This window comes from Ornithodoros turicata, chromosome 1 (assembly GCF_037126465.1).
Source record: "Ornithodoros turicata isolate Travis chromosome 1, ASM3712646v1, whole genome shotgun sequence".
Classification (NCBI taxonomy): domain Eukaryota; kingdom Metazoa; phylum Arthropoda; class Arachnida; order Ixodida; family Argasidae; genus Ornithodoros; species Ornithodoros turicata.
The window spans coordinates 132,861,855-132,933,943 of NC_088201.1; the positions used below are offsets into that span (position 1 = coordinate 132,861,855).

The 72,089-nt window shown below is 42.8% G+C and overlaps 2 long non-coding RNA genes across 2 annotated transcripts in view; both read right to left on the minus strand.

Moving 5' to 3' along the window:
• Positions 1 to 21,012: 21,012 nt before the first annotated feature.
• Positions 21,013 to 24,089, minus strand: LOC135378606 (uncharacterized). The gene is made up of 5 exons (XR_010418494.1): positions 23,605 to 24,089; positions 23,015 to 23,109; positions 22,702 to 22,809; positions 22,068 to 22,176; positions 21,013 to 21,226 (listed from the first exon to the last, which is right to left on the minus strand). It is a non-coding gene; the product is annotated as an uncharacterized LOC135378606 (long non-coding RNA).
• A 26,457-nt stretch (positions 24,090 to 50,546) lies between these two features.
• Positions 50,547 to 72,089, minus strand: part of LOC135369165 (uncharacterized) — a 24,121-nt gene continuing 2,578 nt past the window's right edge. The window contains exons 2-4 of the long non-coding RNA XR_010414944.1: positions 52,489 to 52,583; positions 51,544 to 52,285; positions 50,547 to 50,706 (exon numbers count right to left, since the gene is read on the minus strand). This is a non-coding gene — a long non-coding RNA (uncharacterized LOC135369165). The remainder of the gene's footprint in view (positions 50,707 to 51,543; positions 52,286 to 52,488; positions 52,584 to 72,089) is intronic.

Below are 72,089 nucleotides of genomic sequence, written 5' to 3' on the forward strand. Positions count from 1 at the left end.
GGTCCTGCTTCACAAAAAAGCACAAGCTAAGCAACCATTAAAAAAGTAATTGCTTTCAACCTCTTTGTCTCCACCAATATAGCAACTACAATATACTTGATCAGTACTTTAATGTATCGTGTTCATTGCGCTAGGTACACTTGCCATGTGGTTCTCTTTGCTGTTGTTTATATCCATGATCACATATACTTGGTAGCACAGGTTAAGGTGTTGATGTTGGCAAAGAAACAAAAAAAAACAGGGAGACAATTTGTGATGCTTTGCCCATCCGTGCAAATGTTCATGCATTCAACATAATGTAACTTAATGTTTATCTGGCTTCTGTGTGTACATTTCACGTAAATGTCGTTTCAATTTCATGTAAATGTGAACAATGCAATGAGACATGTAATCTTTTTGTGGCTTTGCTAGGTAACTAAGTAAAGTATCTATGTAAAGTAAACGACTCCTTTTCATTCCATGCGTACGAAACAACCTCACTCTATCAAACTGCTCCATACGAACACATATTGCACAATGAAATATGACGATGAAAGACATATTGCACGGACGTCCATTTCTTTCGTACTCGGAAAACTCACGAAAGCAAACACAGATTGCGAAGACAACTATCACACATAAAACACTGGAGCCATGTGGACTTCTCAACACGATTGAAAGTACCTGTTCTGAGGCTGGAACACACAAAAAGAGAAATACAAGCATCGCGAACAAACTGCGCGTCCTCCATGTTGTTTTCTCGGCGTGAAACGCTTTGGGGCTTTGGATTCGGCTGCTGCGACTCAGTTTGGACCTAGATTGATTCTGTAGCCTACTATATAATCCACTACGAGCCAACTGAGTCACCTAGGCTGCGTTCCAGAACTCACCCGGGTCGACCTGAGAGTAGGGAGTAGCTACTCTCTGCGTTCCAAAACCTACTCGATGACGTCGCAACCCCCGTTCCAAAAGCGGGTTGCCTACTCGAGAGTAGCTACCCGAGGTCGACTCGCTCTACTCCCTATCAGACGGGAGTAGGTAAGAGTAGTGACGTCAGAGCTATCGTCTGCACACAACTAACCTTCGAGTAGGAGTTGGTCACGTGACAGAGTTGTACCACGTGACCATGGGAGTAGGGTAACCCTCGGGTAGGTTGTGGAACGGGCGCGAGTACGATTCTCAACATGGCGACAGCAGACGACATTGACATTTGGGCCACGCGACATAAGAACCGCTGTCCGCTGCTTCGCTTTAGTGTGACGCTGTCGACTTCGGTATGGGGACACCTGCGTGGGTTCGTAAAGCATTCACGCCACGAATTAGGGGTATTTACCGCAAGTTCCGAGAAAGGGTAGCGCTGTTCTCGGTCCGCAGCTAGTTCTGAAGCGCACAGAAACAGGTTTCGACATTCACATACAACAATCTGATGTGTGTTTTATGTATGGTTCCGTTCATGTTGCCCTGAAGAAAACATCAGGTCGCAAAATTCGCACTGGAACTTTCCTGGGTCCGCTATGATGCCGCCGAGACGAGCAGCAGCAAAAGCAGGCGACTGTAGATTTCAATGCAGACGACAGCTCTGACGTCACTACGCTTACCTACAGGGTGTCGAACCGAAACGTGTTTCGTTCCGGTTTTCGTTCCGGTTACACCATAAACGATCCGGTACCGGTTCTGCTCCGGAGCAAAAAAATAACGGGTGCGTTCCACAACTAACCCTCGAGTAGGATGAAAGATGAAAGTCACTGAAAAGGTTCGCCAGCTGTAGGGATCGAACCCACATCTTCTGGATTACCGGTCCAGGGCTCTATCAATTGAGCTAGGCTAACACGCCTCTCCAGCGACTTTCGGGGTGCATCATCTGAAGGGACGACAAACCAGCCACTCACTCTCACTCACCCGCCTTTCACCCTTACATTTTTTGCTCACTCATACACACATTCATACGACGGAAATCGACGAAAGCGGCACCTGTTGAACTTGAACAAGAGAGAAACTGATGTTCTGAGGCTGGAAGAACATAGAAGGGACAGATACAAACAAAGCCTCAAATTGCCTAAGAAATCAACGATGAATCATCTTTCATCGTTGATTTCTTAGGCAATTTGAGGCTTTGTTTGTATCTGTCCCTTCTATGTTCTTCCAGCCTCAGAACATCAGTTTCTCTCTTGTTCAAGTTCCTCGGGTAGGAGTTGGTCACGTGACAGAGTTGTACCACGTGACCATGGGAGTAGGGTAACCCTCGGGTAGGTTGTGGAACGGGCGCGAGTACGATTCTCAACATGGCGACAGCAGACGACATTGACATTTGGGCCCCGCGACATAAGAACCGCTGTCCGCTGCTTCGCTTTAGTGTGACGTTGTTGACTTCTGTATGGGGACATCTGCGTGGGTTCGTAAGCATTCACGCCACGAATTAGGGGTATTTGCCGCACGTTCCGAGAAAGGGTAGCGCTGTTCTCGGTCCGCAGCTAGTTCTGAAGCGCACAGAAACAGGTTTCGACCTTCACATACAACGATCTGATGTGTGTTTTATTTATGGTTCCGTCCGTTCATGTTGCCCTGAAGAAAACATCAGGTTGCAAAATACGCACTGGAACTTTCCTGGGTCCGCTATGATGCTGCCGAGACGAGCAGCAGCAAAAGCAGACGACCGTAGATTTCAATGCAGACGACAGCTCTGACGTCACTACTCTTACCTACCCCTGTCTGATAGGGAGTAGAGCGAGTCGACCTCGGGTAGCTACTCTCGAGTAGGCAACCCGCTTTTGGAACGGGAGTTGCGACGTCATCGAGTAGGTTTTGGAACGCAGAGAGTAGCTACTCCCTACTCTCGGGTCGACCCGGGTGAGTTCTGGAACGCAGCCAACGGTTCATACCAGTTTTTAACCGGTTCCGCTTCTGCTGGGAATATTCATCCCCACAAAAAAAATCAATGTTACAAAATGTAAACCCGTTTATTCCGCATATATGGTATTTAACATTAGTAGACAGCTGTGAAATTGGTAGCTCCTGGTTCCTGTAGGTTACTGTCTGCTCAAATGGGCTTTCTCCTTTCTTGAAGCGCATGATACAAACGGACTTGTTTGTCGTGATGTCATACATAAAGTACTTTCTTGCTGGCTTGGAGCCATCCGAATGTCTGTTGCTACTGTCTAGCCAGCAAGCACCACCGCACGAGTACGACGCAAATCGAGGAACACCTTCTCTCACAAACGCGCTCGAGGGCTCCGTTTTGTTTTCTTCGTGTCCTGTCCACAAAAGAGTTGCCACTTCGCACGGGCTTGCCCTCGCGTATATTTAAATGTATTCAACTTAGCTGCTCTCAAACAAGGGACGCGTTGCCGACATTACCGATAAAGAAGCAGTTATGCAGCCCCCTTGGGTCGCTGTTTAGTTGAGGAGAGTTTGGGGGAATCAAATTAAAACGAACACTACGGCACATTGCTAGAGAGTCACATATACCTCTAAGTCTGTGTGCGTGCGCGAACGATAAACCATTACAAAGGGAGCCTAAGGGTCATAGTATACCGACATACATTCCACCGTAACCATAACCCTCGTATAGTATAGTAGTGCTAGATATAGCACTTGTTAACAATGGGCCGCTCAGGTTACATGCGACACGCACACGCACGATAAGATATCTCAGAAAACAATGGAAATCATGTATCGATAGTGTGAACAATGGGTTCCCAGGTTTCAATAACATGCGCCGCCAGGATAAGGTAACGGTTAACTCAGGTAAATAATGGGAACTCACGTGTCGATAGTGTTTGATAGGCACCTGGTTGCACATTTAATGACACTTAATAACACGCAATGACGTTTAATAACACGCAATGACATGTAATAACACGCAAATGACATTTAATAACACGCAATAACATCCGATGACATTTAATAGCATTTTCCGATCGGGTTGACGTCACGATCAGTCCGTCACCTACGCTGGTTGCCGCGTCAGAGCGCCAGGTAGGTTTCCGACCATGTGTAGTTTTGGTTTCGGTTTGAAATTCCCACCAAGCGCCCTCTAGTTTTCAAGCTTTGGCCGTCTGTAGTTTCGGTTTCGTTTGAAAAAACAAATGGATGTCGGGGCCCGCCACCTAGGTTGGTTGCCGCGCTAGAGCGCCAGCTAGGTTGGTTTCTGACCATGTGTAGTTTTGGTTTCGGTTTGAAATTCCCACCAAGCGCCCCATAATTTTCAAGCTTTGGCCGTCTGTAGTTTCGGTTTCGGTTTTAACAAAATGGATGTCGGGACCCGACGCCAAGGTTGGTTCCCGTATAGTTTATGACCATGTGTAGTTTTAGTTTCGGTTTGGAATTCCTAGGTTTTGAATGGTTGCAGAAGCCCCCTTGTTTCAAGCTTTAGACCGTCTGTAGTTTCGGTTTCGGTTTGAAAAATGCATGGCGCGTGACAGCATGATTTTTTTCCCCATGCCACTGTGATAAGTACACCCAAATAATGATGTATGTCGGAGACCAGACAACCGTGTATATATTCCTTTTTTATTTTAGCACATTATTTTTCTACTCTTTTATTTAACTGTTACAAATTACCAGATTCTTGTTTGGCATCATCCTTGTACAAAAGCAATCTGCAAAACAAAGGAAAACGAAACATCCTGTGAATGCTTTTCTCAATCAGAACAAAGTGTGGGACGGCTAAGATCTTGATCGGGTGCCACGCAACAACAACAAGCAGCATTATCAAAGAGTCGGCTAACGTTTACATTTTCCGATATGTCTCTCATACTGTGTCGTGCATTTGCGTTGGAGTACGGCCTTTGGACATGCCACACGCTAAAGCAAATAACCCGATGACAATACTCTCAACAATCACTATAAAGTAGAGGTGTTCTATAGACATGCATTTCCAAACTTGTGTTGCTCATTGTGACAACAGCAAGCAACGAATCGAGAAACAGCGCATGACCGCGTATTGTGGTTACCAGCTGTGATGGTTTCGAAATAAAAATAACCAAAATGGCATAAGGGCGAGGGGTACACTCACATCTTGCATGACGAACTAGCACTGGGAACGGGACAGAGAGAAGAGGGTCGTCCATGGAGGTTCGTTCACAATCACCGGACTCAGTCTTCGACAGCTAGCTTATAAGACCCTTGATTTTTGTTTTATTTCAAGGGAAAGGGGGATCACGTGAATGCATCCTGGACAGCTTCTCCTTTCGCAGGAGCAGCATGTGAAATGCGATACCTCTTGCCGACACGCTCTTCTTTCTTCTTCTTTTTGTATGATAACACAAGCCGCGAAACACTGTGACGGAGACACCCGTCTGGCTTTTTCCAAGTGCTCTTTGGGAACGCCAACCACACAAAAACATTATCGTCCTCGCAAGATGTGTTTTCGACTGCTGCACAAAGTAAATAGAGTTATATATGTGACAGTTGAATGAAATCGGTGCTTGATAGTGTACGTCAGTAAGACGCTGTCGCTTTGTAGCACGTTGCATGATCTCGAAGCGAGTGGAATACTAAAACGGTTTCACTCATTCTTACGTGACCGTTAGATTAGTAAAACGAAGGATGTACCTTGAAACGAAAGAAAAAAAAAGGAATCGACTGTATGAAGCGCGGAATACATTTCCTTTGGAGATTGCCAGATGACTTGATTTCGACGATTATTCGCTAATCGCTAGAACTTCAAACAGCACAATATTCGTCTCAACTTGAAATGGTTCCATAAAATGTGTCCTCTTGACTGCTGTTAAACTAATTTTAATAGGTCCTTTCGAGCAAGGTATGCTTTCTGATTAGGCGGAGGTATCCAGTTTGGCTCTCACGTTTAACCATAACTTCTTCATTTTAATATCGAACACTTTTTCCTTGAAGTGCATTTAGCTTCTCGTAAGGAGAGCAAAATGGTATCAGCCGAAAATTGTCTAATGGTTCACGGCGCTCGATATGGTCATCGAGTTCAATGAATGTGGATACATGAGATGCTGAAACTCTCACAAATGAATTTCTGCTCTTCAATCATCGTTGATCCAAACGATGCAAATCCTACCAGATATGAACACAAGGTGTCAAATAGAACTCTGTTAGCGTCCCGATATGTATGCGGCTGACATATGGGTGATAGTGAGTATAATAGGGAAAAATGGTTAAACATATAACCAGACCGCGATCTGTAAATATATGATAGTCTACATTTCAGCAGGTTAGGTTTAGTAGGTTCTCCCGTCATCTCTATGTTGTCGATCTATAAGAAAGCATTCAATTAGGTCCAAATTACGATCTTTATCAATTGATAGATTCGAAATGATAGCTTTCCAACTCAATGTCGAATAATTATCTTGGATGATATAACATAAGATATTGGTTGGCGTGCCTTATCCATCCTGGGGGTGTGCTAGCTGTTCACTTCATCGATTTCTAATAGCATATAATAATTGATTCCTTACACATACCTACTTGCGAATCGTTCACATGTTGCTACATGTTGGTACATATAGCTACATTTGATTATCACGAATATGGAATACTTAATTCTCTTGTGAGTGTCTGTATAGCTTGAAATGGGATAGTATCTATTCTTTACATGTGTTGTCTAGAATGTCTTATAGAAATGGTTTGCCCGCGTGTGGACATTGAGTCTATCCACCATGTCCCCCTGTTAATGTATGATTTCTATCGTTTCTTGCGTTAACTATTTACAATTATTGCTAAGATTGGTTGCAGGTGGATCTATCCCTGTCTCTCGAGAAAAAGATGGAGGTTACATATTTGAGTATCAGATGTCCTATAATAAAAAAATGAATTTGATTTGATTGTCATCGTATGGATTGAAAACATCTTATTGAAGCTAAAAGCCGTGTCCCTGATGTAAAATAATTATCGCTGGCTTTGATTTCATTCTTCAGATAGAAACATAGTGGTCGTGGTTTGTCGTTTTCATAGACTGCTTGAGTCTCACTCCTCTGCCTCTGTCGATTTCTTGGTGACTGCCTAATATGCTGTGAGAGACTTGTTCTGGGCGGTCGGTTTCTATCATAAAGAATAGTTATTTCTAGCATTGATTTTTTATTTTTTTAGATATTAAGTTGTGGTATAGAAAATTCACTGATTGGTCTGCTGAACCTCTGGGGATTGATTCCTCTGTCGTAGAATAATTACAGTTAGCTCTGATTTTATTCCCTAGATGTGACAAAAAAGTGTGGTGTAGATAACAAAATATTTTTACTCATGCTTTACTTGTGCTTACCGTCATGTCATACGATGCCAAATAAAGTTTAACTTGATACATTCGAATTGGTAACTGAGTCTTAATAGTTAGCCTGGATGACCTGATGCAACATCGAATCGATATTGTAAGGAATGGGAGTATGCAACGTACATAACTCTACAATTTCTATAATATCTAGGGAATATAATCAGAACTAACAACAATTGTTCTATATCAACCCTCCCAGCAATAGGCCATCCATCCAAACGCTCACTTTTCTATGTCACAACTATTTTTAATATCTGAGAAGGAAAATCAATGCTAGCACCAAGTATTCTTTATCATAGTAGCCGACCAGCTACAATCAATCTCTTGTACCATATTATTTCAGTCATCAAGGAATCGACACAGGTGAGACTCAAGCGGTCTATCAAACGAAGAACAACCACCACTATGTTACTATCTGAGGAATAAAATCACAGCAAGGGATAATTGAGTCTCTGTATGCAATACGGGGATAAGTCGAAAATCCCAAACCGAGAAAACTGCGAGTGAATATTTGGTAAAGTAGTTGCAGATAAGTTCCCTCGAATAACGCAAATGTAAAATGTGTAACATATATGCGTGTGTCTACCCTACATGCATGTCCCGTTAGCGTCCTTTCTGAGCGTGTGATTTAGCAGAGATTGAACAAAATCCAGGAGCATGACATATCCCCTTTTTCTATATAACAAAGCACGCACAGGGCTTTCGTGCAGGAAAAAACACTTTTCATGAGTCGGACTTTCATGGTGACGGCAGGATGGCCGAAGTTACCTTTGTGCAGTGGAGCAGCCTAGATCGTGATTATCGTGCTGCTAAACGAGCATAATCTTGAAAATAATGTTCTGTATGACCAGCAAAACATTACGTATTAGTATAGTGCGCACGTTTTCCGATTAAAACTCTCAGTAGCACTGCTGACACTGTTACGTGAGGTAGGAAGAACATGTTTTTCGATCGGAAGTCCAAGTTGATTTCTGCACCCAAGCAAAATTTAAACTACACCATTTCTACGCATGTGTAGAAAAGGGGTATGATCTGAATGTCCATCCCATTGACACACATGCATTTGCCGTTTCTTACCCACCTGTTGGGAGTCAATAAATTGCAATACTGTCCTAAATTTTCTTTGGCAGGTAGATAATGGTATGTAGATATCATTGCAACAAAAACACTAAAAGGGGATAATTTGACTTATCCCCTTATTGCACATAGAGGTTCAATCATTTTATATGAAAAGCACAACCTTTAATTCCGAGAAGCGATTCTCAATCAACATGCTGGCAATTAACTATTATAGTATGTTGCTAATATTATCCGAAACGATCGACTGCACAACACAACACAGGATGGATAAAGCAGCATAAACAACATGCTGCATAATGTAAAACCCCGAGACTAGGGAACACGAAAGGACAAACACAACACGAAGTCGTTTCGTGTTCCCTAGTCTCGGGGTTTTACATTATGCAACATCTTCACCAGCTCGCTTGCTTCCTAGCCTTTTTTTTCACTGTCATAAACAACATGTTATATATTTTCATCGCGGTTAATTACGACTCTATGAAGCGCGGAATACATTTCCTTTGGAGTTTCCCAGATGACTTGATTTCGACCATTATTCGCTAAAACTTCAAAGAGCGCAATATTCGTCTCAACTTAAAATGGTTCCACTCCTGACTGGTGTTAAGCTAATTTTGATAGGTCGTTTCCAGCAAGGTGTGCTTTCTGATTAGATGGAGGTGTCCAGTTTGACTCTCACTTTTAACCATAACTTCTTTATTTTGATATCGAACACTTTTTCCTTGAAGTGATCTTCCAACTTACGAATCCTTCGTTTGCCGTCCTTGTCCTGAGTAGTGATGAATTGAGAGTGTACCAAATAGTGTTTCTTTATGATAAGTCGATTGAATACAGCATTCATCAGTACAGTCAGATGTCTTAGCCGTGTACCATAGCGTTTTAGGAATAAGCATTTGACTGCCACAAACTTGCACAATCTCATGTAGCTTCTCGTAAGGAGAGCAAAATGGTATCAATCGAAAACTGTCTAATGGTTCACCGCACTTGATATGGTCATCGAGTTTCAATTAATGTGGATACATGAGATGCTGAAACTCTCACAAATGAATTTCTGCTCTTGAATCATCGTTGATCCAAACGGTGATGTCAACTGCGAGCCGCAAATAATTGCATGGATTTGATAGAGCGGGCACATTATGTGATATGACTTAAAAAATACTTTACCTATCAATATACAGATGGAATGGCAAGAAAATCTGTAATGATTCATTCGATATACACTGCTTGGATATGGTTATTCGATCTGACCGATTTCTTTATGAAAGGCAATCCATCAGCGAGGATTCCTATCACATCCGAGGCTGAGTATTTCAGTGTTCCCAGCCCCATGTCATGCTTTCGAAATCAATGTTCACTATCCAAATTATAGAAGCGCTATCCTGAAGACGGTTTGCAATTAAAAAATTGTACACATAATTAACGATTGAACAAAGTAACTGAACAAAGCAAACAAAAATGATGAACAAATTACTTTAATCAAAGTGATACATGTAAAACGTTTGTGCCTCTGTCACCTAGTCAACGATATGAAGTAAGAAAAAAATATTAGTCATGAAAGAAATGCTAATGAAAGAAAAGCAAATAAAGATTATGTTTTGCTTGATGGGATAAGTTTTTTGAAGTTTTGATGATCATTTCGCACTTAACAGATGTACACTGCTTACTTATGCTCAAATTTGACCGGGGTTATGTAAACATTATTTAGTGTTCTTTTCAGATGTTCTTGCTTTCACTCGATTGACACTGACACTTCCTGATCCTTCAGATTGTCTTCTTTAATTAAAACTTGCGTCACCCACTCGTGCCATGCCTTCTAAATAAATGTTATCTCTTTTTTCTCATCGTGATGTGTAGCATAGTAATGCTTACAACATATGATGCTCAGACGACAATTACAACATTTGTCTATTTTGAGGCTGTTGTCATTGAAGTTGTTTTCAAATCCTACCAGATACGAACACAAGGTGTCAAATGTTACTCTGTTAGCATCCCGATATGTATGCGGATAACATATGGTGACAGCGAGTATAATTGGGAAAACTGTTTAAACATATAACGAGACCGCGTACTGTAAATATATGATAGTGTACATTTCAGTAGGTTAGTAGGTAAGGTTAGGTAGGTTCTCCCATCATCTTTATGTTGTCGATCTCAAATCCAAATCTTATCCAAAGATCAAGAAAAGGTCTTCCCGGAACAGCACCGCAAGCGGTACTGGCCCAAACATCAAGAAAAGATCTTCCCGGCCCAAAGATCCAAATTACGGTCTTTCAATTGATAGATTCGAAATGACAGCTTTCCAATAGTATCAATATGTAATAATTTTCTTGAATCATATAATATATGGTGTTGGTTGGTATGCTTTATCCATCCTGGATGTGCTGTTCGCTTCATCGATTTCTAATAGCATAGAATAATTAATTCCTTACACATACCTGCTTGCGAATCGTTCACATGTTGCTACATGTTGGTACATATAGCTACATTTGATTATCACGAATATAGAATACTTAATTCTCTTGTGAGTGTCTGTATGGCTTGAAATGGGATAGTATCTATTCTTTACATGTGTTGTCTAGAATGTCTTATAGAAATGGTTTGCCCGCGTGTGGACATTGAGTCTATCCACCATGTTCGCCTGTTAATGTATGATTTCTATCGTTTCTAGTGTTAACTATTTACAATTATTGATAAGGTTGGTTGCAGGTGGGTCTATCCCTGTCTCTAGAGAAAAGGATGGAGGTTACATATTTGAGTATCAGATGTCCTATAATAAAAAAAAAGAATTTGATTTGATTGTCATCGTATGGCTTGAAACACTTATTGAAGCTAAAAGCCGTGTCCCTGATGTAAAATAATTATCGCTAGCTTTGATTTCATTCTTCCGATAGAAACATAGTGGTGGTGGTTTGTCGTTTTCATAGACTGCTTGAGTCTCACTCCTCTGTCTCTGTCGATTTCTTGATGACTGCCTAATATGCTGTGATTGACTTGTTGTGGGTGGCCGGTTTTTTATCATAAATAATAATTATTGCTAGCATTGATTTTTGTATTTTTGAGATTTAAAAAATAGTTGTGGTACAGAAAATTGAGTGATTGGTTCGCTGGACACATCTCTGGGAATTGATTCCTCTGTCGTAGAATAATTGTAGTTAGCTCTGATTTTATTCCCTAGATGTGATAAGCTGGAAAGGACCTATCAAAATTAGCTTAACACCAGTCAGGAGTGGAACCATTTTAAGTTGAGACGAATATTGCGCTCTTTGAAGTTTTAGCGAATAATGGTCGAAATCAAGTCATCTGGGAAACTCCAAAGGAAATGTATTCCGCGCTTCATAGAGTCGTAATTAACCGCGATGAAAATATATAACATGTTGTTTATGACAGTGAAAAAAAAGGCTAGGAAGCAAGCGAGCTGGTGAAGATGTTGCATAATGTAAAACCCCGAGACTAGGGAACACGAAACGACTTCGTGTTGTGTTTGTCCTTTCGTGTTCCCTAGTCTCGGGGTTTTACATTATGCAGCATGTTGTTTATGCTGCTTTATCCATCCTGTGTTGTGTTGTGCAGTCGATCGTTTCGGATAATATTAGCAACATACTATAATAGTTAATTGCCAGCATGTTGATTGAGAATCGCTTCTCGGAATTAAAGGTTGTGCTTTTCACATAAAATGATTGAACCTCTATGTGCAATAAGGGGATAAGTCAAATTATCCCCTTTTAGTGTTTTTGTTGCAATGATATCTACATACCATTATCTACCTGCCAAAGAAAATTTAGGACAGTATTGCAATTTATTGACTCCCAACAGGTGGGTAAGAAACGGCAAATGCATGTGTGTCAATGGGATGGACATTCAGATCATACCCCTTTTCTACACATGCGTAGAAATGGTGTAGCTTAAATTTTGCTTGGGTGCAGAAATCAACTTGGACTTCCGATAGAAAAACATGTTCTTCCTACCTCACGTAACAGTGTCAGCAGTGCTACTGAGAGTTTTAATCGGAAAACGTGCGCACTATACTAATACGTAATGTTTTGCTGGTCATACAGAACATTATTTTCAAGATTATGCTCGTTTAGCAGCACGATAATCACGATCTAGGCTGCTCCACTGCACAAAGGTAACTTGTCCTTAACTTCTGTAACTGTCCGTAACTTGTCATGAAATGAAAAAACTTATCCTGGCGGCGCATGTTATTGAAACCTGGGAACCCATTGTTCACACTATCGATACATGATTTCCATTGTTTTCTGAGATATCTTATCGTGCGTGTGCGTGTGCGTGTCGCATGTAACCTGAGCGGCCCATTGTTAACAAGTGCTATATCTATCACTACTTAGTATCTATGACATGACTTCAGAGCACACGACGTCTGTTTCATTCGCCTATCCGTAGTCCAAACCGGCGAAGTTTTTTCTTGGACCGAAAGACGTTAAATATATTTGTCGGTTTCCCTCCTGAGCAAAAAAAAACGTATACGGTTTCGATTCCGTTCCTGTTCGCACCAAAATAGCGGGGGGGGGGGGGGGGTTTCGGTTTTCGGTTCCGGTTTTCGGTTCGCTCCGACACCCTGCTTACCTAGTCCCATAGAAATCATAAGGAGAGACTAGAAGCAAAGGCCTGAGGAGGAAAATGGTAGAGAGCAAAGGAGTTGAACGGAGGGACTTTCCTCCTCAACGGCAAAGCGCGGGCTTCGCCATATTCTAGTAGCCGAAGCCGACCGGAAGTGCATGAGCGCCAGATAACCAAGCCAATCCACAAAAAACAAAAACAAAAATGGCAGTTGGTCATGGTGGAAGGAAACACAAGGAGCGGCTCTTCCCTCCAGATACAGTGCCCTAGAAGATTGTAGTGGAAAATGCGACGCTCCCTCTGTGAGGCTCTTGAGGCGGATGCCGCTAGGGGCGCTGGCGTAGTTACTCCGAGCAGAAACTGACGCCGGCGTAGCGGGTTATCGCACTAGGATTGTTATTTATGTGTGTGTGTCTCTCTCTCTCTTTGTGTATTCCTTGTTATTTATTCAAAAAGTCTTACTGCACGACACAGTCTACCGGCATATGCCACATAAAACAGGAAGCAGCAATGAGAGGACAGGTTGGCTGACAGGCTGATATTTGGGGTAGTTGGTAACATGACATAGTAGATATTATGCAACAAAGAGACAGGGACCCATATAGAGGAAGACACAACACGACGACTGCAAACTCACAACTGAAGAACACGGAACGTTCTTCATCTTCATCTTCAGTTGTGAGTTTGCAGTCATCGTGTTGTGTCTTCCTCAATATGTGTCCCTGTCTTTCTGCTGCATAGTATCTACTAAGACAGGTTTATGCTTTCAGGTATGTTATGATCGCAGGCAATGACGCTGTAAAGTTTGCTGACAAGTATAAGACACAAGATTATAACGTCCACAGAGTATAAATATATGCAAAGAGCACAATGAAACTGTAATTAAATGAAACATTGGATGCACATAATGTAAAGAACAAAATGAATTACTGGCAGGTAAAAATGACAAGTTATGTGCAGCGACTGAGCTTCAGATATTTTTCACAGTCATGATCTTTGGCTCGAATCAGCGGCTTAACAAAAAAAACTGAAGCCTAGTGGTGACATAAAATGCCATTACTTCAGCACACAGTTGCTTGCAATGCAACCAATGGCATCCTGTCGAGTTCTATGAAGAAGTGCAATGACGTCCATAATGCTTTCATGGTACTGAAGCAGCTCCTAAACACGTTTTCCAAATTTCCCACGAGCCGAAGCATAAAGCCTGATAGATACAACAGGCCCCTCTCTTTAGTTATATAAAAAAGACTCTGGTCGCTTCTTGATGATACGCATGCGACATGGTCTGTTGTCTTTTCAATGACAAGTTCGGCACTGCTGAGGTCACCATCTCCAATGAACTTGCCTATCAGAGTCTGCTTTGCGCATTTGTGTTCCTCTATGCCGTTTGTACTGAGTAGAGCATCTAACACAACAGGCTCCGCATTTCCATTTGCAACAGATTTTGCCATACTATAAAAGCTAAGGCAAGAAACAGTTATCAAAAACTGTTGTGGTGTTGGATGTAACAGCCTGAGGATTGCATCACAATGCCAAAAACGTTCTCAATCGGATCTTGACTTCGTGATGTCACGGTGAACTTATACCCGACGTGCCGTGTTAAGTAGTCCATCAATGATAGCTTGCTGGCAATAGTGACCCTTAAGCCCACAGCTGTTGAGCTCGACAGAAAGCTACCCGGGTAGCCAGTCTTGCAACAGGGCGCGAAGAAATGTGTCTCTAACTTCTTTTTATTCTTCTCCATCGAGGACTAGCACACTCAAATACCGGCAAAATTTACAGGAAGCTTCACTATTTTGATGCGTCACACATTGCCTTCTTTCGGAGTCACCAAAATATCACGCAAACCACGCAAACACAGCAAAAACGCTGCAGCGGACATAGGCGCTTCACAGTTTCTCCTCGGGAATTCGACGGCAGCGCCAGGAGATCCAGCAGCGGCCGTCCGCTCGTCCTTCCTCAGCTATCGGGCTGAAACCGGTTCCGCTCTTTCCACTGTACTCTTCTAGGGCACTGTACTCCAGACTAGCGTAGCGACCCCCTAGCGGTCGCTCGAGTCAAAATCGCCATTGCTTCCTGTCACCACGTGATCCCCTCTAAAGTTTCGGTTTTGCAAGGCTTTATTTCTCGCGCTGCTCTCCGTATGATTTTGGTTTTTGAAAGTAATTTATTGTGAAAATGTGAGCACCGTCGTAGAAACGACGTATGGTAGTGTGTTCCAGTCCCGGCTGCGGCTCTCGTTGAACTGAAATCAGCTCTGTCACGGGAACGCGTTTCGTTCGTAAGTACAGGGTAAGTTGCTTTAGTCGCCCGTGTGTCTTCGAGTCATGTTGAATTGCTCATTTGGGACCTCAAGCTCTGCCACAGATTCATTTCATATCTTCTGTTTCTGTACAAATCTGATTAATGGAACGGCATTCTTTACCACTTATACCCTAGTTACACTAGCTTTCTCAACCACGGTTGAGTGAACTGAGCGACGAAATCAGTTACACGGGCTGCTGTGAGCTCAGTTGAGAGTAGCGCTAGCAGCGTCGCCTGATGAGCAAACAGAGAAACCCCAAAACACATAACAATTTTAAATATTACGTCGTCAGAAAAAGATAACGCTTTGGACGCTTTCCAGAGTTGTATAATGCCCCAAGAACGTGTGTTACTGTGTATTGGACGGATTTTGGTACGCAACTCGACATTTTTACTACTGTTTCGCATTTCCAAATTTACACAGCCGAATCGCGAAATATGTTCACGACACTAATTCGCACGAACGCTTCTGCTGTACTTCTGCTCTTTCGTGCGTCGCCGTGCATTTTTTATTTTTATTATTTTTTTATTTATTTAGTCTTTTATTTTGTTGTACATGTCATTGTCCTCGTTGAGTTCTACATATTTCGTGTAAATATTGCTTGTGCTGCCGTGTCTGTACTGTGCGTGTACGTTCTGTTGGACAAGCGATGTGTTTGAGCAAACCGAAGAACGACGTGGTGCGAGAGAGGGTCGGGAATGTTTTTCTGTATCTCCCCTACTTCCAGTCTCGACTGAGGAAAACAGAGTGTGAGCTGGATGCTGTGCGCGCGCGATAGATAAGCGACGAAAGCGGAAACCAGCACGACAACAGGTGAAAATTCTGACAGCAACAGCCCTGCGATTGTGCACAATGGAGAAGCAACTGCGCAGCTCTCGACGGCCAGCGTCTTGGTCGGAAACCACACTGCCCAACCTCGCTGACGAGTTCTTTAAACCGAAACGGGACTATCGCGTCACCTGTGCAACGTTCAGCTACATGGTGGGCGTTTGCCAAAGCATAGCTAGGCGAGACACCGACATGAGGCAGGCTGTGCCTTTGCAAAAGAGTGGCTGGTACCCTTTATCGCCTATTAACATCTGCAGAACAGCCTTTTTGGTGTCAGCAGGCATTTTGTGAATTATGTGTACTGGGAGTTTTTACGTAGTGCTTGGGCAAACTACAATCCCAGTTTGTGAAGCTCACAACACAAGCAGAGCCACCTACGTCGGTTTGACGGAGTAAGAGGACTATCTCAAGATTCTGGACGGATGCCACATTGAGATATGCTCTCAAAGAACCAAGGCTCAGACTATTACGACTACAAGGGCTGGTACATAGAGACAATGCAAGGGTTCATCGTGGGTCTAGTCATCCCATGTGACCAAGCGTTTCCTTTGCAGCCGTATATGATGAAGCTATACTCTGATGGCAGTTTAATGCTTGACTGTCAGATGCAAGACACGTGGTTGAAAAGGCCTTTGCGAGAGTGAAAGCACAACTCTGCATCCTTCTAAAGGGGATTGAATGCGACATCAATAACTGTGACATGATAATCCTGATAATTAGAGTTTGCATTCTACATAACATGTGCAAAGGCATGAATGACAGTGCAGGACTGAATGCAGGACTGCCGCCATCATGTCAGGGAAATGCCACAACATTCGACAGCAGTTTCCACTGAAGGTGGGGCATGTGTGCAGGATGCCATCGCATTGCACATTTATGGAGCTACGCATTCCCAGCTTTCGTGGACAGCGACGCCTTGCGCCCTCTCGCGACCATTGAGTGAAACTTGCCGCCAAGACAATAGAAAAGTGCTGTAGCAGCTGTTCTATCCAAGGTAACGTAATATTCCCGAGGATACACGTTCAGACATCTGTTCTAAGCTTATACAAACGAAAAATATCGCTATACATGAAATACATTTGGTTCCCCAGACATCCTGCTTTTCGAACCGTGAATACATGGGAGGTATGGGGATTTTTACGCAGGAAACGATTTCATCGCTTAATATCTCTGGTAATGTATGATGCACTGTAATATTCCCGTGGATATGCGTCGTAGGGTACCTCTAGATTCAACATTTAGAAGAAGTTTCAGAGTCTCTCAATCGCCTGCGGTTCCCCTGCACGGCAAACTTGGCCCAAATGGCAAAATTCGGAAACAGTCAAAGTGGCTTCTTCGCGTTGCAGCGGTGTGTAGCAGGGAAGTTACCTTTACGTGTCAGTTGAACTTTTCTCGGCTTATTTAGATTTAGTAACTGCTTTTGACCTCATTTCTTGAGTTAGATATAATTTTGAGAGCATGGTTGGTACATTATGCGCCCGCGAGTGGAACACCAATTTTGAAGCGTTATCTCTTGTCATATTAACTATTAAGATGTCGCTGTTCGATGAATTCGTTTGTGTTAACGTATTTGAGAAAATTTTAGCAGTATACTTTTTGTTTATCACCAATTGCCGTTCGGTTTTAAGAACATCTGACAACACAACAGTGCATGTTCATGTAATTATATCGCACACACTGATAATAACTTCCCAAAGCATTCCCAGAAGTGCGGGACACAGCTTCTCAAAGTTGGCTTGACCGGCGTACTCGCTGCCCTCCATTGAAGCAATGCATCCCATCTGGTTTTGTTAGAATATCTGTTGACCCTGAGCTTTAGAAAGAAATGCCCACACATGGGTGTTGTTGTGAGAGGCCCTTCGATGGCGTACAAGTGGAATGGAAGCGCAAGAACGTCACAGTTTTGTTCCTGGAGGACTTATTTTCGCCGTGTTGGCTTCGTGGCAGAATGCATTGGTGTGCTATTTTTCCCGTACTTGGCCAAAACAATGGGTTCTCCAGAAAATGTCCAGGTCGCACATGAAAGGTGCAGTTGTCTGTTACGCTTTGCAACTGTGTGCGCAACTGTGGGCTGCTCCAATGTTGTTCCCACGACAAAAGAAATCTTGACAAGCTCAGTGTGGCCTGCGAAGCGTCTGTATCTTCATTCCTGAACGTGACAGCAACGGGCGGTGTTGGCCCACTGGTGACGATTTTGGTTATAGCTTTCGAGGGCCGTGGTTCGATCCGCGGCCTGCTTAGTGTTTTTTTTATTATTATTATATTCATGTATTTTCTATTTTTTTATTTTTTGTAGAGGGAGTTATCAGAGTAACGGCAGGGCGAGAGCGTCAGAGTTTTGGCTTAATAATGCCGTACTGGCTCTATGTCATACTGCATGTTATTCGTTTTGACTCACTTCACCGTTACAGGAATCTCATAGGATTCCTGTAACACCTTCCTTCCTCCGTTTTGCACAGTGCCGCGCGTTTTTGTTATAATGCAGATGATTGTCAATCCTCTGACATGAATTTCGAACTTGTGGTTTAAACGTCCTTTGTTCTCTGTGAAGGAGCAACTCATCAAAGTTTCATTCGAGATCGATGTGACGACGGAATAAATTATGCGAGTCAACTTTGACGCGCTCTAATGGTAAAGGGAATTAAGATGAACAAACTACCACGCGTGTCTCTTGCAGTGTTAATACATGTCAATCATTTAGCATAAATTTCGGACATGTGGCTTAAACTTGCTTTATTCCCCAACTCGCCAAAACTTTCGTTCTCAGCATTGCGCAAGGCCGTAATCTCCTTACGGGTTAACTCATTTTAGGTACCAAAATAATGAATATGTTAAAAATACATGCGTGCTTATTGTCATATATACAGGGTACGTGACGTAAGACCGACTAAATTTTATTAAATCCGCCATTGACTTTGTTTTTTCGCCAAAGTCGTTGAATATATCTATTCCCGACAGGATCTACTCAATGGTGGTGGTGTATCAGTAAATAGCGCAGCCGTGAAGTGGCTTTCCTAATTAATCTTTGTAACTAATGCAAATACGTTGACTGCGTGATTGCAAAGATGTAGAGTACAACTCTGGAAGGTCTACCCCACAAGAACCGACACGACAGCGCCTTTTTGCGCTCTATTAAAGATGTGCGAAAATACAAAATAATTGAGCATTGTGCGGGTTTTGCGGCCAATTTCTCCTCTCGCTGTCTCGGTGTCACCCCTTTTCAACTGTTCCTGAAATCATGGAACAGCCCGCTTTGTCGCCAGAAGTAACCCAAGCAGCAAAATGTACTGAAAGTCGGGTGCAATAGGGGTGGACGGGTAGGTGGAAGGCCTTGAACAGACTCTTGAAACTAAGGAGCATCGATAAGACACATACCGTCCACCCCTATTGTACTCGACTTTCAGTACATTGTGCTGCTTGGGAAGCGTGAGGGGAATTAGTGATGCCATTTCTCAGTCTATGTTATCATAGAACATGCCGTCTTTGATCTTCTTTCCGTCATTATCTCCTTTGGTCTGCTCAGCACCTTCCAAGGCAGTTCGCGATTTGATGTGACAACTGTCACGCAATAAAACTACCAATGTACCACGGTGATAACAAAAATAAAATCACCGATTCTGCTGCTCGATAAGTGTGTGCGTTCTGCCAGAAAAGAAAAACGACGATATCGACCAGGACGCTATGTTTTGGGATGTCAGTGTTGTTAAAGGTTGACAGTGAGAGAATGACAGGAAAAAGCGGCCGCCGAACTCGCCCAACGCTCGACGAGAGGGCATTTTCTCATATTCTTTAAGGACACAGAAAAGTACTACTGTTTCGATTCTTGCTGACTAGACTTCTCAGGGATGTGCTCTACAAATCTAGAATGGCGCGTTCAACTTGTTTTCGGGAATTGTGAAGATTCATTATAAAAGTAGGGCTTTTTTTTCTTTTTTACCCTTTCTTTTTTTGACCCTTGTGGTTGTATTGGGTACCCGAACAAAAATAAAGTTATAATAATAATAATAATAATAATAATATTTACAAGACGAAAGAAGTAACGGCTGCTGAGTGTGCGTTCCAAAGCGGTTGCGTTTTGGTCTCTGACGATGACAACATTCTGGTCTGGTGGTTCAGTGATGGAGATGTCGATTCTAGCTTTCATGTTCCCTGGTTCGGTCTGAGGGTCATGCCTTTCTTCTTTTTTATAAAGAGAGTTTTAAAGGTCAGCTATGCCGATATCCCAAATAGTCGAAACTGTTGTGATATTCTGAAAGCCCACATCCAGCTCTCCCCAAAATACACCTTCATTCTCTCAGTTCGGTACAGTACCATGTCAAAAAAATAGGTAATTCATTCCGAAACACACATGGGCGCAGCCATTTTTATTACTTAGATGCGCCCGAACGGGCATTGTGACGTGTACGCGCCTTCGTACTTGTCAGTGGATTTCAGCTACGGCTTCTCGCGGCTTCACGTATCTGTGCTTGAAGATGGCGGACAGCCGGGTTCCACCGTTCCGCGATAAGTAAACAGTGCAGCAGCTGCGAACTCATTCGCGAACCAACCTCTGTGCGATGTTGTGACTGGAATTCGTCGTTTCCCAGGGAGCACATGGTGGGCTAGTAAACGTCTAAATGACGTCTAAAAAAAGAGATAAGGAATGTCTATAGAATGTCTACGCAATTAGACCAAATGTCTAGTATCCCTCCACTAGACGTCAAATAACACGTCTAACGTTACGCCACCTAGCCATCTAGCCCTAGACATCCGATGTCTATGTACCTAGCCGTGATTTAGACACTCTTTTGACCTGGATGTCTGGAACAGGGTCAGACACTTAACCATGTATTAGACATGAAGTCTACAGCTAGACCAATTTTATCCCTCCATTCAGGCGACAGGTCTAGGGTTATACATTTCCTGTACCCTACTTTAGCCACCTTTAGACCTACTTTAGACCATGACTAGTCCTGCTACCGTCCTGGCATGCATTCATGCAGAAATATGATATAATTGATAGCAACACGGATCTCAGCATAAACATTTATTCGCAGTAAACCACACACGAAGTCTACGGTACAAAACTCTTGTCTAAAACTGGATTGACTTTGCCGCCAAGCAGGCGTCTTGTGTTTTGACTGAGGAGTGTTGAACTGGCAGCAGGGTGTTGATGGCCACCTCATTCCTTTCTTCCAACGAGTGATTGTTGGTGCTGTAGCACTGCCTCCAATGACTCACTGTGGCTAGAAAATAGAACAAAACATGTCAGAAAGCATTATGTAGCCTGCTAGTTCTAACTAGTTTGTTTAGTGGCTATGCACACTCTTTCACGGGATGCTTGTCTGGCCACATAAGAGCAAAAGCTGTATCAACACTGATCTGAGAGACACAAAGAAAAGAAGCTGCACGTACAAAAATCACAGAACTGTTACAGCTACACAACACAAATTGCAGCAACAGCTGAAAATCTGTTTGCGCGTCACTACCTGATGTGGACGCTAGAGCCCTGCACCATCCGCGGATGGAAGCGGATATCCGTAAGATACTTGCGGATTCGGATGAGAATTTATCACTTTCTGCGGTGTGCGGATCGGATGGCTCGAGGTCGGATGCAGATATACCGCATGCTATAATTTTTCTACTAGCAATTTATTTGTATTGCGCACCGACAGCGAGCGCATGTCCGGGTTCACCTTTGACCATGCACGGCCAAGACGGGAGAGAAGGCATTTTGGCGTCCACACGAGCACCGGTGTGGAAGCGTTCCAGAAGTCTCTCCATATCGCGTTTGTTGAAAGGGTTACCTTTGCTTGTCGCCATGAGTCCTTCCATGAGAGCATGGAGGCATCCGAAATTATACCAACATTCTTCCGGCTGTGTTTACGCGTCCTTCGAAACTTGCGGATCTAAACGGTTGTGTATGCGACGGTGCGGATCGGATAACGTGTACGCGGATGCTAAAAATCTTATCTGCACAGGGCTCTAGCGGACGCTGCCAGGATCTCAGGGAAATGAGGATGTAACAGCTTTCGCTGTGAAAGTACATCAATGTGACAGGCGTTTTCTCGTGACACACGACCTTACCTGGTCGAGCAGGCGACTGCTAAGCACTCCATGATTGGCGCAGCACTTCCATCACTCCATTACGCTAAAACAACATCTGTGCTGCTCTCATAACTTTGGTGCAAAGCTTCTGTACAGGATAAAAATAAACACTGTGTATATTATAAAAGACAATACAAAGCAAGAGCTGTATCACCACGTCAAATATTATAAGTACGTACAAGTAGTATACAAGTTTATTCACATGACGTCATCCGCAGGAGACCGCCACTGTCGCTAGCAGGCAGATTTGCTGCCATCGGCCCTATTGTAGATTTCAGTCAAGCTGTTACCCACATTATACTCACCGTATATCTGGTGTTTAAAACTTGTTGCTCTGTGATTTGTAAAATGTCTGAGCAATTTCCATATTTTTGGTGTTAATAGTCACCTAAAAAGCATAATGCAGCAAACAAATGCCAGGACTAAACACTGCGGGAACTATAGTATGGCGCTGAGGTGAGTTCAGTGAATAAACCTTTTAGGAACTCAAATCTTGCACTACTACCAGATAGCTGTGTGGGTGAAGTAAGACGGAATGACAAAGTCAAGCTGTTCTCCATACAATACCAAGGATGTCTCAAAACGACAAAGCACAAAAATACTAGTTTTGTACCGTTTGATGAATATTTTGTCTGCTGCCCACACAGGTTGTGCGGTTCCTTAGCAAGCTTCTGGCAGTCGTTTCTTCTACATCGCACTTCCCTGCTGACTTTCACAGCATCTGAAAAAAAAGTTCGATTTCGTTAACCACAAGACAACCATGTAAATGGAAAGCAGTTAGAGTCTTCCACCAACTATATTTGCAATACTTTGTTGACAAAAAATTTAAAGAGGCACCCTCCAGAGTAAGATTAGGGGGCACATCGAACATCAGGAACATTGGAGGACAACACAGTCACACGTCAGTGACAACTGCTTCCCCTCACCTCACAGGGAACTGTTAAGCTTATGTGCAAACAGCTGTTTCGTAGGGTAGGTTACCACTATTTTCATATCCACCGATGCAAGATAGTCCAAGCACCTATAAAAAGAAAAACCCAGTTGCTATGAAACCATGATATGCAAACAAAAGTACTTGCGCAAAATTTTCAGTGTGTAGTTTCACTACCAGCGAAAAATGCAACAACCGAAGTCGGGCTGACATGACAATGAACTAACCAGCATTTATGTTCCGGCATGTCCGCCCTGCAAACCGTAACTGTCGACTTTCGTTTACTCAAGACTTCAACAGTCATCGAAACTCGTTAATCTCGATGGTTAATTAGTGATACCGTATTTGTTTTAGCACAAAGGCGAACCAAGGCACTTAATGAAACGTTGTACTGCCGAACATACAACGTTAATCACTACTTTGAATGCAAGTGCAGTCAGGTCAACCCACACTTCGAATATGCTTCAATCGGTGATACGAAGCCGAAATAAAGGAAACGATATTCCAATATTATGCCACGCATCTCTACTACATGCGATTTCGTGCACAGAAACAGGCACATACTTTAATGAAGAGTGAACTCACCCCTTAAACTTGAAAGCCAGAGAACAAAGAAACGTTGTCCACCACAGTACTCTGGGAGCTCTGCTGTGCTCAACAGCTTTTATCACTGGACAGCACGGCGTACGTTCTCGCTATGCTCAAAAATTGCAAGACAAAACGCGCGGGAGATTAGAACTTCGAAAGATTTTCGTATAACAACCAGTGGAATGCAGCCGCGAAGACCCCAACTGCTACCCGTTGCGCGTCCGGAAAGTTTGAAGTTTCAACCGTTGAAACTGAACTGGTTCGAACTGGTTGGATGGATGGATGATGGATGGTGATTGGGTAGACGGGCAGGCGTCATTGCCATTGCTTTAGCTCGTGCTTATTGAGTACTTATTTTTTGTAATACTTTAATTTCTGTGGCCGTTCATTATAATTGGGTGGTGGAGGTTAAATGTTAAATAACACATATGCCAATCCAGCGGAAGTTACACCAACATCATCATCATTATGCAATCGCCATCGTTGTTGCGGCGACGAGTGTCGTATTTTGTGATGTATGTGTTGAAAATCGCTGTTCTTTTTGCAAACATTTTATCAGTGCCTTTGCTACTGAGCTACAGGTGTGCCTAATATGTAGCGCATTGCCTGTTCAGTGGTTTCAAAGAGATACCATGGGCAGTTTCAAGATTTTTTGAAGGGTTCTGAAATCCCTGAGTCACGTCAGATTCCATTTTACTGCTGCAGCTGTGTAGCTTGTGGGAAAATGTTATGTGCAGTAAACAAACATCTGCTATCTGCTGCCCACAGTACGTGCAAAGTGCTTCTGTGTTTGTGGAGCTATGGTTTATAGTGCTGCGCTGCACGATTCGTCGGCGTCGTCGACTTTTTTATTGACGTTTCAGTGATTCAATAATTTAGTTGCTGATTTCTTTAAGTTGGTGTAGCAGTTGGTGCTAAGGTGTTGGTGCAGGGGAGTTACGTCGTACAAAATTTACATTTACCAGCAACGGTAACGCCATCAGGAACGCTAGTTCAAAAAACATTGCCCCGAACAAATGCGGGCTTCCGTTAAGAAAAAAAGATATATATTCAGTAAAATAAAATATTACTTCACAGCACTTAGGTTCTGGTAATGTCTTCTAGTTGCGGATGCTGTCAGTGTATATGCATGTCAGTGAGCCAAAAACACTCGGATCATCATATGTATGGACATTATTTAAATTATCTACATACCTCAGTCAGACTGCCTTCATTTGACTGATCTTTTGTTACAATATATGGGCATACAACTCACATAACATGAAAGACTACATACTATCCATTTGGTCATAATATAATTGGACAAAGTTAATGTGGTCCATTCCTTGCATAGTTTCTGAAGGTTGTTGCAGAGTCCAGTTTTATTACCTCAGTATGATCATTTGCAAACAGATTGTACTTGCTGCTCCACACACGTGTGATGGAAAGTAAGAGAATAAGGAATTTCCTTCATGTATGAGGATCATCCAACAAAAGTTCCTCTGCTGTGATCAAAATAATAAACCTATAGCACAACATTGAAAAAAAGTATGTACAGATTAGAGCTCAACGTTACTCCCTAACACAGTCACCTTATTTAGCTGAACATTTTTGATACTGTGATACCAAGTATTCAATACGTTGTCTGTGCCATGCTATGCCCTGTTTACAAAGTAAGGCATTCACTTTGCATTTCACCTGATCAATTTGTGTTTCATGATCACTTGCGAATTGGTGACTGCCGAGGGGTGCTTTGAGAGGAAGATGGAACAGCAGATTGGGCAAATTTTCATTGAAGTAAGAATCATCACCTTGAGCACGAGGAGAACGAAGTATACAGGAAGCCCACGAAAAGGAAACTCACGTTTGTGTGTCTCCTGTATACTTCATTCTCCTCATGCTCAAGGTGATGCTTCCTATTTCAACGTTGTACCAGCTCGCTTGTGTACTTTTTCTCTCTTTGGCAAATTTCCAGATGAATTTCTGGAACAAATCCCGAGTCTTTCAAGACAAGTGCAGACAGCGTTGACGTGGTTGTACTACACCCTTCCAAGTCCTGTGCGTTTTGGTTTCATCGTAGTTTGACACTTTCCCAGGATCTCGCAGTACATCTGCATTTACTGTCATTGTGCTTGTGAGATAATCTACAAGTTGCACACAATGATAGTCCTAAAACATTGTCGGCATAGCCTTTCCAGACGAAAACGCGAGTTTGACCTCCTTCAGACTGCTTTCACCGGGCACCCACCATGACTTCCTATGGTATTTTGTCTCAGCACTTGCATAATGCATCCAGATTTCATTAATAAAAATTGTCATTGCATCCAGGTTTCATTAAGTAAAATTGTCTTGATACCATTGAAGGAAAATGCAAGCTGCATTCATTCGTTGCTCTTTACAAACGTTACTGAGCAAATGTGGCCCCCATCTCGCATAACTTTCGTTGACCATGCTGAAGGAAATTTGTTCTCATTAGTATCAGAGTGCAGTACCAGTGACCCGCCAGTCTCCGTTAACAATTCTCGGAATTTCAGAAAAGAAACGTCGTTTCGTGGTGTTATAGCTGATCTCCCACTGTACTGTTCATTGTGCAGATTTTCACGACCCTGTATAGAGGACACACCATTTCAATGCCTGTAAAGTGTTTTGTATAAACAGGTGTTAACTGTCAGTGGATATTCTCTAACGTACTCTTTCACTCTTTTATTCTTTAACGAAAAATAGGATAACTCTTCCGTACTAGGATAGTCAGACGTACTCGGAAATATTACATCCATGCTTGAATGCCTGACACATTAGGTGAATGGCACTTCATTAACCAACATCTGCAGTGCCGGGATGTCACACCCAACTACTACACCATTCAGTTTGTCCTAGTGGTGTTTCCTTTGAATAACAAATATCGGGAAACTTATTTTTGGATGGCCCTCCTAATTCCAGTTCTCTTTCTGCATTTGGCTACATTTTTTAGATTTCTTGTGACGACTCTTGTGGACAAATACCAGCATGGAAGACTTAATAACAATTGGGGTTTACATTGCGAGACAACTGAGATCATGAGCGACACCACAGCAGTCGGTCTGTGGATTGCCCACCTGAGTGTCCTTAAATGTGCAATGAAAGCTCACCACACAACACACCGTATTTAATGTCCCTTGTGGAAGATGGCATGTCTAAGCAACCTGTATCCTGGCACTAAGTTGCTGCTGTTTTTGGCTGGGTTCGAACCAGCGATCTCGGGATCAGAAGGCGAACAGACTCACTCACCAGGGCCGGTTCACGGACAACTTGAACACCACAATTATGTTAACTCTGCCATCAAGTAATTCAGTTTCCTGCATATGTTTTGTAACAATTGAACTTCAGTTTTGTAAGCCTGAAAGCTAAGCTTAGAACCACCTCTTATAATATAGTGACTGTATTTGATGTGTGAATATGTTTACACCTCTTAAAAAGCTAATAAAACAAAAATCTTGATGATTTCTAATATGTGGTACATACAAGGCCAGCTACAAGACGTCTACAATTAGACGTCAATTACTAAATGTCTACAAGATGTCTAGTAAATCACTAATTTTAGACGTCTAAATAATGGTAAGACTTTTAGACGTCTAGTCAACGTCTAGTTTGGGCACTATCCCTAAAGTCTAGGGCTAGAACAGGTCTGGACGTCTAGTTGACTACCATGTGTTCCCTGGGTTGTGCTTTGTGAGCACGTACAATTTGTATCAAGTCGCGTCTGCGTTAGCCCCTTTACAGCACTTGCCCATTGTAGAGGCTGACGTTTCGACAGCCGTGTCAGCAAGAAAATGCCGACAGCGTTTTATTACTGCAGGAAAATTGTGCTATGTATTTGAGAAACCGCATACTGCTATGGGACAAGTTTTGCGTACGATTTATCAATGTGCAACAGCGTCGACGATGGTATGTAACGACGAAAGACGTAAAACGAAATACAAATCACATTTTAAACTTTTTGTGGAATTCTGTGCATTTTCCAGAAGCTTTCTTTGAATCACGCACTCCCATGTCACGCTGCGTTGTGTGGTACGCTACAAACTACTGCATTTTATGTCTAACATCTGGATATTGTTTGTAATGAACACCGTCGCACAAAAACATGCACACGAACGCTCCAGTAGCCATGTGGTTGCACACTATGCAGACGCAAAAGAAGTACCAGAGCACATATTGCCACTTAGAAATGTGGTGTCTGAAGAGTTAGGGCATAGCATAGATCCTAGAAGTCAGGTGCACCTTATCCTTCTGTAGAGTGCTCTTTCAATTCACAACTCAGCCCATGGGGTGTAAAAGTATTAAAGGCAATTATGTGACTTGTCGTCGTGGGTGACATCACTGGCCAGCCTCGGGATTAATTCCGTGCTCAGGAATTATTGTACAAAGCACTTTGTATGTAGGACGTGATAAGCAATATGTAAGTTGCAACCTTGTCTGCAGCATTCTCGATTGCCTCTTACCTTTACAGTTCGAGACACGTTACCAAACGATTTGCAAAGGGCACTCTTACAGGTACCGTGTAACTTGAGTTTTTAGTATAAAATTTATAAAAATATAAGTATACAATATGTAATATGAAATTTATATAAAATCAAAAATAACATTTATAAAAAGAATTTATAAAAAATAAATAAAAAGGCTTCATGGAAGCAATCCGTTAGCATACCCATTGCACATGAAGCACAATTATATATGCTTGGACATCATCTAATTAATCTTCTGAACCATATGTGTGGCTGCATACGAAATTTTTTATGCGCATCCTCTACCTTCCTATTCCTACATGTGCACACGAATAACAGTGCATATATGTGAAGTGGCAAAAAGCAACGCTAGACTCTACCACCATTGTGCCTCTAACGTTTCCACATTTATGTCTGGTGAACAGGGAATATCTCACTAGAAAAGAAGGCATTTGTGCATTGTTTGGCAAGCAAATAAATATATTTATTTACATTTTCCATAAATCAACAATGTTGTGACCTGGTGCAAATATTAATGTCAACAAGTAAAGTACTTACAAATTATTCCTATGTGCTCAAATGCAGATATGACAATTTTGTTTTTGTACCTCAGCACAGTACAGTTTCAAAATTAACAAACTGCACAGCATCAGCAATCTTAAAGTATCTGAAGAGGGGAATCACATAAGCTCCAATAACAGACTGTGCAAACAAAGCTTAAAAAAAACAAAGTACTTCAAGAAAAATCTGAATAATCGGTTGCCGTTGTGATATGTACTACTATGCACAGTTCATGAATGGAACATGTTATCTCATTGCATTGCCTCCATGTGAGCACTAGAACAGGCAGCTTTTTAGGTCGCTCTTTCCGTGTTTTTCTATTGTCTTTTTTTTCTGTTTTTGCATTAGCAAGCATGGCCATAGTGAATCACAAGCAACCAAGGACAGGATGAGACATCTACAATGCGACTGCTAGCTCTAAACTGATATATTTATTAGCAGACTCTGGAATATACACACATATGCTGCTAAGAAAATGACAATTTAACCAATAGAATAACAGACAAGAAAAAGGGTTATATATCTTCCCCTCTCCTCATTCTATTTCACAGGCAGCCCTAGTATCATTCTGAGTGTGTCCGTGCGTTCCCTTTGAGATAACGTATCTCTGACAGAAGCAAATCCAACAGCGGACTGCTTACGGATGCAACTTTCTTGGATTTCTCTAACCACTTGTTATTTAACCGCTGCCTTGAGCTGTGTGTTCTGGAAATTTAGGGAGCATCCAGAGTCCCTGCAATGTGTTGCCATGTTTCTCGAGGGCCTGTGTTTCACTATGGCTCTCAGATACAAACTACCCCATTTCAACACAGTAGAAAACACAGATTTGTAAATAGCATCTGTTGATTGCACTTACATACCCCCCACATAAAGGATCATAGTGGATACTACATCTTGTGCGATAATGTCAGGAACACAAAAAATACAGATTTTAAACCACTCTTACGTCGTAGTAGTAGTATTTGTGTGAAGCTGCGCAATTCCTGTCCTGCAAATAATTTAAACCATATGTTTCATCTGCCAGCGTGATGATCCCCTGAAAAGCAATTCACACTTGGCGGGAACTACCGGTTTTGAAACCTATCCCTGACATGTGTAGCCATCAGGGAGGAAACCCAAGGGCTGCGGTGGAAAAGACAAACACACACGGGCTATGTTCTCTCTGTGTATCAGCTGCTCTGGCTAGGTTTCTATTCACGCTTAATGGCCGCAGCAGTAATGCATGAAGACCACTGCTAAGTTGTGTTGAGAAACACCACTTTATGTTTGCCATGTCTAAATGAAACGTACCTGACCTGATCCAAATTAACCGTTCTGAGTCTGGAACACACAAAGAGAAAAACGCAACACACGCCACAACATTAACAGATAGCAAATGAGCTGTAGCGAGCTCCACCTTGGGATAAAGTCAACAAGTAATTCACCAAAAGTCAATGAGCGCCTGAAATGTAACATCTCCAGTGGCGTAGCCCGACCTCAAAGGTAGGGGGGGCTCGATATAAAAACTCCCCCCCCCCCCCCCACTGATCCTGTGTCGACAACACACACATACTTGTGCACACTTCAAACTGAGGATTAAAAAAGGGAACGAAAATAGTTGATTTAGACGTTCACAGTACGATTACATGTATAGGCTGTCATGACCAATGAAGTGGTGTCACGAGATTGGAAGTATTTTGAAAAGCTCATACTTTGAAAACCATTCAAGAATGCTTCTTAGATAGACGTCATGAACTGCAAGAACTTTCGCGATAGTCACACTGGTCCCCCCCCCCCATATATTATGTTCTCGGATTTGCACGATTTGTGTGGGTCGGTCCGTGGCAGGTAGGGGGGGGGGCTCAAGCCCACCCTAGCCCCCTCATGGCTACACCACTGAACATCTCTGACTGGTAGCAGGATGGCCCACGTTCAATTCCTGGTGCTAGCACTGACTGGCTTTTACATGAATTATTTCTTGGAAGTTTCGATGTGCTTGAGAACCATTCGTCAACCATTGTATCCTCATGAGGTGATGAGGGTTTGTCATCCCAAAGGGACTCCCTTTCTGGCATGTGTCCTTATGGATGCTCATCACTGCAGAAGAAAAGAAAGAAAGAAAGGAAAAGCATTTAATGACAAGAAATGGATTGTCGCATTTACTGCATAATGATTGTGCACAACAGAAAGAATACTTTTGCACAGAAGGCTGTACTTCTTGATGTCTAACATCAAGTTACAAAATTCCAGAATATATGACATGTTGTAAGGTAGAGAATAAGTAGAGTTATTTAGTTGTCGAGTTGAGTTGAGGGGGCAGTTGTACCCCCTTTTTATTTTATTATATATGATTATATAATTATCTTTATGTCTGTACCACCCCTCGCTCTCTACATTACAACATGTTTTATATATTCTGGGATTTTGTAACTTCATGTTAGACATTAACAAGAGCAGCCTTGTGCACGAAAGTCTCGTCTCATTAAAATTTAGGTGCTCTCAACAGTCCTCTTTCTGTTGTGAATCTCTATCGCAGCATACCTGCACATTGCTGTTCTACGTACTGTGACTTTGCAGTAAGAGTATGGACTTTGGGTAAAAAGACTACACAGCACTGCTCAGGTATTTTTGCCTATCGAACAGTATGTATGTATGCAGTATGCACACAGTATTTGTGCACCGGACCCACTAAAAATGCAGTGAATGTGGCATTGCCCACGGTAATGCACCAAGTTGAACACAATTATTGTAGAATCCAGGTATTTTAGCTTATCCAGGTATCAAGCCAGTACCACACCAGTATCCAGTGTGAAGTTGTGACAAATAAATAGTTTCCATTTTTCTTAGCTCTCAGAAAACAGACAGTGAATTAATAAGAGTAGACAATGTTAACATGAATTCTGGGCTATTCTTCAGTTGAAGATTCACAGATAGTAAAGGCACCTTCCTCAATGGACGTTGATGACACTGAAAATTATAAAATGTTATCAGAGGCGACATCAGCTTCGGTGTGTCAAAGGATTGTATGTCCAACAGTAATCCAGCTAACAGTAACAAAAATGTGCAAAAGACAAATTAACTGAACTAATGTAATGTACCTTCTACATCAGACAGTAAAGCTTGTAACACCCCATCCACAGGAACCAGTGTCCAGACACAAAAGTGCTTGAACTGGGAGATAGCAGCTAGTCGGAATGCTGATCTTTGTTTTCCACCCTGGAAGCACAGGTTGTAACTTTGAGGGTAGATTTAAAAGTGGTGTCAAAATGTCTGCATGCGAGTGCACATGAAAAGTTGAACATAGATGAATACTCAAATTATAACATCACATTGTCATACCTGTTGGTGGAGGTGGACTGCAACTAACGTGTCAGCAATTTCTTCATGACCAGATGCAAGCCAGATCATGCTTCATTTCCGCCTTCAGCGTGCACCTGTGATAATTCAGAAGTTAGATTATCAATAGTACTATTGTGTTGTTAATCGTGGTTATATCAGAGTAAGCGCAGTAGGACAGCTGCACAAACGAAAGAAGCCAAGCAGCCAAGCCAAGAGTCCATGCCAAGCCAAAGACAGATAAACCGAGAGCAGTGACGTCGGTGCGCCCGTGCGCAGGGTTTGCCGACGGTCTGACGGCTGGGCGTGGGAACTAAAAAAACTGTTTTCTAAAAAACTACGAACAGTTGGAGCAAGATATTTCGCACACATATTCAGTGTTCGGTAATGAACACACAGCGCGAGTATCGCTCAGTTCTGCGGCACTTCAAAATCGGCATATCTGACCTTTAAGATTACGGCAAGGCAAGTTCATCACAATTTTTATACTGGATGGCCTATTATTAGGCACTATGACATAACATGACTAGTATGTGAAAGGTAGACCACTTTTCATTGCATCCGAACCTACTAGTACATCGTTATAGGAAGTCCCCTGACGAAGAAATTATGAGTTGACCTTTCATGTCATCTACACTTCACCCACCTTCGTTATCTTATATTCGATTTTGCTCCATATTTGTGCTATATTTTTGTTTTAGGAATAGCAAGCCGACCTTCCGTCAGGCTGACCTTTCCGAAAAAAACGTATATCCACCCCCCCCCCCCACCCCCACCCCTCTGCAGAATGCCAAGGTGTTAACATTTCAGAATAGCAGACAGAGCACCTTTAACCGCCACCGTTACAACAGCAAGGCGCGTGGGGTCGAAATTCTTGTTTCTCTTTTGAAATTGTATTTGTTCACCCTTAACAATGTGCTCTCGTGCGCACTCACAAGGCTTCCCATGCATTTTAATCAAACTGTCATGTCAAGTCATGCACGTCCCACGGAGAATGCGGATGAAGCATTTCAGTGCTTCCGACGGGTGAGAAAACTTGTACTTGAATCCGCGTTTTTTTTTTCCTTCCCGCTTCCCGCATATTATGTGCAGTGATGTCCCCAGAAATTCACTACTGGGGGGGGGAGGGGGGGGTCATGCTTGGTGATGGTTCCACTTACGGAATTTTTCTTAGACACGGAAAGAATCGTGGCACAATGGTGACATATCTGCACAGCTTTCCCGGTTTATTTGTACATGTTATTACTTTAGAACACAGTACATTAGAATAGAGATTTATTGTGAACGGCATTTCAACATTAAGATGCATAATCACACGACCGACAAAGATAAGAGACTACCACCTTGTCAACGAACACCTAGCAATCAACGGTGAAAACCTTAGAATACTTCGCTTGGTTGAGTTGGGCGCAAATGGCTCTTGATGATCCACATTGAGTTTGCGTGCCCGCACGCATTTTTGCTCGTACATACGCGCAATATATGCATTGCACAGTCACTTTCAAATGATTTTGGACAAATGCATGGTACGATCATCTGCATGACTGTGGTCCTACAGCCCAAGTTTAACAGCACAGGATGTAATTCGCTGCGCCGGACTCACTACCAAAACGTGTTGGTGGCCGAGCTGGGTGGAGTCACCTGAGAAATTTCAGGGGGGGGTGTTGCAAAAATGCAGGGAAGGTGTACACCCCCCTGAGGGGGGTGTAGGGAAATTCCTGATTATGTGTCTATATAAAGTGTCTTCATATGGGACTGCGATAACTGTCGTTGCTTGCTAATTGAAGTCTCTTATTTCAGGTTATCAATAGCAAGCGCATAAAAGCAGTTTTAGCAGACCGTTTGTAAGGTTATCATGCTGGTCGGTGCCAATTTGCAGTTATGTAAGACTCAGAATCTTATCCACTGGCAAGCCACGTTCAGGCAAGCCGGCATTATGAACAGTTTGCTAAAATTTTCTACCATGTTCACCCCATCCCACAATAAAGCGAGTAGGACGCCCACAAAAATTCCAGAAGAATTGCGATTATCTGCGGGAAACATCACGGACGTTTGCGCGACTCTACTCTTGGTGCGGCGAAAGGAAACTTTGATATGACGTCCGTTGCTCCCTACCATCTTATCACCACAGTTTGGTATTGCACCTTTCTTCCTTTTTCTCGATTTCTCGTACTTATTTGAGCAGAGTTTACCCAACACCTCCAAGATAAGGAGAAGGCCCGCGCCCTACGTCACACAGGAAGGCCCGCTGTTACTATTGTGGATGCTGCTATGAAGTAAATGAAAGAGCGAACGAGAAGAAAGTTCGAACCAGATCGCAAAGTATAAAGGCCTCCATAGGTGACGTAAGCGCGTAGCCCGACGCTATCTAGGAGCTGTTGGTTTACCAATCACTTCTTGTGTCGAACGTGACTCTGCTGCCACCTATATAGATGTTCTGAAAATAAGCACTCTTTCGCTTGTTTGTTTGTTTATTTTCATTTTTTGGGGGGGAGGGCATGGGTAGCCGACAAGCCTTCTTGGCGGTGTCGGGAAGAGACTGTAACACGGAAAATTTGGAACTAAGCATTTAAAGGTCCTCATGATAAGGCCGAGCAAACTGAAGTGTATGATACAGTGATAACGGAGTAACAAGGTACAAGTAACAAAGTGAAGTGCATTTACTAAATTCGTCTTAGTAGCCTATAGAGTTTTTTTTTTTTTCATCATAATGTAGGGTAATTTCTGAGGTTTTCTTCCGACTCTGCCACACATACACAGGCACAGTCCACTTAGAAGTCGCTCCAGGACGCACATTTCTCATCGTCGACGGCATCCCCATTTCCCACAGAGAGAACAAAAATGTATATTGACCAGCCGTTCCACACGCTACAAGTAGCAGCCCAGAATTATGAGCAGCAGTACAGCAAAGAAAGGATTGGCAAAAGTTATCAGAACTGATTATCACGTTTTCATTCTGCGTTAGGTAATTGCTGCTGATAGCCATGCTCCGCGCGCGATATCTGATGTTCCCTTTCTCGTCTGCCCACGCCTCTTTCTATCTTCCTTTTTCCTCGCCTCATACTTTTCTTTCAAGTTGGCTTTCCTACATGTTCCAAGGTATATCTTGCATGTTTTTCTGCTATCAGGCAGAACCTGCATCAAAGGAGGTGTCCCTGAATTCTGGTCATGCCTTCATGAAGTCGACATCTAGCACGTCACCCCCACACAAAAAAGGGCCTCGAAAAGGCCAACACACTTGTCACCACCAAAGGACATCTCAGCATTAAACAAACCCTGCTTAAACGCTAAGTATTTGCTTGTGAAGTAAATTATTAAAATGCCCATAAACCAATTAGATTGATTAGCATAGCAAAACAGTGCAGGACTGAAAATTTTTGCCGTAGCAAATAATAATTATTTTAAATGAGAGGTGCTGAAAGCGCACATCATGCTTCAATAACATCGACGATTCCCCTCCCTCGTCAGGAAAAGCCACCCTAACTCTACGAGTTGGGAGATTGTGTACATGTACTTGTTAAAGTTGCAGCCAAGGGCAACTGTGTGTCCTGTTGTATGAGGTTCGGTCATGTCCGTTGCACTTAGCTGCAACTTTAGCAAGCAAAAACTGTCCATCATAAGAAACAAATGCAAACATTTCAAATACAAAAAAAATGAAGAAAGCAACACCAATGACATTTTACAGTCTATGTTCATTTGAACTCTTATTTCATTTACTGGACACATCCATCAGGTGGACCCTGTTTGTTTTTTGTTTGTTTGTTTTGCATGTTTTTTTTCTTTGCCTCTTCGTCATCTTGAGGTTGGTTTTTCTACAGTTTTCTATTCACGAGTTCTGCAGTAGCTAACCCGAACACCTCCATATTTTTTAAAATCTCAATCAATCAAACAACGTTTTACAACACTATGACAGCATATTTATTGCGGGCAAGTACATTTCTCTAAAGTGGATAATTTTACTGTCATGTTTCCTTATATGTAGATTTTATAACTACCGTAATATTCCTATGTTTTCTTGTGTTTATTTTTTTTTCACGCAATGACCCTTTGTCAGCTTAAGTAACAAAAGCCGAGAATAACTGACATAATACATTACACATATACATTTAATGAGGCTTTGCAAGGACAATGCACAGTTATAAAGCTAAAAAACAAACTACGTATGCAAGATTTCTCTGTTATGGAAAAAAGAAAATTATTGTGGTGGCGATGATTGAAAATAAGTCTGCATCGAATGAAGCATTTCTTTGAAGGAGGAAACATTTCCTTGAGTTTGAGGAACACACAATATGAACTGAAGGAAATGTTAGCTCTTTCCACAGTACACCATCTCGCTTGCACCATTTTAATTTGCTTATCGAAGCATTTCTTGTTGCATTCTATTAACTCCTTCCTGCAGCCTCAGTACTTTTCTTTGAAACCTTCGTTCCTTTTTTCAGCTTTTGTAGCTCTCATTTCCACAGCTTTTTAGAGCTCTAGGACCTGCATCATCACAGTCTGGTTCTTGGGCTACTTTCTCTGTGAGGTCTGTGCAGGTTCCGAACTTGTCTCTTGTTGCTCAGTTGTTTGTTCTTCAAGCCGGGATGCTGCAACAATGGTTTCCATCTGACTGTTCGTGTACAATTGGAACCTTGAAGATACACAAGAATGTGTGAAGCATGCAGTGAGACGACATATTACTGAGGAAGATGCCTCTATGTTTCCTCTGCAGTTTTTTTATTTGTTTTGTCACTCCTTCGAAGTTTATCAGGACTACTTCCAACACAGCATGCTTATAGTGCATCACATACACATACACAGGGGATAAATAGCATGCATAACAAATGACATACAATGCACACAAGCTACTGTTATTGTCTTTTCTTGTTGCACATAAATCTCCTGACTATGGATCCCCACCCACTAGTTGCCTTGCTATGCTTAGTAGTAATATGCATATGATTACATGCAGCATTGCCAGCACTGGCACTGATTTCCAGCCTAGTAAATGCTCATCCATATTTATCATTTTAGTGACTTCAGAATTGTTGCTCTTTTATTTTTTACGACTTAATAATGCCTTTACAAACTAGTACATGTTTTAAGCACATGCTTGGTTCACAAGAGTTCAGAACAAGCAATGATATACTAACTGCAACACACATTTCAGTGAAGAGGAGGTACACACCCCATTTCCATATCCCCTCATCATCCTGAAGCAGATCAGTCAGATGCAGAGTTCCACACATCATATCAGCACACAGATTCAGATTGCAGCTGTGGTTATGCTCACCAATCATGACATCACTCTTTTTGAAGTAGTCGTTTTGTAGCAGTGCGAAACCGTGCAGTGTGGCTGTAGTCTTCATAGGTGAAGCTGGAAATTCAAGTATGACATGTCATCAGTTGTACCAAATAGTATGAAACATCGAAAAGGATACCAAACAGCATGTACATCATACGGGCACGCAGGAATGCGACGAAAACGCCACTGATCGCACGGAATCATCTACCAGCATATGCTGTGGTAGCTGGATAAAATAGGCGTAAGTAGCTATGACATACACAACAAAGCAAGCAGAAACAAGAAATGAACTAACTGAGTTCCCTACCTGTATTCCATCGTCAGGTTTTCTATTTTAACCCGCACTTGCTTCCCGACGAAAACCGCAGTAGCTGTCTCGACGCGGTCGTAACCGGCGGCGTTTCTTTTCTGGCCTCTTTGGTCCCCGACAAGGCTACAATGTCTTCCCAGGGGGTTATCAAGTGCATCGTCATGGCATCTGACCAAACGAAGTGTTTTTTACTGCACGGCAGCTCACTTATTGCTTCCGACGACACTACAGTAGCTGAAGTGGAGTCCGCCATCTTGCTTTTCAGTTGACCCGACCGTGGTTGAGGAGCTCGGTCGAAACTCAACCGTGGTTGTGCAGTCAACCACAGTTGGCGCTGCAGTGTAACACTCTCAACCACGGTTGAGTTCAACCGTGGTCGACTCAACCGTGGTTGAGAGCGCTAGTGTCTCTAGGGTAGTAGTCAAGAAAAGTACATACGTTGGAAGTAACCGTTGCCACACGTGATGTTTCCGGTCCTGCGTACTCCTTTTGCATCCTGCACACTGTGACTGGTCTTCTAATAGAACAGTAAACATTCGAACGCACAGAAATGAAGTGCAAGCACGCGTTCAACGTAGTATTGCCCCCAAGCGAAAATTTTTTGAACTGGTACCAGTTGAACTGTGTTATCGAACAGGGACCAGTTCAACCGGTCCCAGATCAACTGGTACCAGTTGGGACAACTGGTCCCTGTTCGATAACACAGTTACCCAGTCCCAGTTGCAACTGGTCCCAGTTGAGACTGGGACCGGTTAGAAACCAGTTGGGCCAACTGGTACCAGTTCATCGAACTGGTCCCTGTTCGATAACACAGCTCACCCAGTCCCAGTTGAACTGGTCCAGTTGCAACTGGGACTAGGCGAACTGTGTTATCGAACAGGGACCAGTTGGCTCAACTGGTTTCTAACCGGTCGCAGTCTCGACTGGAACTGGTTGCAAACATCATTGTTGGGCCTGGGACCGGTTGAAGTGGCTTCACTTAGAGCGGCCTGTTCGGACAGAGGTTAGCTTGTATGTAACCGGTGCCCCTTTGCAGGATCGCTGTTCCCAGCAACGGCAGATCCAAAGAACTGCAATGCAAAATTGCGTTTTATTTGTAGTCAAAAATTACACATATTCTAATGTACATGTAGCGTAACTATAACGTAATTAAATTATAGCAGTAGATGAACTACAGAGTTACATGGAACAGATAATACTTCATGGTTGATTGGTCCCTTGCTTGACTGCCTTGTGGACATCTTGAATCATTCAACAAAGTATTTGAGATGTTCTTAATAGCACACGATGGATCGATATTTTCCTTTGAGCCCCAGCAGCTTAAGGTTTCTGTAAAGTTGAAAAGGCACAAGTGAATATGCATTCAATTGCAACATGTAATTGTAATGTGTGCCTGGACAGTCACTCAATTTGAGCAGTCGTGGCCCCGGCAAGTACGCGAATCTCTCAACATTTCCGTTGTGCAGTAACTGGACCTTTCAACTAAGAGATTGGCCGGCTTTGGGGGGCAATGAGTACTACTCTGGCGCGCTACGCTAGTTCGACAACATCCGTGGTGTGAAGGGTCTAAAACACGAGAATGAACGAAAAAAAAAAGCAAAAACATGAATGAAAAAAGTTGCTGGTAACATTAACATAAACCGGATGTTACTCGTAGAACGGCATGCACTTGCAGATGCCACGAATGTGACGTGGAACAGAGAGAAGAGGTTCTAGTGGAAGTAATATTTCTAAATGGTGCACAAGGGAAAAGCATTTAAGCACAGTACTCACGATAAAGCGGTCTCCACAGTTGTAGTCAAGCTGTAATCCTATAACACCCACCCGCCCGGCCGCTGGCGCTCATTGTACTCTCGCACTGTCGTAACTTGCAGACAACTCCTTTAGATTACAAAATCAACGCCTATGTCACACATCACGCTAAGAACATATAACGGGCAAAAATCGCTGTACAAGCACGCTGCTAAGCAAGTGACCGTTGCACAGTAAACGCATCATTCATCGCGGGAGCAGGAACGCACATAATACAAATATAAGAGTTCCAAAATAACTTTCGTTAATAGGAATTTTACCAAAAATTGAAATATGATTATTACTACTAATAAAGTCACTTTCTGATCGTTTTATAGCTTCGTCTTGCAATCTTCATGTTAACCTGTCCTGGCACCACCTCACTTCCAGTTGCTACCAGTCTAGCTTGAACTGGTACCAGTCCACTTTCCAGTTGCCACCAGCCAGCTTGAACTGGTTGCATACAGTGCCCACTTGCCACCAGACCAGCTTGAACTGATACCAGTTCATTTTCCAGTTACCTCCAACCCAGCTTGAACTGGTACCTGTTCACTTCCCAGTTGCTACCAGTCCAGCTCGAACTGGTACCACAAAGTGCCCAGTTGCCACTAGCCCAGCTTGAACTGGTACCAGTTTACTTTCCAGTTGCCACCAGTTTGGTACCAGTTGGTTCTAGTTGACCACCAGTTGGTGCGAACTGGGAACGAGCTGGTACCAGTTGACTTCCCAGCTCAAATTTTCGCCTGCTGAACTGCAACACAACTACAGCTCGCGTCGTCTGCTTTGTTGGAGCCATGCGGTCTGGAGGGTCACGTGAGCGGTCACGTGGTAGACAGGAGCATCCCAGAATGCAATGCGAGGCCGGCTACGCCCACTGATCTCTATGTATAAAGGCTGGATCGCGCATGGGAGAGGGGCTCGTGGGGGAGAGGCGTGCCTTCGGGCCGCCATGTTGGTGGGCCCTAAAGTGCTGTGTGTGCCCATAGAAAACAATGGGAGGCAACAGAGATTGTGAGTATTTATTGCGCTGCTAGCATTGATCGTTGTTTGTCATCACACAATTTTGTAAGGTGCCAGTATACTGATGTATCCTAACAGTGTTTCACAGGTGTCCTGCCGTTCGATTCTTAATTACGTTATGTTTTGCATTCCGAAACTAGACCGTCACTGCAGTGCAGCGCTGGGGATTGTACTACAGCACGTTTCCCAGCCAATATTTCAATAAGAAACGACTTGAGGTTAACAACAACCATGTATATAATATCCCGTACTGCATTCTGGACAAAAATTGTTTCATAAGGAACGGTCCGGGAAAAGTTATACTCGCATGGCAGAAAGAGATCGTTCTGTAGAATCACAGCCGTTGTTTTAGCCGTGTATGCGTTTAGTATGATTTATATCAAGCATCGCCTTAGAAAGAGTCTTTTAGTAAACGACAGCGGTGCTTTGCCTCGCAAATATGGACACACTGAAGCAGCCCAAATAATTACTTCACGCAATTAGATCACACTCGTTAGGACAGTTAATCAGGTTGTGATGTAAGCTTAATCAATTAAGTTACTTAGAAAGTGGTAACACCTCCTTGAGACACAGGACTTATCTCTTTTTGAAGTACAGCCCTTCTATGTTTGTTTGCTTCTTCCTTTATTTGTTCTGATTATTTGCAGGCGCGGTTGTGCCAAACTGAATGTCCTTCTCCAGCACTCACATGCTTTTGTTGAATACAACTGCAGCGTGAGAAAAGCTGCGTGGGGACGGGGTCCTGCTATCCAGTGCTGACTTTGTCATGCTTGTTATGTGGAGCATGTTCCAAAAAATGCAGCTCCAGGTATGGTCTTCAAAGTTCAACAGGACTATTTGGAGCTTGAAACATTTGTGATTTTGTCATTTTGGCCCTCGTGTACCCAGTCTGTGAAACGCAAACAAAAAAGTCTAACACGATATGCTTTTGTAATGAAGATCACTGATGATGAGTAAAGAGAATATACGAGTTCAAGTTTATTCAATATTTTATATCATTCATTATATTATTCAACATTTTATGTCATGTTTATACAACATCAAGTTTATTCAAGTTCAAGATTTATTTCTTGCACTTATGCGTTTCAGGATACAGTGAACGTGCAGGGAGGTCGCAAAAGACTACATTTATTGTTTTGTGACCTTACTACAATGGCAATATATTTTAGGAATGACAATGGTCAGGTACGCTCTCTAAATTTGTAGCACTCAATTTTAGGTTGGAATGAGCAATGAATAGCAACTTCCCTCCTGATATTTTCTCATACAGTCAAGCTCCTTTACAACGAAACTCAGGGACAGAAAAAAAAAATTCGCAGTAGTTGTATTTTCGTTAAAAAGGTGTTCGCTATAAAGGAGTTTGATTGTATATGCTAAATTTTAAATTTAGTGTGATCGAATATGTGATAATATAATAATATATAAGAATATAATATGTGATAAATGAATGTGATCAACAGTAGATGTAAACAACATGAGTAGCCAGACAAGTGCATTCTCAATAAATAATTTTCTTCTTATAGCGTATATGTGCATGCCTATTAACTGAAACAATTATCACAGTTCCCTGACAAGTTTTAATTTCTGAGAGTGTTCTGTAGAGGCTGCTTAGATCTACAACAGTTCATACAAGGTATTATATACTGTGAATGCCTTTAAAAATCCCATGTGACACATATGCCTTTACTTTCTGGAGGTGCTGTGGCAGTCAAAGTTTGTGGGCATTACGCAGGTTCTGCACCCATTTCTTGAGTATGTCGAGGCAGCTGTGAAGTAACCTGCATTGATGGTGATTATTTCAATTTTTATGGTGCATCGACAACAAAGGAAATAATACATCAGAAGATTGGTTTGGGTGCAACCAGTTAAAAATGAATATGTTGTTTAATAAATGCATTGGACAAATGTTAAAACAGCAGTTTAAAACATGGTTTACAATCCCTGTATCTTCTAAAAATTAAAAAGATGAAAAACTATTCTAAAAAGAATATGGGGAACTCTTCTAAAAAGAATTATAATCTCTAATTATTATATTGCTGGGTGAAGGAGCCTAAAGTGTAAGGTGTGTTTCTGATGTGAACATGTAAGAAAATATGCAAAACTGAGAGAGGCTAAACACAGTGCGTGCACTGAGGTTGTTCCTTCCTGTAAAGTAGAAACCAGTGAATGAGGAATGTGATACTTATACCCTCCGCGTTCCAAAACCTACTCGATGACGTCGCAACCCCTGTTCCAAAAGCGGGTTGCCTACTCGAGAGTAGCTACCCGAGGTCGACCACGACTCGCTCTACTCCCTATCAGACGGGAGTAGGCATAGAAATCATAAGGAGAGGCTAGAAGCAAAGGTGGCGCTGGCTCTGCGTCAAAACGAGGGATGCGCCATATTGTGGCGGCCGGTGTTGCCATGTGCCAGTGCTGTCTGCGCGCTGTCCTTGGCAGCTCGGTCTCAATGGTGAAATCAATTTACGAGGAAATAAATGGCAGTAAGCATAAAATAAACATGAAGTAAGTAATACTGCGGACTTCCCGTGCTGTAATCACCTGTTCTAAAAAGAAAAGGCAGCCTTGAGTGCTAGGGGAAGCTAGCAGAGTTTCGGTTCCGGAATTGCCGACAGCCGGCTGCGGTTATCTGCTAAAGCTAATTACGCGGAGTGCGACTTTGACGCTCGCTGCATCACAAGAAACAATGCGGCTGAAACAAGTGACCAGATAGCCTTGACTAGAACGTTAGAACATGTGGAATTAGGGGAAACTCCGACAGAGTAATGAAACGATTGAAAGACTGGTTTGACCCTGTGGGGATGGTAATTCTGGCGGTCCCTCCTTTGTGGGACTGCCGCCACAGCCGAAAAATATTTCTCTCTCCCGGAAGAGCCTCGTAAGCGCCCAAACAAACATACCGCCTCAGGTGCATTCTGTCGTCGCTAAAGACATGGGGCCCTGACACCATAGAAATCATACGATGATTTCGATGCCCGTCACTCTTACGTTTAACTTTTGGGTGCGACGACTTGCTTTCTTTTCTTTTTGCACAATTAATACACATTGAAATATGCTGTGGTCTCCCTTCAAATCCGCGTATTGATCTTTCGCCTTTGTGGCTAGGATCTTTCGCGGTGGAGGGAGGCGAAAGGGAGCCGGTCCTTCATATTTGGAGAAGGGCCCCTTGATAACGCGGTCCGCCCCTGGGTGGGCCGTGTCTTTGAACGCGCGGCCGATAACAAGGTCGTCGGGGCAGTACCGCTTGCGGTGTTGTTCCGGGAAGATCTTTTCCTGATCATACACATTGAAAAGACAACATATGAAAAGCAGAGTGTCACTGGAATAGCAAAGACAGCTGCAAGATCTAATAATGTGAATTGGAATGATTTACGGGCTCGGCGCCCCCGGGGAAGAGGTGGTACCTCACAGCACAAGCTCGCCGAGAATTCTTTGGGGCTCTGACTTTCTTGCTTTTTAATGTAATGGCCTGCTTCCTGGAAATGTGGATTACAGTTTTGAAGCCAGTGCAAGGAAGCTTCCCAGGCCGCAGGATCGTGGTGAACATTGTTCTTCAATGTACACCGGCAATATCCACTATTCCCGCTGTTGTTGTCATGTCAGCATTTCTTCATTTGTAATAAGGTGTTTGGTGTTGACTGGTGGACTTGCGAATCTTGCTGCACTGTATCTGGAGTTTTGCTTCCCGAATTGTGTTTGTGCTTCGGGCACAAGTCATGCCCATGTCATGCGCGCTTCCAAGGCGTCATACAAGACATTCTGCCATATCTGGAGTATCTTTCCACAAATGAGTGTCATTATTCACTAACATTCCCTAACACCTTTATTGGAGACATAGAAATAATCAAATCATTATTTCTATTCATAGGCGATGGGAATTGTTGAGGTGCCATAGGTCGTACTTCTGTCAATATTATAGGTTTCTCCACCATGACCCCATACTTTTGCGACAGTGATTTCAAAGTGTATCTGAGCAGTCTTTTTACCCTTCTCATAATCAAAGGATATGTCCAAAACACTTCGAGCCCTCATGCTTTTACGTTAGCCACAACAAGAAATGGCTGAAGCCAGGTGCTATCCCCACTATTTTCTCCTGGAAACAGGACAGCAGCACGGTAGTATATTAATTTCATTTTGTGATGCAGAGAGTTACACACTTTTGGGGTATTGGCAGCGTTTGCAACTGGTCGGGGGTCCATGATGTTCATTCTACACTTGTCCATGAAACATGCAGGAATGACACTCGAACAAGATGTGGTACATTATAATTTATTTCATATGCAAAAAGTGGTATGGCCTTTGAATGACAGGACAGATGAAAGCAATCTTGGAGCAAGAATGAGGTCGTGTACACACACGATGCCTGTCAAGAAAATAATTACTTACATTTGTTTTCTTACTTACATAATTACATCTTGTCACCTCTGGCAGGAGTAGGCAGTAAGAATCAAGATTTTTATTATAGTACAAGTAAGTAACAGTTCCAGAAAAGTACTAATGTCAGAGATAGCTATGACTGAGGTGTAACTAACGTGCAAGTTCAAAATCAATACCTCAATTTCGAGCATTATACAGTGAATGCTCTTTCAGTCGAACGTCACATTAGCTGAAACTTATGGTCAACTCAAACACACCATGGTGAACATGAACGAACTGATGTTCTGAGGCTGAGGCTGTCCCTCCAGATGACGCACCCTGGAAGTCGCTGAAAAGGCGTGTTAGCTTAGCTCAATTGGTAGAGCCCTGGACCGGCAATCCAGAAGATGTGGGTTCGAGTCCTACAGCTGGCTAACCTTTTCAGTGACTTTCATCATACACTATGGTGCACAGGGATATTCACTCTGTTGTAGAGTGCAGTCCACTAGTCGCATTACTGCTTTGCTCAAACAAGAAGTGCTGGATACTGGCTGTTGCAGTTACTAAATGTTTACTGTAGCACACAGTAAAGTGCACCTAAGAAATAGGTATTACCACGGTCCGTCAATACTGGGAACAAAGCGAAAAGTTCGCTTAGGGCGTCCCGACGACACGTGGCGGCGCATCGTCGCTCGGGAGGAGACTTTCGTGTCCGCCGCCGCCTGCGCGTATCGATTGCATTTCTTTCTGAGGGTGTTTGGAAGTGAGAACTTTTTTCTTTTTTTGGTGCTTGCGTTTTGCGTGCGTAAACAGAGGTTCATGTTTTTAAATATCCTTGAAATTTACTGCAATCTTTGCACTCTGTTCGTGTGTAAGAATGATCTACACAGATGAAGGAGACTGATACGAGCAAGCAGCATTGTGGAATGTCTATATCCTCGGAGCCTTGACTTTACGAGAAGTAAATGAAAGTATTTTTTCTTTGTCTACAAAACAGCGATGACTTGGTATACGGGAATAAATACAAGCCATTCGCTAATAGCCTTATTGGAGGTGTACTGCGATGAGCGTGATTTGTGGAGCATCAATAAACACTATAAGAACCGTAAAACCGTAAAAGAACCGAGACTGGGAGGTATCCGGGTTCGAATCCCGGTGCCGGCTGTGCTGTCTGGGGTTTTTCCTGAGTGTTCCTCAGACACTCTCAGACATATGTCGGCACAGTTCCCTTAGAAGTCGGCCCAGGACGCACATTCCCCCAGGGCGTCAGTCGTGACGTTGCCCACATACGTGAGGCCGACAACGGCAAGCCCTTTCACCATCACCACCACCACCACCACCGTAAAATTTTCAAATGATAGGTCTTTGAACATGATGTCAATACAATAACATTTCTTATGGAACAACTTGCGAGGAAAGATGCAGCAGTAAACGAAGTTAGCTAATACCCGTTTACTCGTTTACGCACCCGTTTACATACCGGCTTATATATTCGTTTTTGCTGAATCGGAAGCGGGGAGAGGGAGGGATGATGTTTTCACTTTTTACGTTTTCATTTTTCTTTTTCCTTTCTGATCTGCAATACGTGAAATTTTTCTGCGGCCTATACACTACAGACTCTAGAGCTCATTCATGGCCGTGTATAGTGCTACAAAATATAATTTCTTTGGCTTCATCATTACTTTCAAGCGAAAGACTGACTCATTACAGTTTCTGCATTTCTCCTTACTTATCTCTTTCCGGTTATCATATTTATTTGTCACCAGATACTGCAACGTTTTTCTTGTAAATGTAGTTCTTGGCCAGTCCTAAAATTTATTTCCGAGCTATGAGAACAGTGGCCGTTCCCACATAAAACTTCATTCTGTAGCAGCACACGCCGCTACAATTTTATCATTTTAAATAGTTTGTTCATTGGAACGTCTTGGAACTGATCTGACTGATACGCCGAGGCTATCTCCAACGCGATGAATTTGACACCTGAATCTCGTCAGCCAATTTCTATAGCTGAAAAGTGCTATTAGGGCCACACTTCAGTAAGCGGAAATTCTATCCTGTTAATTTAGTAACCCGGCTTAAATCATGTTGGAATCTCCTTATTAGAACTGGTTTGTCAGTCAGTCCAAGCCGCAAAAATAGTAGGAATACTTGAAGGGTTCTTCAGAAATATTATCATAGGAGGATCACGTGCATTATGTTTATAGGGAACGCATGAGAGCCATTGCTATCTTAAGTCGATACATCTTCCCAAAGTGTGTAAAGATATCTACAATACGTTAATAGTGTAATATAGATCAGGTATTGCCAACCACATCGAAAAACAACATAGGTTTTTTTCTTCACCGAAAACGATCGAGTCATGCGATTTATAGCATGTGTACCTCCCGTCTCTCATACCACCAGAGACGACTTTCAGATGATCGTAATTACAACGCAGGATTTCTATAAGTACTTCTTCTGAAGTCTTACATCTTCTCTGAAATAGAATCACCTCGTAATTTTATCTCTGCTCAGATTGCAACAAACTGCATGCTACGAGGAAACCACGCGTTTGCCACGCGAACCCAAAGTTTCGCCCTCGCGAAATACCTACTGAAAGCGGCATTACTTTATAACACATCACTAGTTTGTGTGATTGTGTAACAGAATGAATTAATATGTTTCTCAACCGTCATTGAGAGATATGAGTGAGAGTAAAATCAACATTTTTCGTGTCAGAAAAAGACAACAACGAAAGTTGCAATCTACGCGGAAAATCTGCAAATTTACGCTAACTGAACTAAAATGGGCGGGCTGAACTCATGAACCTATTCGAGAATTATTTCTGCTCTAAATCCGAAATGAGCTTTAAAAAGTAGCTGATCAAATCTTCCCTAAAAACACGCAGCGCTATGGAAACGTCGTCTGCTCCACGAGGGTGTCTCCTCCCGAACGACGCGATCGCCCCATGCGGGAGAAATTGTCCCTAAGTGACCTTGTCTATTGTATTCCCAGTAAACCATAAATGTCCTTTAGACGTCCAGAGTATGCATAGGCCTGGATATTTGGTATGTCTAGTAGATATCCAGTTATATCCAAACTGCGTTGAAACGACGTATTATAGATCATCGAATGCTTGACCAAATCATGTTGCTGGTATGTTGTATGGATGTCCAGGCTGGATTTTGTACCATCTAAAGGATGTACCTCTGAACCAAAGGAATCTCCATTGGATGTCCGATGTACCTTTTCGTGTGTCATGCACTTCGGGTGATTTTTTGCTTATAAGTAGCACCAAACAGTGGGAATGAGATCAAAGCAGCATGAATTTTATTTAATGCACCGCGCAACAGAGAACAGCGACATAACACATAAATGTGAAAATCCAAGAAGAAAGAACACGGGTGGGTTGCTCATTGGCATATGCTATGGTGTAGGTGGAAAAACTGGCAGACGAACGATGAAAGAGCTAACGCATAATGTAAAAACCCCGAGACTAGGGAACACGAAGGGAGAGACACAACACGAAGTCTCAAAAAGCTAATGAGCTAATGCCAAACTTATTAGTCAGTCCTTGCCTGATGCTTCAAGGAGGAACTGAAAGATAGCTGAAACAAATTTTTGGTGGCTTCATTCGGTTCTAATTAAGATTATATCGAGGTGGATTTACACAAAAGCTGGGCGAAACCAAGTATATTTGCACATCATTGAAATACGTAGTACATATGACATTGTACCTTTTATAAATGAATGCACTTGGCTAAGTATATTTAATGCAGAGATAGTATATTTATTGTTGCAGATGTAGAAATGTTCGCAATTTAGCGTGCCCTTAGAAGGCATTACCAGTCTATATAAAGATGACAACCCTGTGAGAACACTCTGTCATAAACTTGCAGTTGTACAATTCGAATATTGTTTGAACTGCATAGAAATTGAACATATTAGTAAGTACATATCTGGTACCATTCGTTGTATCAGATACTTGCAGATGTGTAGTACATGACTTTGTACTTGCTTAATATATTAAGTGCATGCAAATATTTGGCGCGGAACACGCAGGTACACCTTCGTATTGCAGTCCACTTCTTCATTTGAGCACTGAATTTCCCTCGTGGTGGATGCAAGCGTGTATGCTTAGTGACTTGGCTATGCTTATGCAAAGCCAATGAATACACTACGAGACGTAAAGATATTCAATATGCCCAGCTTTAGGTCTGTGGCTTTACCATCTGGTTTGAAGCATCCGCGTTTTTATTCCCGTGTGGCTCTATATACTTCAGCCGACGGTTATCTGCCGTGGAAGGAGACAAAATAGCAAGTGTACGAAACCGAAACCACTGGGAAGTAATATGGATGATATTGTACAGATACATCACGCAAAAGAAATCGAGATAGATATGTAAAGGGCCAGAAGAATCTATGAAACTACGAATCCGTTTACATAAGTGCCCATGACCAAGAATTACAGTTATGTCTTCAGGTTGAAGACTCCAAATTTTGTCACATATATTAGACGTTGATAGCACTTAAGAATGGATGTACATTAGATATCTACAACTTTAGTATACTGCACGTTCTATGGACCTCCACCTGTTCTAACGTACTCAGTGTACGTATGATGGATATCGAATGGACATTACTTTTGGACTTAGATATTTGGACTTTTTTGGTACATCGAAAAGATGTTTGTGGTTTACTGGGTTCGAGCGGAGATTCCAGACCAGAAAGAGTATTGAGGGACGGTGGTATTACAATGAATAAGCAAATACTGAAAACTGTTTAGTTGTACTGTGGTACAAAGCTTTACTATTAATGCTTGGCTCCACACTCTAGCGATACCTTCTACTGAAGGTGATGAAGCGCTTTCACCTGTTTGCGAGGCACGGTGCCACATTCATGTCGTTCCAGAGCAGATGACTGCAGTGTCCACAGCTTGTGAAATTAGGATTTAAAAAATTGCGAAAATGAGAGAACGCAAGCAACAGATTTGAAAACACAGTCTCTACATGCATATACGTGCGGTGAAATTCCTTCAAGTCAAAATGAATGAGAACTCTGTTTTGGTTAATCACATTGTCATAAACAATGTAGCATAACTCTACCATAAAGTCCACTACATAGATCAAGAACATCTATTGGACCACTCCAGCTCTGAGCCCGAACATATCATCTCCCTGGTGAAAGTGATCATGCTGTGGAAGCTCATTCAAGCTCAAGATCATCCTGCTGTTGAAGCTGCACGAACTGTCCCGCAAGATAATAGAGATATCCCAGAAGGCCTACGTCATGAGCAAGCTGACAAAACAAGTGCTCTTCATGAACCAGTGAGGCAGAGGTCACGACAAGATCAATAAACGAGTTCAATCAGTCATGTTCCCCAGGGAACACATGGTGGGCTATTAAACGTCTAAATGACGTCTAAAAAAAGAGATAAGGAATGTCTATAGAATGTCTAGGCAATTAGACCAAATGTCTAGTATCCGTCCACTAGACGTCAAATAACACGTCTAACGTTACGCCACCTAGCCATCTAGCCCTAGACATCCGATGTCTATGTACCTAGCCGTGATTTACACATTCTTTTGACCTGGATGTCTGGAACAGGGTCAGACACTTAACCATGTATTAGACATGAAGTCTACAGCTAGACCAATTTTATCCCTCCATTCAGGCGACAGGTCTAGGGTTATACATTTCCTGTACCTTACTTTAGCCACCTTTAGACCTACTTTAGACCATGACTAGTCCTGCTACCGTCCTGGCATGCATTCATGCAGAAATGTGATATAATTGATAGCAACACGGATCACAGCATAAACATTTATTCGTAGTAAACCACACACGAAGTCTACGGTACAAAACTCTTGTCTAAAACTGGATTGACTTTGCCGCCAAGCAGGTGTCTTGTGTTTTGACTGAGGAGTGTTGAACTGGCAGCAGGGTGTTGATGGCCACCTCATTCCTTTGTTCCAATGAGTGATTGTTGGTGCTGCAGCACTGCCTCCAATGACTCACTGTGGCTAGAAAATAGAACAAAACATGTCAGAAAGCATTATGTAGCCTGCTAGTTCTAACTAGTTTGTTTAATGGCTATGCACACTCTTTCACGGGACGCTTGTCTGGCCACATAAGAGCAAAAGCTGTATACTGATCTGAGAGACACAAAGAAAAGAAGCTGCACGTACAAAAATCACAGAACTGTTACAGCTACACAACACAAATTGCAGCAACAGCTGAAAATCTGTTTGTGCGTCACTACCTGATGTGGACGCTAGAGCCCTGCACCATCCGCGGATGGAAGCAGATATCCGTAAGATACTTGCGGATTCGGATGAGAATTTATCACTTTCTGCGGTGTGCGGATCGGATGGCTCGAGGTCGGATGCGGATATACCGCATGCTGTAATTTTTCTACTAGCAATTTACTTGTATTGTGCACCGACAGCGAGCGCATGCCCGGGTTCACCTTTGACCATGCACGGCCAAGACAGGAGAGAAGGCATTTTGGCGTCCACACGAGCACTGGTAAGGAAGCGTTCCAGAAGTCTCTCCATATCGCGTTTGTTGAAAGGTTTCCCTTTGCTTGTCGCTGTGAGTCCTTCCATGAGAGCATGTAGGCATCCGAAATTATACCAACATTCTTCCGGCTGTGTTTACGCGTCCTTCGAAACTTGCGGATCTAAACGGTTGTGTATGCAACGGCGCGGATCGGATAATGTGTGCGCGGATGCTAAAAATCTTATCTGCGCAGGGCTCTAGCGGACGCTGCCAGGATCTCAGGGAAATGAGGATGTAACAGCTGTCGTTGTGAAAGTACATCAATGTGACAGGAGTTTTCTCATGACACACGACCTTACCTGGTCGATCAGGCGACTGCTAAGCACTCCATGATTGGCGCAGCACTTCCATCACTGCATTACACTAAAACAACATCTGTGCTGCTCTCATAACTTTGGTGCAAAAATTCTGTACAGGATAAAAATAAACACTGTGTATATTATAAAAGACAATACAAAGCAAGAGCTGTATCACCACGTCAAATATTATAAGTACGTACAAGTAGTATACAAGTTTATTCACATGACGTCATCCGCAGGAGACCGCCACAGCAGGCAGATTTGCTGCCACCGGCCTTGGTAGATCTCGGCCTTATTGTAGATTTCAGTCAAGCTGTTACCCATATTATACTCACCGTATATCTGGTTTGTTGCTCTGTGATTTGTAGAATATCTGAGCAATTTCCATATTTTTGGTGTTAATAGTCACCTAAAAAGCATAATGCAGCGAACAAATGCAAGGATTAAACATTGAGGGACCTATAGTATGGCGCTGAGGTGACTTCAGTGAATAAACCTTTTAGGAACTCAAATCTTGCACTACTGCCAGATAGCTGTTTGGATGAAGTAAGACAGAATGACATAGTCACGCTGTTCTCCATACAATACCAAGGATGTTTCAAAACGACCAAGCACAAAAATACTAGTTTTGTACCGTTTGATGAATATTTTGTCTGCTGCCCACACATGTTGTGCGGTTCCTTAGCAAGCTTCTGGCAGTCGTTTCTTCTACGTCGCACTTCCCTGCTGACTTTCACAGCATCTGAAAAAAAGTTCGATTTCGTTAACCACAAGACAACCATGTAAATGGAAAGCAGTTAGAGTCTTCCACCAACTGTATTTGCAATACTTTGTTGACAAAAAATTTAAAGAGGCTCCCTCCAGAGTAAGATTAGGGGCACATCGAACATCAGGAACATTGGAGGATAACACAGTCACACGTCAGAGACAATTGCTTCCCCTCACCTCACAGGGAACTGTTAAGCTTATGTGCAAATAGCTGTTTCGTAGGGTAGGTTACCACTATTTTCATATCCACCGATGCAAGATAGTCCAAGCACCTATAAAAAGAAAAATCCAGTTGCTATGAAACCATGATATGCAAACAAAAGTACTTTCGCAAAACTTTCAGTGTGTAGTTTCAAATGCAACAACCGAAGTCGGGCTGGCATGACAATGAACTAACCATTTATGTTCCGGCATGCCTGCCCTGCAAACCGTAACTGTCGACTTTCGTTTACTCAAGACTTCACCAGTCATCGAAAACTCGTGAATCTCGATGGTTAATTAGTGATACCGTATTTGTTTTAGCACCAAGACGAACCAAGGAACTTAATGAAACGTTGTACTGCCGAACATGCAACGTTAATCACTACTTTGAATGCAAGTGCAGTCAGGTCAACCCACGGGTGTACCCTGTTACCCACTCTTAATAATAAAACTTTTGAAATCCACGCTAAGAAATCCACCCTTCAAATTCCAATCCTTTGAAATCCAAGCTGTCAAAATAAATCAGAATGGGTCTATACAGTCCAGTGTTAAGCATGGTTTTACGTGAGAAAATCAGTGTTTAAGAGGGTCACACTCCACAATAACGAGTCTTTATGCAATTATGTGTCGTATTCAGCATGTATCTCTCAATTATTCATTAATTTAATTAAGTTACAGGCGTAAATAACCACGCGTGTGAATACTAGGAAAACAACGCTTCAGCGGTTCGGCCGTTCGGCTACCATTGAGGACGAGGCACGGGACGAGGCTATTTGAGAAAATGGAGTGTCGACGGAGCCGTATGGTGTTGCGGGATGTGCTGCATAAAAAGGATAATCACTGCAAGCTCTAATAAAGCATATGTTTCTTCTGCCGATTTCGTCAGGTATTTATTTGTCAGACGTGTAACGACTTGGTGTGCTAACACGCGCGTGCAACTCATGAAAGAATTAATGGGTGAAGTGACATCGATGCAGTCGTAGCTGTTTTGGACAGGAAATCGGGTAGCGAAAAATGTCCAGGATGAGCAACATATAAAACGTACCGCAAAACTGCTGTGTCGACCATATGTCATGACGGTAATCACGTAAACATCATGTAAACGTCTCTTGCGTTCCGCGGCCTCAGCCTACGAAGAACCGCTAATGTTATGCTTGATAAGAGCCGCGAAAAGTGGTTCAGCAAGGTAAAACTGTGCTGGGAACACCGTCACATGAGGGAGGTGTTTAATTAAATCACAACGAAAGATAGCAAAGGACTGTTACTGGTCATGTAGACAGCACATCTCGTTCACCAACATATCAATGGATTGTATAAATAGTCTTCCTCCCGTCTATACTGAGCAATGTTGACCCAGAGCTTGGTTTTTGGATGCCACAAAACACTTCTCGCCAAGATGGTGCACTGTGACTCATGGACTGTGACTCATGGACTGTGACTCAATGGGGCATTTACAGCTCAGTGTCATTACCATCTGAGGCAAGTTGACTCTCTCAGATACTGTCACTGCAGTGCTGTAGAAGACCCAGAGTATATTCTGTGTCATTGCCCACATTACCAAGCAGAGGCGCCAACTGCGGGGGGCGCGGGGGCCCATGCCCCCCCCCCACCGGAACATGAACTAGGGGGGGGTCGCCGGGAAGTCCCGCTAAGAGACTCACACAAACCTTTGGGGCTCAAGGCGCGCCCGGGTCAAAAGAGCAAAGAGGCACCAACCCCAAAAATGCATCTTGCAATTTGTAAAATATATATCCGCCCACCATACTCATTATCACAGTAGAAGGTGTGGCGAAGAAACACAGAGGATGACACAACACATAACCTGAATTCCGCCCAAAGCAATCAGATCAATGAAATGAAGCAGTCGAAAAGGTACCAGCAGCTGCCAGTAAGGTGTAACGGTAGGATCTGCGGAACGCATATCCGTTGGGAGCGGGTTCAACTTCCGCTGCTCCATTTCATTGACCATATTCATTATATTGCGCGCATTTCGTGTCAAACACCGAGGATTCAATGCATTTTGTTCCTTTTGCACTCAGTTTTCAAAGGCGTAATGCCTTCAGTTGTGCACATGTTCACTGTTTACGTTCTCTCTGTTTTTTTTTTTTTTTCTGTTCTTCCTTCCTCTTATTTATATACCAGTTCTGCATACATCATAGGATCCCGCCAGAGTGTGTGATTCTTCAGCTTTAGTTTTGTGTTCTTCATTTTTCTTTTCCTTTTCTTTCCTTCTTTTTGTTTTCTTTTGTGTTCTGCTTTTCTTTGCCTTTTTGTCCTCCCCTTTCATTTTTTTTAATAACAAGCAGACATCCGTCTGGCTCACCTTTCCTTTATTTTTTTTTCTTAATATCCCCCTCCCCCCCCCCCGGGAAAATGAAAACTCCCCGTCTCTGCTACCAAGCTTTCCAGACTGCCATTTTCAGATCAAATTAAAATTGCTTGGCTTATGGCTAAATTGAGCCCACGAAGGCCTGCTCTCAAAGCTCTTTTGGCAGTTTTGGGCTCCATGGGACATTATTTCCTTCCTCACACGACAAGCAGCTATGGGGTAGAGTATCGCCCCAGGCAATGAAACTCCCTGTCCATCTCAAAATAAAGTTGATGAACGACATCTGCAACTTCTGCGAGCTGGTTTAAACCACTCTTATAACTACATGTTATATAAACAAAATACAGAAACCGACACTGAAGATTTTTGTTTAAGTTAAATTTGTAGAAGCTTTCGCGTGGAGGACCACACTTCCTCAGGTCCTACCTGAGGAAGAGTGGACCTCCACGCGAAAGCTTGTACAAATTAAACTTAAACAATAATCTTCAGTGTTGGTTTCTGTATTTTGTTTATGTGATCTACAGGACTTGTCTCCCCTCTCCGTATACACTTCAACTACATGTTATGTGTAACCTAGGAATGCTGGTATGTGGGTGGAGTGGCTAGTTTGCCACAGTACCACAAATAGGAACACAAATGGCTGATACACCTGCTGCAGAATCTGAGCCAAGAGGATGAGCACTTGGAATCATCACAGCTTTTAGTACCATGCAGAGGAAGATAGAGTAGAGTACCCTCAAATTTTGTACTACTTTTTCTGAATTGTAACTATGCTGCAGCTACATAGGTAGCAGTTCAAATGCTACTCACAATTGCCAAAACTTCATGCTAGCACTCAATTCTTTTTACAAACTTTGGTTTGTGATGTGATGAATGTTTCGGTGACTTCCATAGGCCCGGTTTCACCAACTCTGGTTAACTGAACCAATATCAAGGGTTGCCAATTCTTGAACTTAACAGACACTTTTTTTTTTCATCGGTGATGAGGGGAATATTTCAGTAATAACTCATTTAGTAAAGCAGATAGTTTAATGACTCTTCATCTTAGTTCAGATGCTGAAAAGGTTTGTGAAACTGGGTCATTATGTAGCCTTTGTGTTCTGGTGCTGTGCAATGGTTTTTCGAGGGATTCAAACTACAAAAAAGGTTAATAATAATAAAAAATATTGGCATACCTACCTACATTCATGTCCCGGACAGCACGTAAGAAACTCAACATAATATAAATGTCATCATGACATTGGTAGACAGACTGATACCGAAACAAATCGGAAGGGGAGGGCTGGGATCCACGAATGGGCACTTGTTCGCTGCCTCCACTTGAAAGAAAAGTAGGACCGAAAGTCACGTGCTCTCTCAGAGACCACCGTAATCCCCTCAAGAACGTGCCTTTTAGACGCGAACTTGTCCCCCCTAGCTTTGAGCGTAGCTCAGCTGTACCAAATTGGTGGCTCTGTTGAACAGTGCGATGTCATTTGTTTTTATGATGAACAGTATGATGTCATTTGTACCGTTTCTAAGGCACTTTGTACAAGGGTTTTGTATGCCAGCAGCGTACTGTCTGCGAAAGGTAGTTTTCGTGTCCACTTCAAGAAGACAATTTTTTTAAGGGGCTTAGAGGATGTGTAACTACTGTGTGATTTCCACTAAATATCCCAAGAGAGGTGTGCACCTAAATACCTGAAACCCTCAACTCAATTAATTGTAGGATCAAAATTACGTGGGAATATATTGAGGTTTGTCTTGTTCACAAAAGATATCATTGCACACTCTGCAAAGTTCATCGGTAGTTGCCATGGCCTACATCAATCATAGACACTGCAAACCACTCATTGAGCATAGTCAGTCCGCGGTACGCAAAGTGAAAAGCGTCATTGCCCATTGTGAACATGGCCATGCAACAGTGCTTGCGGCTTCACGTTTCTCACTAGTTTCTTTTATGAGATGACTAATGCTTTGCCAATTCAACACGAACATACTTTGTAACAACTACTTGGAACTTTGGAACAACTTTGCAAAGCATATGTACTCGTATGCATTTCCTTTAATTGCTTCACGAGTATTTCTCTTGTAGCATAACTCAGCAGATGCAGTATGTCATGTAGGTAACACAATTTTGGCACAGTATTTGCTTGATATGTCCAACAAGCAGAGATATCAAATCTTTGTGCCAAAATGGTGTGCCACGTGTCCGTGTAAAGACGAGTCGCTTAGATGGAATAGGTATAGCATCTTGATGTTGAATGCAAGAAGTTAATGTCTGACAACACATGCCATGGGTTAAATAGAGCAGTATATCATACACATCAGAAGAATGCCAACGCTTCAGTGCTTTACCTTTATCTGTTATTCCAATGTTTACTCTCCCTTCTATTGGAATTATGTATTTCAGAATCATTTTTGTATTATTGAATTGTAATTTGGCAATCCTTTCACATGTCTTGTGAACATAGACAGGTTAGCAATGTAAGCAGTGTTTATGTGCCTCTCACAACCTGCATCTTTATGCAAAAATACTCCAAAAGCCGGGATACGACATATCTAGACAAAAAAGGAGAGAACTCCGATTTAACATAACAAAATAACAAAGTTTACTCAGACTTTCGTCCGTCATGCGACGGACATCATCAGTGCCAAACTGAATGAGAGATTGCACAACCGGTCGCTATTTAAGGAGATGGGAGTATTGTTCGGGGAGGGGCCACGGTTTTTGTTACAAACCGAGGGGTCACCGCGTATGTGCCAAGACTCTAGAAGCTTCCTGTGTCCCCATCTTTGTTCTTTCTTATTATGTTAAATTGGAGTTCTCTACTTTTTTGTCTGAACAACAACTTTATTTTCGGCCTTGGAGAGTGGGGAGTTTCATCGCAACAGGCGATACCCTACCCCTACAGGCGATACCCTACAAGCCCTCTGCTTTTTTGTCTGCATTTTTATGTCGGAGGCTGTTTCTTTTTTTTTTAGAAGAGGGCAAGGCTGCCGGCAACATGGCACATGTTAACAAAAATGCAGAACCAGAGAGATACACACAAAAAAAAATTATAGCATAACACAGTCCCAATCATTTTGTCGTGTCCTTTTTGCTGTGTCGTCTGTTCTACATTTGTTCTTGTTTTGTTTTTTCGTGTGTAGTTTCTGGATTTTAAGCCCAAGAGCAGTAGCTGTAGAGGATGCTGAGAACATGTGAAGCATACATTTTCTCATTCTCACATTATGCCGTAAGCAGTGTCAAATACAACTCGAAAGGAATTTAATGAGAGACAACTTGTCACCAAGATCAGTGTGGGAACATTGCAAAGGAAAAATAATTATAAATCATAATGGATTCCTATCCTATTTGATGGTACAGTATCACATGAAAGTAATTCAAATAATATTAAAGAAGTAACCGTGCAAATTATCAGTCAAACAGTGAAGCTGGCTGCAGTACACTACAATGTGTCACATGTAACAATATCAGTGTTTCCAAAACTGACACATAAACCTTAGGGAGGCCGCAATAGTCAAAGCGGGGTTATACCACTTGGCGAAAAGAAAAAGCAGATGAAGTGAACGCAATATGCGACAAAACCAAGGAAACTATCTCGCTACAACTGCAATATATTGAAGTTGTTTTAAAAAAATAGAAGTTCAGTTCAGCGCACAGATATCAGCTGTCGAACACACAGCCATCCCGAAAACTATGCCCATCTTCGTTGATGCACCCACGAATCCACAGGAAGACCGCCGAGGCTTTCCCACTCGGATTAAGTATCTGTACCTTGAACTGTGAACAGTTTGGTGTACACTCCAAACGAGAACAGCTGATTGCCGATTTCATGGGCGTGGCCATGCGCGCCGACAGCGACAGTTCAACAGAGGAGCAATTTGAACGCGAATGTGGCGCTAGTGGTAGGCGCACCAATTTGCACTTCAAAACTTCAAACGATGTAAAACCCATAAAGTGAGCTGCGAGGATGCTTGCTTGCTCATTTGTCATTATTTGGGCCTGTAATCCACATCAGGGTTCAGAAAGGCTGCTAAATGTCGATGGCCGGCGCAAGAAAAACGTGTTTGCAATGTTTTTTGTCCCGTTGCGGTTCAAAAGAATATACCTTTTTTGTGCTTCCTTCCTCTCTTTTCTTTCTTGTTTTTTTTTTTTTCTTTATCGTTTTTTACTGTTGTCCGTTCGTTCTGGAGCCTTAGCTTGGAAAGCTGCTCCTGTTTAGTTTCGGTATAAATCGGAATGTGGGGGCAGGGGGAACAGTCCACCGCTCCTCGAGTTTTCACGGTGCTGGCTCTGCCCCCCCCCCCCCGAATTTTCCCACCGAGGACCTCTTTGTATATGCCGTACTTCGCAATCTCTAACTCCATATCCCGCAGTGCTCTCCTTCAGGTTAGGTTAGGTTAGGTTAGGTTAGGTTGGGTTAGGTTAGGTTAGGGCTCGCTCCCCCTTGCCGACTTCCGAGTTAGTGCGAGCGAGGTATCTCCATAATGGAAAACCTGAAACGGTGCACTAAAAACAAATGTCACCTCTGTGGGTAGTAATTTGAAGCATACAGATGAAGGATTCATCTCATATCTAAACCGATTGCCAGCAATTCTGCTCTTTCTGTTTCTCGAAAGAAAGAAAAACAGGTTCATAAAAAAAATACATCTTAGTGAATTATGGAATCAAAAATAACAAAGACGGTTTTTGATTTGATTTTGATTTTGATTTGATTTGATTTTGATTTCTGATTCTGCATCGCCGGAAACTTGTACATTGTTTTTTCTTCACGTTCTATGAATTATGGAAATTAGAATGCCAAGATACCTTGCGATAAGGTTTTCCTCCACTCGCATACGCGTAAGTGCGAAACTAATGTACACGTAGTCCTAGTTGTTTTATTTAAAAAAATATCTATGAAAAATGGCTACGACCACGAAATATGCCTTTGTGGCACCCCGTTTATTTTGTGTGTGTGCGTGTTTCAGCTTGGACAAATTTTTATCAAAAAGTGACGAGAGCACGTCATTTTCACAGTTGAGTTCTACCGGCGCGTATCTTTTCCAAGAAAGACTATAATGACTAATATAAGGATGACTAATCAATTAAATTCATTAATTAACTCTAATAAGGACGTCTTGAACAAAAACCAGATACCGATATGAGAGACTGTCCTAGTTAAAATCCACACGACGTTTAAAAATTTTGAAACACGTACGTGTATTAAAATATCCATCCCTGAATTTTGACATGCAAATGGACCAAAACCGAAACCGTGGCAACCACGTTTGGGGTGGTGGTCTTCACGGTACGGGATACTTCTGTATGTCAACTGCGCTCGCAACTATATTGTCTTGGCTCGGAAACCGTATGTTTGTGGAACGTAGAGAGGGAAAAAGGAATCACAAAACAGGAATATACTTCAAGTACTCTTCTCCTTAGGGAAGCGAGAGATTTATTGACTCTACGTTGCACTATAGTGTCAGCGCGCTGAGCGGTTGAGCTGGAATTGGAATTAGAATTGGAAATGAATCAAAAATAATAATCAATACTACTAAAAAGAAAAAGAATGAAGAAGCGTTATCTGAGCTGATCGAGGTCGGTTCACTCTGGAAATTGTTGCACCGACGACTAGCGCCACGTTCGAACTTACCTCCTCTGTTGAACTGTCCTTCTCGGCTCGCATGGCCGCGCCCATGAAATCAGCAATCAGCTGTTCTCGTTTTGTGGAGTGTGCACCAAGCTGTTTGTAGTTCAAGCTACAGGTACTTAATACGAGTGGGAGAGCTTCGGCAGTCTTCCTGTGGATTCATGGGTGCATCAACAAAGATGGGCATAGCCTTCGTGATGGCTGTGTGTGTGACAGCCGGGCCCGCTTGCACGAAACAAACTTAGTGTAATACTTAACGAGTTCCCCACTTAGTGTAGTGCCGGAGGCTTAAGTGGCTTGCACGAAACTTCTACAACACTAAAGTGGTGGCGCTCGCTCCGCGCAATTTAGGACGCTGGCCAAGGGTCCTAGGAGCACCCTAAACTACCGCACTAAAGCTTAGGACTAACATGTCAGCCATTATGAACCGTGTAGCGAAGATTCGTCGTCGGCACCAACTGTACCTCACAGTACAGTACGCATTTTCCTCGCAATACCAACAACGTCTCATTTTTTTATGCTGTGGGTGCCGTAGGTTTTGTGCTTTTCGTTAGCAACATCTCTCAAAATGATCGCCGCGCGAAGTGCCTCTCACAGGCACTGCCGGTGGCGATAATTTCCCAATCATCGAGCAATTCAAGACATACTTATGGCCACAGGCTTTATTTTATTTAACGAAAGTACGCAACAAGTGACCTAACGCGTTCTTGAAGCTACAATGATATTACAATACCTTATTTTGGTTCTACAAACTGTTTACGTGCGACGGCAGAAGCAGACGACTTCCCACAATCCAATTATGCCGTGACGCACGACTTCCTGGGATGAACTCCGGAAGTTCTCTTTCTACCAATGAGAGCCTCCGAAAACTGCTACTGCTCGTAGCCACGATCTACTTTAGAACACTTAACTTAGGGCGGTCGTCGAAGTGTTCGTGCAAGCCACTTAACTGCAACCCTAAACTTAGTGCACTAACGCGTTAGTGCAACACTTGCCAAGTGTTACACTTAGGATTGTTTCGTGCAAGCGGGCCCCGGTGTCTTTCTCCGTCTGTTACGTCGCGAGACAACTGAGATCACCGTCTGTGTGCGCACATGAAGCTTGATATGTGCCCTGATACATATACAGTAATGTATACCTTCAATATACGCTGATACATATATGGTCAATAAATTGGTACTTGCTCCACTGCAATATCTTTCCCGGAGTTCACAAGAGACAGTGTTTGTGGCTTTATGCCTTACATTTAATCTATCGCAGGTCGTTCCACATCCTACCCGAATAACTCATGCCACACAGTCAACCCCTGACTTGGTTTTAACCTCCCATCCTGAGCACATCACTTCTTTGCATGTCACTGATGGTCTCGGTGACCACAAGTCGTCCAAATGTTCGTAAATTCAACGATAAAACCATATACGACTACGCTCGAGCTAACTTCCAAGCCATCAACGAGGGTCTTGGCTCTGTATGAAAATTCCTTTCATGGCACCTCGCCTCACTCCATTGAGGATAACTGGTCCCTCTTTCGCGACAACATAAACTACCTTACCGAGTACCACGTACCAAAGATAAGAGTGAAATCTTATGATCACAATCCTTGGTTCACGAAAAGTCTTAAAATTTTGCTAACCAAGAAAAAGCGTTTATTCAGGAAGGCAAACCGTCTTGGCGACGACGTATCATGGGCTAAATTTCACTACTGTGAATGGGAATACAGGCGCTCGATCAAGAAAGTGAAACATAAGTTCTTTACCATCGACCTCCCGTCTCTCTTGACGAATAAACCAAAACAATTTTGGAAAATTTTATCTCCGCCAAAATCCCACCTTATCAGTCTGACACCCGCTGACAACGACTGCGCCAACGCTTTCGCTTCCTTGTTTTCATCCGTTTTCAACACCGATAACGGGTACACCCAAACTCCATTATTAGTAATCGCCTCCTCACCTGTGGTCCCCATTCATATCAGCACTGAAATCATTGAGTCACTTAAGCTGTCGTCAAGTGCTGGTCCGGACTCTATTAACCAGAAGGTTCTATACAACACGAGATCTATTTCCAGCAAGATTCTATGTTGCATATTTACTCAGTCACTCCAAGATTCTGCTTTACCGCAGGACTGGAAGACTGCGAAGATTGTCCCTATTCACAAATCAGGCAGCTGCCACATCGTTAATAACTACCGCCCCATTTCACTCACTTCTATAGTATGTAAAATTCTCGAACACCTACTCCAACGTAGTTAAGTACCTTGAAGAAAAATGCTTCTTCTATCACTTGCAGCACGGGTTTCGAAAGCTCTTTTCGTGTGAAACTCAAGTAGCCAGTTTTGTTCACGACATCTTTCTCCACGCGGACAATAATCATCAGACTGACGCCGCTTTCTTAGACTTTCGCAAGGCCTTCAATATGGTGCCGCACTCTAAGCTTCTATACAAACTCTCTCTGCTTAGCCTCGACCCGTATGTCGTCCGTTGGATAGCTCAATTTCTGACTAATCGTACGTTATTTGTTACTTGCAACAACCACCTATCCCCAAGTGTACCTGTGCTTTCTGGTGTCCCTCAGGGTTCAGTCCTCGGCCCTCTCCTTTTCCTTATCTATATAAATGACCTTCCTTCAGGCATATCTTCCACGATTCGCCTCTTTGCTGACGACTCTGTAGTGTACAGGCAAATCCTCTCTCCTTCTGACCAACTAACCTTACAAAGCGACCTTTCACTAAGCCGGCGTTGGTGCAATGAGTGGCAAATGCCTCTGAACATAGCAAAGTGTCGCATTTTGTCGTTTTCTCGAAGACGGGTCTCCTGTCTTCCTCCCTTCCCCTACACTCTAAGTGATATCACATTAACCCGAGCACATTCTTACACATATCTTGGAATCCACCTTTCCTCCAACCTAACTTGGAATACCAGCTCCGGTGGCGCAGCGGTAACGCGTGCGCTTGGAGACTGGGAGGTCCGCGGTTCGAATCCGCGGGCCAGCTGTGCCGTCTGGGGTTTTTCCTGGGTTTCCCTCAGATGTGTAATAGGCGTATGCAGGCACAGTTCCCCTGAAGTCGGCCCATGGACGCAGCTATCCTCCCCCCGAGCGGATTCCGCTCGGTCTTCCACTTCACCCTTTCCTCTCCTCCTCTCCACCACCTTTCTCTTCCCGAGAAACATGCCGCCTAATCAGGCAGGCAGACCTCTCGGGTTCCTCCCAACGACACTCCTCCTCCTCCTCCTCCTCCTAACTTGGAATGAGCACATCAACCACATAATAACTAACGCTTCTCGCTCCCTAGGCTTTGTTACACGCACCCTCAGGTTGGCGGCCTCCATCTTAAGCTCCTAACCTTCACGGCTCTTGTACGAAGCAAGCTGGAATATGCATCACCTATTTGGGACTCTCCCCAAAAGTATCTCTGCGACGCCATAGAAGCCATCCAGAATCGGGCTACCCGTTTCATTTCCAACGACTACTAATTCGATCCCTTGTAACCGCGTTAAAATCAAATCTTAATCTCGACTCATTCGAACATCGTCGCCGTCTTGCCAAGTTAGCCCTCTTCCATAGGTTCTTTTTCATCTTGCCATCGCACCAATTGCCCGTCACCTGCCCGAGTGTCATTTTTCCTCGCATCGACCACACTAATAAGGTCACATGCTTTCATTGTAATACCAATGCATTATCCAGATCATTCTTTCGTTCAACTGCCATCGAATGGAACAACCTCCCATCACCTCTCACAACTATTATCGAGCATACACTATTTTGTAACACCCTCTCCCGTTCACTCCACCCACAAGACCACCACGTTTGTATGTCAGTTGCTATGAAATTTTTCTCCTCCCCCTTATGATATTTGTTAATTATCTGTACTTATGTGAACAAACTCCCTGTTTCATGCTTTAATACTTGTTTTCATATAAGTTTGTACTGTCGTCGTTTCTTTATTTTCCTGCTTACTTACTCCAGGGTCTCGTCATGATACAGTGAGGAATACTGCGACACACTTGACTGAAAGCATTGCTGCGAGTTAGCTTGTTTCCCGACTGATTGTGCGTTGAATTGAACTTGCATTTTTGTAAAACAACTTCAATATAATGCAGTCGTAGAGAGATAGTTTCCTTGGTTTTGTGGCATATTGCGCTCACTTCATCTGCTTTCTCATGGGCCCCATTTGGGCTATCGCGGCCTCGATGGGGGTCCTGACATATGGTTTGGGAAACACTGAGGCATACTGTATATTGTTACATGTGACATGTTCTAGTGTACTGAAGCCAGCTTCACTGTTGTATTGTTTCTTCGCATGGTTACTTCTTCAACGTTACTTGAATGAGGAATGCGGAGAATGAGGAAATGTATGCCTTGCATGTTCTGGATGTTCTCTAATTGCTAACCCCTGCTGTTGGGCTAAAATCCAGCAACTACACAAAAAGATTAACAAATGCAGAACAGGAGACAGAAACACGGACACAATGACATGATTCTTTTTTCTGTGTCTCTGGTTCTAGATCTTATGAACATGTGCCACATTGCCAGCACCCTTTCCCTCTAGCTATGAAGAGAGCCTCTCAGTAATAAAAACGCAGGTTGTCAAATGCACGTAAACAGTGCTTACAGTTTTTTGGGTCTTCGCTCATCTAATGTTTATGGCAGAAAATGCTCCTCTAGTTCACAATGCATACTGAATATGAGTGTGCTCCACAGCCACAAACTACATTGTAAATTAGCACTGCAGTATGTTTATCGGCACACATGAATTTACCCTTTATAAGTGCATCATGCAAGCTCATTGATTCTGATGCTAATTGCTCATGAAATAACATGGGGTGGGGTGAAAGACACTGGAATCACATGTTGCGTCACTAGCAGTGCCACTACTCACCCAGCAGTGACATCACAAGCAGTGATTTTTCACTGAAGCCTGCAACTCAACGATGTAATTCACATCTTCATTGCAGAAAAAGTAAGCACATGTTTGTTATTACTTGGTATACAGTTAGTTGAAACTTGTTAATGTGATGACGGTCATTCTCGTTGATTTTGGCAATGAAACCATTTTAGGATAAAAATACACCTGTCAAGGTGTAAGCTATGAAATGTAGTAAATTGAGTGAGGCATTTTAAATTGCCTTTTTTCCTTTATATTTTCAATGCTGACATACATCGGCCTGTGTAACTGTCAACCTGGGCTATTCCAGCCAAAACCAGCCAGAGATGTAGCTTGACTCTCTTAAATATCACTGAAAAAAAATTTTGCGCATTTTTTAGACGATGCGTATATCGAATGTAAATCATCATTTTGTTTTCTTGAACAATGAGGGCACATTAAACTGTGCCGAAATATGAAGTTGTCCCTTACGAGCTTCCTTCTGGCATCTACATATACATCATTTGTGCGCTTTCCTTGCCTTGTGTTACAGGGGAAGCACGGGTCTCCCATCCCAAAGGGTATGTAGAACGAGAATAAATCTGGTGACGTGGTGAGAACTCAAGAACGGAGCACATTTGGGGTCAAGTTTACAATAAATTTCTGACAAATTGGCATTCTTGAAGGAGCCCCAGATTCTTTATGCTTGTAACTGATTGCTTGTGATTAGCTTCACATAAAAATATCAAGCTGATCTATATTCATTGTTTAACCAAGTGTTTGAGAATATCAAGCACTTGCAAAAAATTACTTTTATTTCACATAGTATATTCACATATAAGTCGTCTAAAAGAAATCTTCCCTTATTTGTATAACTAGTCCTCTCCTGCAACATATTGAAAATCTACAGGTTTATTTTTCTTTTAAAAAATAAAAAAAATTGTCACCATAATGTGCTGCAGCTTGTTCGTCAGTTGAGGCCATCTAGGAAACAAAAAAATAAAAGATGCCTTTGTGGCTTTCTCCTGCGAAAATCGACTCTGCTTTTCCATTTTGAGAACCTATGTTCTTACGCAAGAAAAATGTTTCGTCAGCTCATTCATATCCCATCTGGATGACGCTATAGCACACTTTGAACAAATTTTGCATTCAACTGTTCTGCCCAGTTCTACAGATTAGTTGCAGTCGCTGCTTCACAACAGCTTTGTCAACATTTATGATTGTTTTCACATACCTGAAGTCATCTGGAAAGTGAACAATTCTCATCATTTCAAGGGCATACCCTCTCCTATAGCATGTTCAGAATCTGCTGGCATGTGTTTTCTGTAGATCTTATAATATCAGCTCACCATATTGGCTCAGATCATGTCAGAATGCGACGTAACAGCTTTTGGAAACAATTTATTATGATCTCGTGTGCCCTTCAACCACAACAGAAAAAAAGCGCACAGCCTTTCTTTCAGTAGAAATAGGTGTTTTTGCTGCATTAACAGAAGGTGTCTCAAATTACCGTAATTTCACGCGTATAAGCCGCACCGCAGATAAGCCGCAGGACGCGTTTTTTGGGACGTTTTGAAAATTTTCTGGCAGATAAGCCGCACCCGCAGATAAGCCGCGGGCAATACGAGACGACTGATTTGTGCGACAAAGGAGACCATAGAGAAGGCCATAAACCCTGTGGTCCATACTCCGGGATCGGCACAGTGTACAACAGAGGAGGTCAGTTCTGGAGTTCTACCAAGATCGGATTGTGCCCTTGTCGGGTGTTTTTCGTGGACTGATGGGTCCGTGATCTTCCAGAAGACGTGAATCACTGTCACCACTTTCCTTAAAGCTGCTTGGGGGAATGCACCAGGAAGATCAATCTACTCGAATATGGACCCGTTCCTGTTACGCACTGTTCGTGCATCGGCAGGGCAGTGCTGTTAAAATCGGCGTATGGGGAAAATACCAGGAAAAAATAGTCATCAGATAAGCCGCACCGGTGGATAAGCTGCAGGGCGCCCGTGAGAAAAAAAAATCGCGCATAAGCCGCGGCTAATACGCGTGAAAATACGGTAATTGTACCTCATTGTGGCCTGGGTGGAGCATGCCTCACTGTGCTTTATGTCCAGTAATTTCTTCTCCAACCGTATCTCTTTGGCAGTGAGCCACAACGTATGCAGTCTTCAAGCTTTCTTTCACCCGGAAAAACAGCTTACAGCTCTGCAGGCATCAGAATATGTGCACGCAATATAGGGGGCTGCAGTCTAGCCCTATAGGTGCCAACGTTTTAAATGGTACTGCAAACACAGTCATAGTACCTTTTATCACGGCACTAAGCAATTATGTCAAAGTCATGCTTGTGGAGGCAAAGCCACGCTTGCCAAAGCCAAAGAGGCAAAGTGACGCTTATGGAGGGTTTTATTATGCCCTGCTGGTCAGTGTATGGCTTCTGTTTTTAGCTGGAACAAACCAATAAAAAAAATCTGAGGAAAGAAATATGCCACCTTCAGTTGCCATTGACCAAGCAAACTAAGTCAATAATGGTGGTTCTTATTCACTCAGCTATTTATGTGATTGTGTTCATGTTAATTCACCTGTTTGGTACTGTGGTACCAGCTAGCTTCCTTGTAGTGTAACATGTATGTGACCGCATGGAGGACAAAGAGGAGGAATTAGCTAGTCTGGCATAGGAGCTCTCACACTGGCATAGCTGGTCAAAAAGAAAATGTGGGCCATACATCACATAAAACACAAATACCAGTATATTTTCAGCAACCACTGGTTAACTTCTAGTAGGTGCGGTGCACATAGCGTGTCCATGGACTGATTTTTTTATTCTTCGAGAAATCATATTTTTGCAGTGATAAGGGATGACGACATGTTCTACATCCGAAGTGGATGTACTAATTAGGTCTCGTTTAATTATTGGAAATAGAATGTCGGTACAAATGCAACGTCGGTTTCCCTATGTGCCGCTATAGTTTTCAAAAGCACGCTCGTGACCATTTAGCGTGAGGACATGGCCCCGAAATAATGGTTGTGTGAGAGTAAGTCTCGGAGCGTTCCTTTTGCCTTTTCACTTGGACGTGAGGAAGAAACAACGCTGCAGAATTGCAAGCAGCACATTTAATGTAATGTCGTGAAGGATGCAAGTTTTACAGTGATTTCATATTTCAGCACAATATTTATAAGCTGTAAAAATAGGTGCAAGGGTACCATACAATACAGCTCTTCTTGGCGTGGGTGCTTGGCATAAAGAGTGACCTGCTAATAAACGTACTTCGGGATTTCTGAATGTGAAGATCATAGCAGAGAAAGGCAGGCAAACAAATACAACAGAGGGTGCCATTCATTTCTCGCACTTCTGATTTCAGTTACTTATTGCGCTTGGTTTTCTTCATGTTCCGACATTTGATAACCAGAATTTGCACTGTATATTCACGTGAATAAAAAAGATGCAAAAATTTCTGTGAGAAAATTTTACGGTATTTAAGAAAATGGCATTCTTAGGTTCCAGAGTATTCAAAGACCAGTGAAAACGAAGTGCTTGAAGTATTATGTCTAGATACATCTTTTGCAGCTTTTGCATGGCAAATCGTTGTCTAGGAAGGTGCGCGAATAAATGTGGATGTTTCTGAAATTATAATCTTATTTCGTTACACTTTGAGATTACCGTATGCTGGTTACAAAAAAGTAGGGCACCTCTGCTGACTCAAGTTATTCATCCGAGAGAAAATAGTTTTTTCTTGCAAACAAACAAACAATTTCTTCACATTCATATGCAGCTTATTTGCAGAAATGCATTTCGAGAGTCTGTCCAGTACCTGTTCCCTGCGTTTATCAGAACGTAGGCTCACAAGGAACACCACAGGCAGGTTCCGATTTCCCGATTCTACGGTTCTGAGGCTGGAACACACACAAACACATACAGACGGACAAACACAACACATCCACACGGTATCGGAATCAGGCTTTTTCGTCGATCGTCACTTTTCAAGTCTACGACTTCACAACCAACGCAGCTCTGCAGGAGAATGGCGATGTTCGCGATAATGTTCATAATATAGCAGGTGTCCACCATAGCTGGAACCAACACCGGGAACTCATTTGGTGACACGACACGAATTCAGAGTTCGACATACTCAAATTTGACAGGCGAGCAGCAGAACAAATCATTAATAACTGCAGTGTCAACAGAATCCTGATAGCCGGCGGAGAATACAGCAAACAATTCGTCCAGACTCGGTACTCTCGTTCCCAGCCCACCGCAAAAAGCCTCACCCTGCGGGGAACTATTTTGAGACGCGGGAGCCAAAAGCCTTGGTGTTGGTGGTGAAAGGGCTTGCCGTTGTCGGCTTCACGTATGTGGGCAACGTCACGACTGACGCCCTGGGGAAATGTGCGTCCTGGGCCGACTTTTAGGGGAACTGTGCCGACATATGTCTGAAAGCGTCTGAGGAAAACCCAGGAAAAACCCCAGACAGCACAGCCGGCACCGGTATTCGAACCCGGGTACCTCCCAGTCTCGACGTGACATGGCCAGAACGCTAACCACTGAGCCACGGGAGCTGGTGCCAAAAGCCTTCGCTGCTCTGAGGCTGTCGTGCCTGTCGACCAATCAGAGACGATTTATTTTGAAAGTTTGAATCTGAAGCTTTTGTATCGTAAAAGTTGATTTTTACGGCTTTATCTTTACAGCGTGGATTTTTTCGTGATTTATTTCGAGGAGTTTATTCTCGAAGTTTATTTTGCGAAGTGTAAACCAGAGTCATCCCAGTGCAGTCAGGTCAACCCACACTTCCAATATGCTTCAATCGGTGATACGAAGCCGAAATAAAGGAAACGATATTCCGATATTATGCCACGCATCTCTACTACATGCGATTTGGTGCACAGAAACAGGCACATACTGTAATGAAGAGTGAACTCACCCCTTAAACTTGATAGCCAGAGAACAAAGAAACGTTGTCCACCACAGTACTCTGGGAGCTCTGCCTCGGCTGCGCTCAACAGCTTTTATCACTGGACAGTACGGCGTGCGTTCTCGCTATGCTCAAAAATTGCAAGACAAAACGCGTGGGAGATTAGAACTTCGAAAGATTTTCGTATAACAACCAGTGAAATACAGCCGCGAAGACCCCAACTGCTACCCGTTGCGCGTCCGGAAAGTTTGAAGCTTCAACCGTTGAAACTGAACTGCACTGTAAACTTTTTCACACCTTTAAAGGTGTGCGCTATGCACATTCAATCTGGTTGCGTAAGATTGCATCTCCAGTATGATATTTTACAAAATTCGGAAAGTATTACTAAAGATCAAGTGTCAGTTGCAAATCTTGCTTTCATTATGTCTTGGATGTCGTAGGTAGGAGCTAATGCATATATGCATCGCTATCGAGAATCGAGCACGCGCAAGTGTCTACAATACTGTTGAACAATGTTGAGCTGTTGCAAGACTAAATTCTTGGAGGACAAACAACACTCGAGTAAAGAAAATTTGTGCGAAACCGTGCTCCATTATGATGTTACCAAAATTACACCTAAAAAGGCGTGCGCCATGCACGCTATTACACCTTTAAAGGTGTGAAAAGATTTAGAGTGTGGTTCGAACTGGTTGGATGGATGGATGATGGATGGTGATTGGGTAGACGGGCAGACGTCATTGCCATTGCTTTAGCTCGTGCTTATTGAGTACTTATTTTTTGCAATATCTTTAATTTCCGTGGCCGTTCATTATAATTGGGTGGTGGAGGTTAAATGTTAAATAACACATATGCCAATCCAGCGGAAGTGACACCAACATCATCATCATTATGCCATCGTTGTTGCAGCGACGGGTGTCGTATTTTGTGATGTGTGTTTGAAAATCGCTTTTTTTTTTCAAACATTTTATCAGTGCCTTTGCTACTGAGCTACAGGTGTGCCTAGTATGTAGCGCATTGCCGGTTCAGCGGTTTCAAAGAGATACCATGGGCAGTTTCAAGATTATTTTAAGGGTCCTGAAATCCCTGAGTCACGTCAGATTCCATTTTACTGCTGCAGCTGTGTAGCTTGTGGGAAAATGTTATGTGCAGTAAACAAACATCTGCTATCTGCTGCCCACAGTACGTGCAAAGTGCTTCTGTGTTTGTGGAGCTATGGTTTATAGTGCTGCGCTGCACGATTCGTCGGAGTCGTCGATTTTTTATTGACGTTTCAGTGATTCAATAATTTAGTTGCTGATTTCTTCAAGTTGGTGTAGCGTAGTATTCTGCAGGGGAGTTACTAACGTACAAAATTTACATTCACCAGCAACGGTAATGCCATCAGGAACGCTAGTTCAAGAAACATTGCCTCGAACAAATGCGGGCTTTCGTTAAGAAAAAGATATATATTCAGTAAAATAAAATATTACTTCACAGCACTTATATTCTGGTAATGTATTCTAGTTGTGGATGCTGTCAATGTATATGCATGTCAGTGAGCCAAAAACACTCGGATCATCATATGTATGGACATTATTTAAATTATCTACGTACCTCAGTCAGACTGCCTTCATCTGACTGATCTTTTGTTACAATATATGGGCATACAACTCACATAGCATGAAAGACTACATGCTATCCATTTGGTCATAATATAATTGGACAGAGTTAATGTGGTCCATTCATGCATAGTTTCTGAAGGTTGTTGCAGAGTCCAGTTTTATTACCTCAGTATGATCATTTGCAAACAGATTGTACTTGCTGCTTCACACACGTGTGATGGAAAGTAGAAGAATAAGGAATTTCCTTCATGTATGAGGATC